Here is a 72,089-nt window from a genome sequence, read left to right on the forward strand (position 1 = left end):
TAACAAAGACATACACTGACACCAAGTAACAAAGACGTACACTTACACCAAGTAACAAAGGCTTACACTTATACTCAGTACACAGACATACACTGACACCCAGTAACACAGACAGACACTAACACCAAGTCACAAAGACATACACTGACACCCAGTAACAAAGACATACACTGACACCAATTATACAAAGACATACAAAGACACCAAGTAACAAAGACATACACTGACACCAATTATACAAAGACATACAAAGACAACAAGTAACAAAGACATGCACTGATACCCAGTAACACAGACACACACTTGCACCAAGTAACAAAGACATACAAAGATACTCAGCCACACAGGCACACACTTACACCAAGTATCACAGACATACACAGACACCAAGTAACAAAGACATACACTGATACCCAGTAACACAGACACACACTTACACCATGTAACAAAGACATACACTGACACCAAGTGACAAAGACATACACTGATCCCTAGTAACACAGACGTACACTGACACCAAGTAACAAAGACACTCACTTACACCAAGTAACACAGACATACACTGACACCAAGTAACAAAGACATACACTGATATCCAGTAACACAGACACACACTTACACCAAGTAACAATGACAGACACTGATACCCAGTAACACAGCCATACACTTACACCAAGTCACAAAGACATACACTGACACCCAGTAACAAAGACATACACTGAAACGCAGGAACAAAGAAACCCAATGACACCAAGTAACAAAGGCACACACTGACACCAAGTAACAATGACATTCACTGAAACCCAGTAACACAGACACACACTTACACCAAGCAACAAAGACATACACTGACACCAAGTAACAAAGACTTTCACTGATACCCAGTAACACAGACACACACTGACACCAAGTAACAAAGACATACACTGACAACAAGTAACAAAGGCAGACATTGACACCCAGTAACAAAGATATACACTGACACCAAGTAACAAAGACATTCACTGATCCCCAGTAACACAGACACACACTTACACCAAGCAACAAAGACATACACTGACACCAAGTAACACAGACACACACTGACAACAAGTAACACAGACACACACTTACACCAAGTAACAAAGGCATACACTGACACCCAGTAACAAAGACATACACTGACACCCAGTAACACAGACACACACGGACAACAAGTAACAAAGACATACACTGACACCAAGTGACGAAGACATGCACTGATACCCAGTAACACAGACACACACTTACACCAAGTAACAAAGACATGCACTGATATCCAGTAACACAGACACACACTTACACCAATTATCACAGACATACACAGACACCAAGTAACAAAGACATACACTGATACCCAGTAACACAAACACACTTACACCAAGTAACAAAGACATACACTGACACCAAGTAACAAAGACATACACTTACACCAAGTAACACAGACAAACTCTGAGACCAAGTAACAAAGACATACACTTACACCAACTAACAAAGACACACACTTACACCAAGAAACACAGACATACACTGACACCAAGTAACAAAGATATACACTTACACCAAGTAACAAAGACACACACTTACACCAAGTAACAAAGACATACACTGACACCAAGTAACAAAGACATGCACTGACACCAAGTAACACATCCACACAGACACCAAGTAACAAATACATACACTGATACCCAGTAACACAGACAAACACTTACACCAAGTAACAAAGACATACACCGACACCAAGTAACAAATACATACACTTACACCAAATAACACAGACATACACTGACACAAAGTAACAAAGATATACACTTACACCAATTAACAAAGACACACACTTACACCAATTTACACAGACATACACTGACACCAAGAAACAAAGACATGCACTTACACCAAGTAAGAAAGACATACATTTACACCAAGTAACACAGTCATACACTGACACCAAGTAACAAAGACATACACTTACACCAAGTAACAAAGACATAAACTGACACCAAGCAACAAAGACATACACTGATACCCAGTAACACAGACACACACTTACACCAAGTAACAAAGACAGACAATGACACCAAGTAACAAAGACATATACTGATACACAGTAACACAGACACACACTAACACCAAGTAACAGAGACATACACTGACACCAAGTCACAAAGACATACACTGATACCCAGTAACACAGACATGCACTGGCACCAAGTAACAGAGACATACACTGACACCAAGTAACAAAGACACACACCTACACTAAGTGCACAGACATACACTGACACCAAGTAACAAAGACATACATTGAAAACCAGTAACACAGACACACACTAACACCAAGTCACAAAGACACACACTGACACCCAGTAACGAAGACAAACACTGACACCCAGTAACAAAGACACACACTGACACCAAATATACAAAGACATACACTGACACCAAATAACAAAGACATACACTGATACCCAGTAACACAGACACACACTTACACCAAGTAACAAAGACAGACAATGACACCAAGTAACAAAGACATACACTGATACCCAGTAACACAGACACACACTTACACCAAGTAACAGAGACATTCACTGATACCCAGTAACACAGACACACACTGACACCAAGTAACAAAGACATACACTGACACCAAGTAACAAAGACATACACTGACAACAAGTAACAAAGGCATACATTGACACCCAGTAACAAAGACATACACTGACACCCAGTAACACAGACACACACGGACACCAAGTAACAAAGACATACACTGACACCAAGTAACAAAAACATACACTGACACCCAGTAACAAAGATATACACTGACACCAAGTAACAAAGACATTCACTGATCCCCAGTAACACAGACACACACTTACACCAAGCAACAAAGACATACAGTGACACCAAGTAACAAAGACACACACTGACAACAAGTAACACAGACACACACTTACACCAAGTATCAAAGACATACACTGACACCAAGTAACAAAGGCATACACTGACAGCCAGTAACAAAGACATACACTGACACCCAGTAACACAGACACACACGGACAACAAGTAACAAAGACATGCACTGACACCAAGCGACGAAGACATGCACTGATACCCAGTAACACAGACACACACTTACACCAAGTAACAAAGACATGCACTGAAACCCAGTAACACAGACACACACTTACACCAATTATCACAGACATACACAGACACCAAGTAACAAAGACATACACTGTTTCCCAGTAACACAAACACACTTACACCAAGTAACAAAGACATACACTGACACCAAGTAACAAAGACATACACTTACACCAAGTAACACAGACAAACTCTGAGACCAAGTAACAAAGACATACACTTACACCAACTAACAAAGACACACACTTACACCAGGAAACACAGACATACACTGACACCAAGTAACAAAGACATGCACTTACACCAAGTAACACATACACACAAACACCAAGTAACAAATACATACACTGATACCCAGTAACACAGACAAACATTTACACCAAGTAACAAAGACATACACCGACACCAAGTAACAAATACATACACTTACACCAAATAACACAGACATACACTGACACAAAGTAACAAAGATATACACTTACACCAACTAACAAAGACACACACTTACACCAATTTACACAGACATACACTGACACCAAGAAACAAAGACATGCACTTACACCAAGTAAGAAAGACACACACTTACACCAAGTAACACAGACCTACACTGACACCAAGTAACAAAGACATACACTGACAACAAGTAACAAAGACATACATTTACACCAAGTAACACAGACATACACTGACACCAAGTAACAAAGACATACACTTACACCAAGTAACAAAGACAGAAACTGACACCAAGCAACAAAGACATACACTGATACCCAGTAACACAGACACACACTTACACCAAGTAACAAAGACAGACAATGACACCAAGTAACAAAGACATATACTGATACCCAGTAACACAGACACACACTTACACCAAGTATCAGAGACATACACTGACACCAAGTAACAAAGACATACACTGATACCCAGTAACACAGACATGCACTGGCACCAAGTAACAGAGACATACACTGACACCAAGTAACAAAGACATACACTTACACCAAGTAACACAGAACTACACTGACACCAAGTAACAAAGACACACACTTACACTAAGTGCACAGACATACACTGACACCAAGTAACAAAGACATACACTGATACCCAGTAACACAGACACACACTTACACCAAGTAACAGAGACATACACTGACACCAAGTAACAAAGGCATACACTGACACCAAGTAACAAAGACATGCACTGACACCAAGTAACAAAGACGTACACTTACACCAAGTAACAAAGACATGCACTGACACCAAGTAACAAAGACATACGCTTGCACCAAGTAACACATACATACACTGACACCAAGTAACAAAGACACACACTTATAATAATTACACAGACATACACTGACACCAAGTAACAAAGACAGACACTGATACCCAGTAACACAGACAGACACTAACACCAAGTCACAAAGACATACTCTGACACCCAGTAACAAATTAACACACTGACACCAAGTAACAAAGACACTCACTGACACCAAGTATACAAAGACATACACTGATACCCAGTAACACAGACACACACTTACACCAAGTAACAAAGACATACAAAGATACCCAGCCACACAGACACACACTTACACCAAGTATCACAGACATACTCAGACAACAAGTAACAAAGACATACACTGATACCCAGTAACACAGACACACACTTACACCATGTAACAAAGACATACACTGACACCAAGTAACAAAGACATACACTGATCCCTAGTAACACAGACATACACTGACACCAAGTAACAAAGACACTCACTTACTCCAAGTAACACAGACATACACTGACACCAAGTAACAAAGACATGCACTGATATCCAGTAACACAGACACAAACTTAAACCAAGTAACAATGACAGACACTGATACCCAAAAACACAGACACACTTACACCAAGTCACAAAGACATACACTGACACCCAGTAACAAAGACATACACTGACACCCAGTAACAAAGAAACCCAGTGACACCAAGGAACAAAGGCACACACTGACACCAAGTAACAATGAGATACACTGATACCCAGTAACACAGACACACTCTTACACCAAGCAACGAAGACATACACTGACACCAAGTAACAAAGACATTCACTGATACCCAGTAACACAGACACACACTTACACCAAGTAACAAAGACATACACTGACACCAAGTAACAAAGACATACACTGACACCAAGTAACAAAGGCATACATTGACACCCAGTAACAAAGACATACACTGACACCCAGTAACACAGACACACACGGACACCAAGTAACAAAGACATACACTGACACCAAGTAACAAAGGCACACACTGACACCAAGTAACAATGACATACACTGATACCCAGTAACACAGACACACACCTACAACAAGCAACAAAGACATACACTGACACCAAGTAACAAAGACATTCACTGATACCCAGTAACACAGACACACACTTACACCAAGTATCACAGACATACACAGACACCAAGTAACAAAGACATACACTGATATCCAGTAACACAGACACACACTTACACCATGTAACAAAGACATACACTGACACCAAGTAACAAAGACATACACTGATCCCGAGTAACACAGACATACACTGACACCAAGTAACAAAGACACTCACTTACACCAAGTAACACAGACATGCACTGACACCAAGTAACAAAGACGTACACTTACACCAAGTAACAAAGGCATACACTGACACCCAGTAACAAAGACATACACTGACACCCAGTAACATAGACACACACTTATACTCAGTACACAGACATACACTGACAAACAGTAACACAGACAGACACTAACACCAAGTCACAAAGACATACACTGACACCCAGTAACAAATTAACACACTGACACCAAGTAACAAAGACACACACTGATCCCTAGTAACACAGACATACACTGACACCAAGTAACAAAGACAGTCACTTACTCCAAGTAACACAGACATACACTGACACCAAGTAACAAAGACATGCACTGATATCCAGTAACACAGACACAAACTTAAACCAAGTAACAATGACAGACACTGATACCCAAAAACACAGACACACTTACACCAAGTCACAAAGACATACACTGACACCCAGTAACAAAGACATACACTGACACCCAGTAACAAAGAAACCCAGTGACACCAAGGAACAAAGGCACACACTGACACCAAGTAACAATGAGATACACTGATACCCAGTAACACAGACACACACTTACACCAAGCAACAAAGACATACACTGACACCAAGTAACAAAGACATTCACTGATACCCAGTAACACAGACACACACTTACACCAAGTAACAAAGACATACACTGACACCAAGTAACAAAGGCATACATTGACACCCAGTAACAAAGACATACACTGACACCCCGTAACACAGACACACACGGACACCAAGTAACAAAGACATACACTGACACCAAGTAACAAAGGCACACACTGACACCAAGTAACAATGACATACACTGATACCCAGTAACACAGACACACACTTACAACAAGCAACAAAGACATACACTGACACCAAGTAACAAAGACATTCACTGATACCCAGTAACACAGACACACACTTACACCAAGTATCACAGACATACACAGACACCAAGTAACAAAGACATACACTGATATCCAGTAACACAGACACACACTTACACCATGTAACAAAGACATACACTGACACCAAGTAACAAAGACATACACTGATCCCTAGTAACACAGACATACACTGACACCAAGTAACAAAGACACTCACTTACACCAAGTAACACAGACATTCACTGACACCAAGTAACAAAGACGTACACTTACACCAAGTAACAAAGGCATACACTGACACCCAGTAACAAAGACATACACTGACACCCAGTAACATAGACACACACTTATACTCAGTACACCGACATACACTGACAAACAGTAACACAGACAGACACTAACACCAAGTCACAAAGACATACACTGACACCCAGTAACAAATTAACACACTGACACCAAGTAACAAAGACACACACTGACGCCAATTATACAAAGACATACAAAGACACCAAGTAACAAAGACATACACTGATACCCAGTAACAAAGACACACACTTGCACCAAGTAACAAAGACATACAAAGATACCCAGCCACACAGGCACACACTTACACCAAGTATCACAGACATACACAGACACCAAGTAACAAAGACATACACTGATACCCAGTAACACAGACACACACTTACACCATGTAACAAAGACATACACTGACACCAAGTAACAAAGACATACACTGATCCCTAGTAACACAGACATACACTGACACCAAGTAACAAAGACACTCACTTACACCAAGTTACACAGACATACACTGACACCAAGTAACAAAGACATACACTGATATCCAGTAACACAGACACACACTTACACCAAGTAACAATGACAGACACTGATACCCAGTAACACAGACACACACTTACACCAAGTCACAAAGACATACACTGACACCCAGTAACAAAGACATACACTGACACCCAGTAACAAAGAAACCCAATGACACCAAGTAACAAAGGCACACACTGACACCAAGTAACAATGACATTCACTGAAACCCAGGAACACAGACACACACTTACACCAAGCAACAAAGACATACACAGACACCAAGTAACAAAGACATTCACTGATACCCAGTAACACAGACACACACTTACACCAAGTAACAAAGACATACACTGACACCAAGTAACAAAGGCAAACATTGACACCCAGTAACAAAGACATACACTGACACCCAGTAACACAGACACACACGGACACCAAGTAACAAAGACATTCACTGATCCCCAGTAACACAGACACACACTTACGCCAAGCAACAAAGACATACACTGACACCAAGTAACAAAGACACACACTGACAACAAGTAACACAGACACACACTGACACCAAGTATCAAAGACATACACTGACACCAAGTAACAAAGACATACACTGACACCAAGTGACGAAGACATGCACTGAGACCCAGTAACACAGACAGACACTTACACCAAGTAACAAAGACATGCACTGATACCCAGTAACACAGACACACACTTACACCAATTATCACAGACATACACAGACACCAAGTAACAAAGACATACACTGATACCCAGTAACACAAACACACTTACACCAAGTAACAAAGACATACACTGACACCAAGTCACAAAGACATACACTTACACCAAGTAACACAGACAAACACTGAGACCAAGTAACAAAGACATACACTTACACCAACTAACAAAGACACACACTTACACCAAGAAACACAGACATACACTGACACCAAGTAACAAAGATATACACTTACACCAAGTAACAAAGACACACACTTACACCAAGTAACAAAGACATACACTGACACCAAGTAACAAAGACATGCACTTACACCAAGTAACACATACACACAGACACCAAGTAACAAATACATACACTGATACCCAGTAACACAGACAAACACTTACACCAAGTAACAAAGACATACACAGACACCAAGTAACAAATACATGCACTTACACCAAATAACACAGACATACACTGACACCAAGTAACAAAGATATACACTTACACCAACTAACAAAGACACACACTTACACCAATTTACACAGACATTCACTGACACCAAGTAACAAAGACATGCACTTACACCAAGTAAGAAAGACACACACTTACACCAAGTAACACAGACCTACACTGACACCAAGTAACAAAGACATACACTGACACAAAGTAACAAAGACATACATTTACACCAAGTAACACAGACATACACTGACACCAAGTAACAAAGACATACACTTACACCAAGTAACAAAGACATAAACTGACACCAATCAACAAAGACATACACTGATACCCACTAACACAGACACACACTTACACCAAGTAACAAAGACAGACAATGACACCAAAAAACAAAGACATATACTGATACCCAGGAACACAGACACACACTTACACCAAGTAACAGAGACATACACTGACACCATGGCTCGGAGAGCATCTGCAGCGCACTGTCGGCAATGCTGCATGCCTTTATTTAAACCACTGCAAAAAAAAAAACCCTGAGCAAATGTAATCACCTCTAAGTCTGCCAAATGATGCTTCACCTCCCGAAGGACGTGGATGAGCTTTCCGGACGTCGATGGTGGGCACTGAGGAAATGGCTTATTACCTGCACCAGATTCCACCCCCCCCTCCCCCCCCCTTTACCCCCCTTCCACCCCCCCCACCCCCGTCCCCTTCCCTGCTCCACCCTCTCAGCTCACCCCCTCACAACCCCGTCCCAGCCCGCCCCCCCTCGCACCATCTTCACCCCGCACCCCCTTCCCCTGCACCCCCCCCCACCCCCTCCCTCTACCCCTCCCCCTTGCATCCCCTCCTCCCACCGGCACCATCCTACACCTGTGTAGGGGCCCCAACAACCCCACTGCCTTGTGGGCGTCTCGGGAGAGACCAAGGCTAAGGGAGTAAACCCTAACAGAAAATCCGGAGCGGAACCCCGCAGGCGGTCATGTGTCACCTTTGGCATGTTTCCGGCAGTTCCTGCAGCCATACTGGTGCCAAACGTCGTGTCCTGCACTCCTTTGGACCCCACCAGAAAGGCCGAGAGGGGGGTTTTGACGACTGGGCAACTCTCAACCTCCATAAATTTGCCCAGGCATGCGCCATGGAGAGGTCACTCCATAGTTGCCTCACAGCGACTGAAACAACACGGAAGGCAGCAGTTACGGGTTATAAGTCCAGATAAATTGGCGTAGAAACTGGGCGCCACGGGTTGCCTTTGTCGGTGGGAGAGGTCATTGCACCTCACTGGACAGCTACCGCCCGCCTCAAACCGGGCAGCCCCCGGTCAATAAGGTTCTGTCCCGCCACAGTCTGCCTGCTTCAATGGGTGCTTGGAGCTCAGGGTCATTGCCCGAAAGGTGGACTGATACACCGCACCAAACAACATGAAAAAAGGAAAGAAGGTACCAGCCCTTCGCTTTGCAAGCTGGAACGTCAGAACTATGTGTCCTGGCCTGTCGGAAGACCTTACACAAATCAACGATTCTCGGAAGACCGCCATCATTAACAACGAGCTCAGTAGACTCAATGTGGACATTGCAGCACTTCAGGAGACTCGCCTCCCCGCGAGTGGCTCTCTAGCAGAGCAAGACTACACCTTCTTCTGGCAGGGCAGGGATCCTGAAGAACCAAGACAGCATGGAGTGGGCTTCGCCATCAGAAACTCCTTGCTCAGCATGATAGAGCCTCCCTCAAATGGCTCGGAACGCATACTGTCCATCCGACTGCTCACCACCTCTGGTCCAGTACACCGACTCAGCATCTATGCTCCAACACTCTGTTCCGCACCTGAAGCTAAAGACCAGTTCTATGAACAACTCCATAACATCATTAGCAGCATCCCCAACACCGAACACCTATTCCTGCTGGGGGACTTTAATGCCAGGGTTGGGGCCGACCATGACTCATGGCCCTCCTGCCTTGGGCGCTATGGCGTTGGAAGGATGAATGAGAACGGGCAGAGACTGCTTGAGTTGTGTACCTATCATAACCTCTGCATCACCAACTCGTTCTTTCACACTAAACCCTGTCACCAGGTTTCATGGAGGCACCCAAGATCACGTCGTTGGCACCAGCTAGACCTCATTGTCACACGGCGAGCCGCCTTAAACAGTGTTCAAATCACACGCAGCTTCCACAGTGCGGACTGCGACACCGACCACTCCCTGGTGTGCAGCAAGGTTAGACTCAGACCAAAGAAGTTGCATCATTCCAAGCAGAAGGGCCACCCGCGCATCAACACGAGCAGAATTTCTCACCCACAGCTGTTACAAAAATTTCTAAATTCACTTGTAACAGCCCTTCAAAACACTCCCACAGGGGATGCTGAGACCAAGTGGGCCCACATCAGAGACGCCATCTATGAGTCAGCTTTGACCACCGACGGCAAAAGTGCGAAGAGAAATGCAGACTGGTTTCAATCTCATAATGAAGAGTTGGAACCTGTCATAGCCGCTAAGCGCATTGCACTTTTGAACTACAAGAAAGCCCCCAGCGATTTAACATCCGCAGCACTTAAAGCAGCCAGAAGTACTGCACAAAGAACAGCTAGGCGTTGCGCAAACGACTACTGGCAACACCTATGCAGTCATATTCAGCTGGCCTCAGACACCGGAAACATCAGAGGAATGTATGATGGCATGAAGAGAGCTCTTGGGCCAACCATTAAGAAGATCACCCCCCTCAAATCTAAATCGGGGGACATAATCACTGACCAACGCAAACAGATGGACCGCTGGGTTGAGCACTACCTAGAAATGTACTCCAGGGAGAATGCTGTCACTGAGTCTGCCCTCAATGCAGCCCAGCCTCTACCAGTCATGGATGAGCTCTACATACAGCCAACCAAATCGGAACTCAGTGATGCCATTGATTCCCTAGCCAGCGGAAAAGCCCCTGGGAAGGACAGCATTACCCCTGAAATAATCAAGAGTGCCAAGCCTGCTATACTCTCAGCACTACATGAACTGCTATGCCTGTGCTGGGACGAGGGAGCAGTACCCCAGGACATGCGCGATGCCAACATCATTACCCTCTATAAAAACAAAGGTGACCGCGGTGACTGCAACAACTACCGTGGAACCTCCCTGCTCAGCATAGTGGGGTAAGTCTTTGCTCGAGTCGCTCTGAACAGGCTCCAGAAGCTGGCCGAGCGCGTCTACCCTGAGGCACAGTGTGGCTTTCGTGCAGAGAGATCGACTATTGACATGCTGTTCTCCCTTCGTCAGATACAGGAGAAATGCCGTGAACAACAGATGCCCCTCTACATTGCTTTCATTGATCTCACCAAAGCCTTTGACCTCGTCAGCAGACGTGGTCTCTTCAGACTACTAGAAAAGATCGGATGTCCACCAAAGCTACTAAGTATCATCACCTCATTCCATGACAATATGAAAGGCACAATTCAACATGGTGGCTCCTCATCAGAGCCCTTTCCTATCCTGAGTGGTGTGAAACAGGGCTGTGTTCTCGCACCCACACTTTTTGGGATTTTCTTCTCCCTGCTGCTTTCACATGCGTTCAAATCCTCTGAAGAAGGAATTTTCCTCCACACAAGATCAGGGGGCAGGTTGTTCAACCTTGCCCGTCTAAGAGCGAAGTCCAAAGTACGGAAAGTCCTCATCAGAGAACTCCTCTTTGCTGACGATGCTGCTTTAACATCTCACACTGAAGAATGCCTGCAGAGTCTCATCGACAGGTTTGCGTCTGCCTGCAATGAATTTGGCCTAACCATCAGCCTCAAGAAAACGAACATCATGGGGCAGGATGTCAGAAATGCTCCATCCATCAATATTGGCGACCACGCTCTGGAAGTGGTTCAAGAGTTCACCTACCTAGGCTCAACTATCACCAGTAACCTGTCTCTAGATGCAGAAATCAACAAGCGCATGGGTAAGGCTTCCACTGCTATGTTCAGACTGGCCAAGAGAGTGTGGGAAAATGGCGCACTGACACGGAACACAAAAGTCCGAGTGTATCAGGCCTGTGTCCTCAGTACCTTGCTCTACGGCAGCGAGGCCTGGACAACGTATGCCAGCCAAGAGCGACGTCTCAATTCATTCCATCTTCGCTGCCTTCGGAGAATACTTGGCATCAGGTGGCAGGACTATATCTCCAACACAGAAGTCCTTGAAGCGGCCAACATCCCCAGCTTATACACACTACTGAGTCAGCGGCGCTTGAGATGGCTTGGCCATGTGAGCCGCATGGAAGATGGCAGGATCCCCAAAGACACATTGTACAGCGAGCTCGCCACTGGTATCAGACCCACCGGCCGTCCATGTCTCCGTTATAAAGACGTCTGCAAACGCGACATGAAATCGTGTGACATTGATCACAAGTCGTGGGAGTCAGTTGCCAGCATTCGCCAGAGCTGGCGGGCAGCCATAAAGACAGGGCTAAATTGTGGCGAGTCGAAGAGACTGAGTAGTTGGCAGGAAAAAAGACAGAGGCGCAAGGGGAGAGCCAACTGTGCAACAGCCCCAACAAACAAATTTCTCTGCAGCACCTGTGGAAGAGCCTGTCACTCCAGAATTGGCCTTTATAGCCACTCCAGGCGCTGCTTCACAAACCACTGACCACCTCCAGGCGCGTATCCATTGTCTCTCGAGATAAGGAGGCCCAAAAGAAAAAAAGATGAAGTAACAAAGACATACACTGATACCCAGTAACACAGACATGCACTGACACCAAGTAACAGAGACATACACTGACACCAAGTAAAAAAGACATACACTTACACCAAGTAACACAGAACTACACTGACACCAAGTAACAAAGACACACACTTACACTAATTGCACAGACATACACTGACACCAAGTAACAAAGACATACATTGATAACCAGTAACACAGACACACACTAACACCAAGTCACAAAGACATACACTGACACCCAGTAACGAAGACAAACACTGACACCCAGTAACAAAGAAACACACCGACACCAAGTAACAAAGACACACACTGACACCAAGTATACAAAGACATACACAGACACCAAGTAACAAAGACATACATTGATACCCAGTAACACAGACACACACTTACACCAAGTAACAAAGACATACACTGATACCCAGCCACACAGACACACACTTACACCAAGTATCACAGACATACACAGACACCAAGTAACAAAGACATACACTGATACCCAGTAACACAGACACACACTTACACCATGTAACAAAGACATACAGTGACACCAAGTAACAAAGACATACACTGATCCCCAGTAACACAGACATACACTGACACCAAGTAACAAAGACACACACTTACACCAAGTAACACAGACATACACTGACATCAAGTAACAAAGACATGCACTGATATCCAGTAACACAGACACACACTTTCACCAAGTAACAATGACAGGCACTGATACCCAGTAACACAGACACACACTTACAACAAGTAACAAAGACATACACTGACACCCAGTAACAAATACATTCACTGACACCCAGTAACAGAGACACACACTTACACCAAGTAACAAAGACATACACTGACACCAAGTAACAAAGACGTACAGTGACACCAAGCAACAAAGGCATACACTGACACCCAGTAACAAAGACATACACTGATCCCCAGTAACACAGACACACACGGACACCAAGTAACAAAGACATACACTGACACCCAGTAACAAAAACATACACTGACACCCAGTAACAAAGACATACACTGACACATAGGAACAGAGACATTCACTGATCCCCAGTAACACAGGCACACACTTACACCAATTAACAAAGACATGCACTGACACCAAGTAACAAAGACACACACTGACACCAGGTAACACAGACACACACTTACACCAAGTAACAAAGACATACACTGACACCAAGTAACAAAGACATACACTGACACAAAGTAACATAGGCATACAATGACACCCAGTAACAAAGACATACACTGACACCCAGTAACACAGACACACACGGACACCAAGTAACAAAGACATACACAGACACCAAGTAACGAAGACATACTCTGATACCCAGTAACACAGACGCACACTTACACCAGGTAACAAAGACATACACTGATACCCAGTATCACAGACACACACATACACCAAGTATCACAGACATACACAGACACAAAGTAACAAAGACATACACTGATACCCAGTAACACAGACACACACTTACACCAAGTAACAAAGACATACACTGACACCAAGTAACAAAGGCATACAATTACACCAAGTAACACAGGCATACACTGACACCAAGTAACAAAGACATACACTTACACCAACTAACAAAGACACACACTTACACCAAGAAACACAGACATACACTGACACCAAGTAACAAAGACATACACTTACAACAAGTAACAAAGACACACACTTACACCAAGTAACAAAGACACACACTGACACCAAGTAACACAGACATACACTTACACGAAGTAACACAGACATACACTGACACCAAGTTACAAATACATACACTGACACCAAGTAACAAAGACATACACTGATACCCAGTAACACAGACACACACTTACACCAAGTAACAAAGACAGACACTGATACCCAGTAACAGAGACACACACTAACACCAAGTCACAAAGACATACACTGACACCCAGTAACAAAGACATACACTGACACCCATTAAAAAAGACACACACTGACACCAAGTAACAAAGACATCCACTGACCCAAATTAACAAATACATACACTGATACCCAGTAACAAAGACACACACTTACACCAAGTAACAAATGCATACACTGACTCCAAGTAACAAAGACATACACTTACAACAAGTAACAAAGACATACACTGACACCAAGTAACAAAGACATACACTGATACCCAGTAACACAGACACACACTTACACCAAGTAACAAAGACATACACTGATACCCAGCCACACAGACACACACTTACACCAAGTATCACAGACATACACAGACACCAAGTAACAAAGACATACACTGATACCCAGTAACACAGGCACACACTTGCACCATGTAAGAAAGACATACACAGACACCAAGTAACAATGACATACACTGACACCAAGTAACAAAGACATACACTGTTCCCCACTAACACAGACATACACTGACACCAAGTAACAAAGACACACACTTACACCAAGTAACACAGACATACACTGACATCAAGTAACAAAAACATGCACTGATATCCAGTAACACAGACACACACTAACACCAAGTAACAATGATAGACACTGATACCCAGTAACACAGACACACACTTACACCAAATCACAAAGACATACACTGACACCCAGTAACAAAGACATACACTGACACGCAGTAACAAAGACACACAATGACACCAAGTAACAAAGGCACACACTAACACCAAGTAACAATTACATACACTGATACACAGCCACACAGACACACACTTACACCAAGTATCACCGACATACACAGACACCAAGTAACAAAGACATACACTGATACCCAGTAACACAGACACACACATACACCATGTAACAAAGACATACACTTACCCCAAGTAACAAAGACACACACTTACACCAAGTAACAAAGACACACACTGACACCAAGTAACACAGACATACACTTACACCAAGTAACACAGACATACACTGACACCAAGTAACCAATACATCCACTGACACCAAGTAACAAAGACACAAACTTACACCAAGTAACTCAGACATACACTGACACCAAGTATCAAAGACATACACTTACACCAAGTAACAAAGTCATACACTTACACCAAGTAACAAAGACATACACTGATACCCAGTAACACAGACACACACTTGCACCAAGTAACAAAGACAGACACTGATACCCAGTAACAGAGACACACACTTACACCAAGTCACAAAGACATACGCTGACACCCAGTAACAAAGACATACACTGACACCCAGTAAAAAAGACACACACTGACACCAAGTAACAGAGACATCCACTGACACAAATTAACAAATACATGCACTGATACCCAGTAACAAAGACACACACTTACACCAGGTAACAAATACATACACTGACAGCAAGTGACAAAGTCATACACTTACAACAAGTAACAAAGACATACACTGACACCAAGTAACAAAGACATACACTGATACCCAGTAACACAGACACACACTTACACCAAGTAACAAAGACATACACTGATACCCAGCCACACAGACACAAACTAACACCAAGTATCACAGACATACACGGACACCAAGTAACAAAGACATACACTGATACCCAGTAACACAGACACACACTTACACCATGTAACAAAGACATACACTGATCCCCAGTCACACAGACATACACTGACACCAAGTAACAAAGACACACACTTACACCAAGTAACAAAGACGTACACTGACATCAAGTAACAAAGACATGCACTGATATCCAGTAACACAGACACACACTTACACCAAGTAACAATGACAGACACGGATACCCAGTAACACAGACACACACTTACACCCAGTAACAAAGACATACACTGACACCCAGTAACAAAGACATACAATGACACCCAGTAACAAAGACACACAATGACACCAAGTAACAAAGGCACACACTAACACCAAGTAACAATGACATACACTGATACCCAGTCACACAGACACACACTTACACCAAGTAACAAAGACATACACTGGCAACAAGTAACAAAGACATTCACTGACACCAAGTAACAAAGACATACACTGACACCAAGCAACAATCGCATACACTGACACACAGTAACAAAGACATACAAAGATACCCAGTGACACAGACACACACGGACACCAAGTAACAAAGACATACACTGACACCCAGTAACAAAGACACACACTTACACCAAGTAACAAAGACAGACACTGATACCCAGTAACACAGACACACAATTACACCAGGTAACAAAGACATACACTGACAACAAGTCACAAAGACATACACTGATACCCAGTAACACAGACACACACTTACACAAAGTAACACAGACATACACTGACACCCAGTAACACAGACACACACTTACACCCATAAACAAAGACATACACTGACACCCAGTAACAAAGACATACAATGACACCCAGTAACAAAGACACACAATGACACCAAGTAACAAAGGCACACACTAACACCAAGTAACAATGACATTCACTGATCCCCAGTAATACAGACACACACTTACACCAAGTAACAAAGACACACTCTGACACCAAGTAACACAGACACACACTTACACCAAGTAACAAAGACATACACTGACACCAAGTAACAAAGGCATACAATGACACCCAGTAACAAAGACATACACTGACACCCAGTAACACAGACACACAAGGACACCAAGTAACAAAGACATACTCAGACACCAAGTAACGAAGACAGACTCTGATACCCAGTAACACGGACGCACACTTACACCAAGTAACAAAGACATACACTGATACCCAGTAACACAGACACACACATACACCAGGTATCACAGACATACACAGACACCAAGTAACAAAGACATACACTGATACCAAGGAACACAGACACACACTTACTCCAAGTAACAAAGACATACGCTGACACCAAGTAACAAAGACATACACTTACACCAAGTAACACAGACTTAAACTGACACCCAGGAACAAAGACATGCACTCACACCCAGTAACAAAGACACACAATGACACCAAGTAACAAAGGCACACACTGACACCAAGTAACAAAGACATACACTGACACCAAGTCACAAAGACATTCACTGATACCCAGTAACACAGACACACACTGAAACCAAGTTACAAAGACATACACTGATACCCGGTAACACAGACACACACTTACACCAAGTATCACAGACATACACAGACACCAACTAACAAAGACAAACACTGATACCCAGTAACACAGACAAACACTGACACCAAGTAACAAAGACATACACCGACACCAAGTAAAAAATACATACACTTACACCAAATAACACAGACATACACTGACACCAAGTAACAAAGATATACTCTTACACCAACTAACAAAGACACACACTTACACCAAGTTACACAGGCATCCACTGACACCAAGTAACAAAGACATGCACTTACACCAAGTAAGAAAGACACACACTTACACCAAGTAACACAGACATCCACTGATACCAAGTAACAAAGACATATACAGATACCCAGCAATACAGACACACTCTGACACCAAGTAACAAAGACATGCACTGACACCCAGTAAAAAATACATGCACTGACACCCAGTAACAAAGACACACACTGACACCAAGTAACAAAGACATGCACTGATACCCAGTAACACAGACACACACTTACACCAAGTAACAAAGACATACACTGACACCAAGTAACAAAGACATACACTAACACCAAGTAAAAAAGACATACACTGACAACAAGTAACAAATACATACACTGAGACGCAGTAACACAGACACACACTTACACCAATTAACAAAGACATACACTGATACCCAGTTACACAGACACACACATCCACCAAGTAACACAGACACACACTGAAAACAAGTAAGAAAGACACACACTTACACCAAGTAACACAGACATCCACTGACACCAAGTAACAAAGACATATACAGATACCCAGCAATACAGACACACTCTTACACCAAGTAACAAAGACAGACACTGATGCCCAGTAACAAAGACATGCACTGACACCCAGTAACAATGACATGCACTGACACCCAGTAACAAAGACACACACTGACACCAAGTTACAAAGACATGCACTGATACCCAGTAACACAGACACACACTTACACCAAGTAACAAAGACATACACTTACAACAAGTAACAAAGACATACACTGACAACAAGTAACAAAGACATACACTGATACCCAGTTACACAGACACACACATACAACATGCAACACAGACACACACTGACACCAAGTAACAAAGACATACACTGATACCCAGTAACACAGACACACACTTGCACCAAGTAACAAAGACATACACTGACACCAAGTAACAAAGAGATACACTTACACCAATTAAAAAAGACATACACTGACACCAAGTAACAAAGACATACACTGATACCCAGTAACACAGACACACACTTACTCCAAGTAACAAAGACAGGCACTGATACCCAGTGACACACACATACACTTACACCATGTATCAAAGACATACACTGACACCACGTAGCAAAGACATACACTTACACCAAGTAACAAAGACATACGCTGACACCAAGTAACAAAGACATACACTTACACCAAGTAACAAAGACATTCACTGACACCACGTAACAAAGACATACACTTACACCAAGTAACACAGACATACAATGACACCAAGTAACAAAGGCACACACTTACACCAAGTAACAAAGACAGACAATGACACCAAGTAACAAAGACATACACTGATACCCAGTAACACAGACACACACTTACACCAAGTAACAGAGACATACACTGACACCAAGTAACAAAGGCATACACTTACACCAAGTAACAAAGACATGCACTGACACCAAGTAACAAAGACGTACACTTGCACCAAGTAACACAGACATACACTGATACCCAGTAACACAGGCACACACTTACACCAAGTAACAAAGACATACACTGACACCAATTAACAAAGACGTAAACTGACACCCAGCAACAAAGACACACACTGACACCCAGTAACAAAGACACACACTGTCACCAAGTAACAAAGACATCCACTGACACAAATTAACAAAGACATTCACTGATACCCAGTAACAGACACACACTTACAACAAGTAACAAAGACATACACTGATACCCAGCCACACAGACACACACTTACACCAAGTATCACAGACATACACAGACACCAAGTTACAAAGACATACACTGATACCCAGTAACACAGACACACACTTACACCATGTAACAAAGACATACACTGACACCAAGTAACAAAGACATACACTTACACCAAGTAACACAGACATACACTGACACCAAGAAACAAAGACACACACTTAGACCAAGTAACACAGACATACACTGACACCAAGTAACAAAGACATACACTGATACCCAGTAACACAGACACACACTTACACCAAGTAACAATGACAGACACTGATACCCAGTAACACAGACACACACTTACACCAAGTGACCAAGAATTAACCTGACACCCAGTAACAAAGACATACACTCACACCCAGTAACAAAGACACACAATGACACCAAGTAACAAAGGCACACACTGACACCAAGTAACAAAGACATACACTGATACCCAGTAACACAGACACATACTTACACCAAGTAACAAAGACATACACTGACACCAAGTAACAAAGACATTCACTGATACCCAGTAATACAGACACACACTTACACCAAGTAACAAAGACATACACTGATACTCAGTTACACAGACACACACTTACACCAAGGAATAAAGACATTCACAGAGACACCAAGTAACAAAGGCATACACTGACACCCAGTAACAAAGACATACACTGACACCCAGTAAAAAAAACATACACTGACACCAAGTAACAAAGGCATTCACTGATCCCCAGTAACACAGACACACACTTACACCAAGTAACAAAGACATACACTGATACCCAGTAACACAGACACACACTTACACCAAGTAACAAAGAAATACACTGACACCAAGTAACAAAGACATACACTTACACCAAGTAACAAAGTCATAAACTGACACCAAGTAACAAAGACACACACTGATACCCAGTAACACAGACACACACTTACACCAAGTAACACAGACGTATACTGACACCAAGAAACAAAGACATACACTGACACCAAGTAACAAAGACATACACTGATACCCAGTAACACAGACACACACTGACACCAAGTAACAAAGACAGACACTTACACCAAGTAACAAAGACATGCACTGTCACCAAGTAACAAAGACATACACTTACACCAAGTAACAAAGACATACACTGATACCCAGTAACACAGACATACATTTACACCAAGTATCAAAGACATACACTGAGACGCAGTAACACAGACACACACTTACACCAATTAACAAAGACATACACTGATACCCAGTTACACAGACACACACATCCACCAAGTAACACAGACACACACTGAAAACAAGTAAGAAAGACACACACTTACACCAAGTAACACAGACATCCACTGACACCAAGTAACAAAGACATATACAGATACCCAGCAATACAGACACACTCTTACACCAAGTAACAAAGACAGACACTGATGCCCAGTAACAAAGACATGCACTGACACCCAGTAACAATGACATGCACTGACACCCAGTAACAAAGACACACACTGACACCAAGTTACAAAGACATGCACTGATACCCAGTAACACAGACACACACTTACACCAAGTAACAAAGACATACACTTACAACAAGTAACAAAGACATACACTGACAACAAGTAACAAAGACATACACTGATACCCAGTTACACAGACACACACATACAACATGCAACACAGACACACACTGACACCAAGTAACAAAGACATACACTGATACCCAGTAACACAGACACACACTTGCACCAAGTAACAAAGACATACACTGACACCAAGTAACAAAGAGATACACTTACACCAATTAAAAAAGACATACACTGACACCAAGTAACAAAGACATACACTGATACCCAGTAACACAGACACACACTTACTCCAAGTAACAAAGACAGGCACTGATACCCAGTGACACACACATACACTTACACCATGTATCAAAGACATACACTGACACCACGTAGCAAAGACATACACTTACACCAAGTAACAAAGACATACGCTGACACCAAGTAACAAAGACATACACTTACACCAAGTAACAAAGACATTCACTGACACCACGTAACAAAGACATACACTTACACCAAGTAACACAGACATACAATGACACCAAGTAACAAAGGCACACACTTACACCAAGTAACAAAGACAGACAATGACACCAAGTAACAAAGACATACACTGATACCCAGTAACACAGACACACACTTACACCAAGTAACAGAGACATACACTGACACCAAGTAACAAAGGCATACACTTACACCAAGTAACAAAGACATGCACTGACACCAAGTAACAAAGACGTACACTTGCACCAAGTAACACAGACATACACTGATACCCAGTAACACAGGCACACACTTACACCAAGTAACAAAGACATACACTGACACCAATTAACAAAGACGTAAACTGACACCCAGCAACAAAGACACACACTGACACCCAGTAACAAAGACACACACTGTCACCAAGTAACAAAGACATCCACTGACACAAATTAACAAAGACATTCACTGATACCCAGTAACAGACACACACTTACAACAAGTAACAAAGACATACACTGATACCCAGCCACACAGACACACACTTACACCAAGTATCACAGACATACACAGACACCAAGTTACAAAGACATACACTGATACCCAGTAACACAGACACACACTTACACCATGTAACAAAGACATACACTGACACCAAGTAACAAAGACATACACTTACACCAAGTAACACAGACATACACTGACACCAAGAAACAAAGACACACACTTAGACCAAGTAACACAGACATACACTGACACCAAGTAACAAAGACATACACTGATACCCAGTAACACAGACACACACTTACACCAAGTAACAATGACAGACACTGATACCCAGTAACACAGACACACACTTACACCAAGTGACCAAGAATTAACCTGACACCCAGTAACAAAGACATACACTCACACCCAGTAACAAAGACACACAATGACACCAAGTAACAAAGGCACACACTGACACCAAGTAACAAAGACATACACTGATACCCAGTAACACAGACACATACTTACACCAAGTAACAAAGACATACACTGACACCAAGTAACAAAGACATTCACTGATACCCAGTAATACAGACACACACTTACACCAAGTAACAAAGACATACACAGAGACACCAAGTAACAAAGGCATACACTGACACCCAGTAACAAAGACATACACTGACACCCAGTAAAAAAAACATACACTGACACCAAGTAACAAAGGCATTCACTGATCCCCAGTAACACAGACACACACTTACACCAAGTAACAAAGACATACACTGATACTCAGTAACACAGACACACACTTACACCAAGTAACAAAGAAATACACTGACACCAAGTAACAAAGACATACACTTACACCAAGTAACAAAGTCATACACTGACACCAAGTAACAAAGACACACACTGATACCCAGTAACACAGACACACACTTACACCAAGTAACACAGACGTATACTGACACCAAGAAACAAAGACATACACTGACACCAAGTAACAAAGACATACACTGATACCCAGTAACACAGACACACACTGACACCAAGTAACAAAGACAGACACTTACACCAAGTAACAAAGACATGCACTGTCACCAAGTAACAAAGACATACACTTACACCAAGTAACAAAGACATACACTGATACCCAGTAACACAGACATACATTTACACCAAGTATCAAAGACATACACTGACACCAAGTAACAAAGACATACACTGACACCAAGTAACACAGACATACACTGACACCAAGTAACAAAGACAGACACTTACACCAAGTAACAAAGACAAACACTGACACCAAGTAACAAAGACATACACTGATACCCAGTAACACAGACACACACTTGCACCAAGTAACACAGACATACACTGACTCCAAGTAACAAAGACAGACACTGATACCCAGTAACACAGACACACACTTACACCAAGTAACAGAGACAAACAATGACACCAAGTAACAAAGGCATACACTTACACCAAGTAACAGAGACATGCGCTGACACCAAGTAACAAAGACGTACACTTACACCAAGTAACAAAGACATACACTGACACCAAGTAACACAGACATACACTGACACCAAGTAACAAAGACACACAGTTACACCAAGTACACAGACATACACTGACAGCAAGTAACAAAGACATACACTGATACCCAGTAAGACAGACACACACTTACACCAAGTAACAAAGACAGACAGACAGACACTGATACCCAGTAACAAAGACATACACTGATACCTTGTAACACAGACACACACTAACACCAAGTCACAAAGAAATACACTGACACGCAGCAACAAAGACAAAGACTGACACCCAGTATCAAAGAAACACACTGACACCAAGTAACAAAGACAAACACTGACACTAAGTATGCAAAGACGTACACAGACACCAAGTAACAAAGACATACACTGATACCCATAATCACAGACACACACTTTCAGCAAGTAACAAATACATACACTGACAACAAGTAACAAAGAGACAAACTTACACCAAGTAACAAAGGCATACACTGATACCCAGTAACACAGACACACACTTACACCAAGTAACAAAGACAGACACTCAAACCCAGTAACAGAGACACACACTTACACCAAGTCACAAAGACATGCACTGACACCCAGCATCAAAGGCATACACTGACACCCAGTCACAAAGACACACACTGACACCAAGAAACAAAGACACACACTGACACCAAGTAACAAAGACATCCACTGACACAAATTAACAAAGACATACACTGATACCCAGTAACACAGACACACAATTACACCAAGTATCACAGACATACACAGACACCAAGTAACAAAGACACACACTTAGACCAAGTAACACAGACATACACTGACACCAAGTAACAAAGACATGCACTGATACCCAGTAACACAGACACACACTTACACCAAGTAACAATGACAGACACTGATACCCAGTAACACAGACACACATTTACACCAAGTCACAACGACTTAAACTGACACCCAGTAACAAAGACATACACTCACACCCAATAACAAAGACACACAATGACACCAAGTAACAAAGGCACACACTGACACCAAGTAAAAAAGACAGACACTGATACCCTGTAACACAGACACACACTAACACCAAGTCACAAAGAAATACACTGACACCCAGTAACAAAGACAAACACTGACACCCAGTAACAAAGAAACACACTGACACCAAGTAACAAAGACAAACACTGACACCAAGTATACAAAGACATACACAAACAACAAGTAACAAAGACATACACTGATACCCAGAATCACAGACACACACTTTCACCAAGTAACAAATACATACACTGACACCAAGTAACAAAGACACAAACTTACACCAAGTAACACAGACATACACTGACACAAAGTATCAAAGACATACACTGACACCAAGTAACAAAGACATACACTTACACCAAGTAACAAAGGCATACACTGATACCCAGTAAAACAGACACACACTTACACCAAGTAACAAAGACAGACACTGAAACCCAGTAACAGAGACACACACTTACACCAAGTCACAAAGACATACACTGACACCCAGCAACAAAGGCATACACTGACACCCAGTAACAAAGACACACACTGAAACCAAGTAACAAAGACACACACTGACACCAAGTAACAAAGACATCCACTGACACAAATTAACAAAGACATACACTGATACCCAGTAACACAGACGCACAGTTACACCAAGTATCACAGACATACACAGACACCAAGTAACAAAGACACACACTTAGACCAAGTAACACAGACATACACTGACACCAAGGAGCAAAGGCATGCACTGATACCCAGTAACGCAGACACACACTTACACCAAGTAACAATGACAGACACTGATACCCAGTAACACAGACACACATTTACACCAAGTCACAAAGACTTAAACTGACACCCAGTAACAAAGACATACACTCACACCCAATAACAAAGACACACAATGACACCAAGTAACAAAGGCACACACTGACACCAAGTAACAAAGACATACACTGATACCCAGTAACACAGACACACACTTACACCAAGTAACAAAGACATACACTGACACCAAGTAACAAAGACATTCACTGATACCCAGGAACACAGACACACACTTACACCAACTAACAAAGACATACACTGACACCAAGTAACAAAGACATACACTGATACCCAGTAGCACAGACACACACTGACACCAAGTAACAAAGACATACACTGATACTCAGTTACACAGACACACACTTACGCCAAGTAACAAAGACATTCACTGACACCAAGTAACAAAGGCCTACAATGACACCCAGTAACACAGACACACACGGACACCAAGTAACAAAGGCATACACTGACACCCAGGAACAAAAACATATACTGACACCAAGTAACAAAGACATTCACTGATCCCCAGTAACGCAGACACACACTTACACCAAGTAACAAAGACATACACTGATACTCAGTAACACAGACACACACGTGCACCAAGTATCACAGACATACACAGACACTAAGTAACAAAGACACACACTTAGACCAAGTAACACAGACATACACTGACACCAAGTAACAAAGACATGCACTGATACCCAGTAACACAGACACACACTTACACCAAGTAACAATGACAGACACTGATACCCAGTAACACAGACACACATTTACACCAAGTCACAAAGACTTAAACTGACACCCAGTAACAAAGACATACACTCACACCCATTAACAAAGACACACAATGACAGCAAGTAACAAAGGCACACACTGATACCAAGTAACAAAGACATACACTGATACCCAGTAACACAGACACACACTTACACCAAGTACACAAAGACATACACTGACACCAAGTAACAAAGAAATACACTTAGACCAAGATAAACAGACATACAATGACACCCAGTAACACAGACACACACTTACACCAAGTAACAAAGACAGAAACTGATACCCAGTAACACAGACACACACTTACACCAAGTCACAAAGACAAACACTGAACCCCAGTAACAAAGACACACACTGACACCAAGTAACAAAGACACAAACTGACACCAAGTAACAAAGACATACACAGACACCAAGTAACGAAGACATGCACTGATACCCAGTAACACAGACACACACTTACACCAAGTAACAATGACAGACACTGATACCCAGTAACACAGACACACATTTACACCAAGTCACAAAGACTTAAACTGACACCCAGTAACAAAGACATACACTCACACCCATTAACAAAGACACACAATGACAGCAAGTAACAAAGGCACACACTGATACCGAGTAACAAAGACATACACTGATACCCAGTAACACAGACACACACTTACACCAAGTACACAAAGACATACACTGACACCAAGTAACAAAGACATTCACTGATACCCAGGAACACAGACACACACTTACACCAAGTAACAAAGACATACACTGACACCAAGTAACAAAGACATACACTGATACCCAGTAGCACAGACACACACTGACACCAAGTAACAAAGACATACACTGATACTCAGTTACACAGACACACACTTACGCCAAGTAACAAAGACTTTCACTGACACCAAGTAACAAAGGCATACAATGACACCCAGTAACACAGACACACACGGACACCAAGTAACAAAGACATACACTGACATCCAGGAACAAAAACATACACTGACACCCAGTAACAAAAACATATACTGATACCAAGTAACAAAGACATTCAATGATCCCCAGTAACACAGACACACACTTACACCAAGTAACAAAGACATACACTGATACTCAGTAACACAGACACACACTTACACCAAGTAACAAAGAAATACACTGACACCAAGTAACAAAGACATACACTTGCACCAAGTAACAAAGACATACACTGACTCCAAGTAACAAGACATACACTGATACCCAGTAACACAGACACACACTTACACCAAGTAACACAGACATACACTGACACCAAGTAACAAAGACATATACTGACACCAAGTAACAAAGACATACACTGATACCCAGTAACACAGACACACACTTACACCAAGTAACAAAGACAGACAATGATACCAAGTAACAAAGACATACACTGATACCCAGTAACACAGACACACACTTACACCAAGTAACAGAGACGTATACTGACACCAAGTAACAAAGACATACACTTGCACCAAGTAACAAAGACATGCACTGTCACCAAGTAACAAAAACATACACTTACACCAAGTAACAAAGACATACACTGACACCAAGTAACAAAGAAATACACTTAGACCAAGATAAACAGACATACACTGACACCCAGTAACACCGACACACACTTACACCAATTAACAAAGAGAGAAACTGATACCCAGTAACACAGACACACACTTACACCAAGTCACAAAGACAAACACTGTACCCCAGTAACAAAGACACACACTGACACCAAGTAACAAAGACACAAACTGACACCAAGTAACAAAGACATACACAGACACCAAGTAACGAAGACATGCACTGATACCCAGTAACACAGACACACACTTACACCAAGTATCACAGACATACACAGACACCAAGTAACAAAGACTTACACTGATACCCAGTAACGCAGACACACACTTACACCAAGGAACAAAGACATACACTGACACCCAGTAACAAAGACATACACTTACACCAAGTAACACAGACATACACTGAGACCAAGTAGCAAAGCCATACACTTACACCAACTAACAAAGACACACACTTACACCAGGTAACACAGGCATACACTGACACCACGTAACAAAGAGATACACTTGCACCAAGTAACAAAGACACACACTTACACCAAGTAACAAAGACATACACTGACACGAAGAAACAAAGACATACACTTACATCAAGTCATACAGACATACACTGACACCAAGTAACAACTACATATAATGACACCAAGTAACAAAGTCACAAACCTACACCAAGTAACACAGACATGCACTGACACCAAGTATCAAAGACATACACTGACACCAAGTAACAAAGACATACACTTACACCAAGTAGCAAAGACATACACTGATACCCAGTAACACAGACACACACTTACACCAAGTCACAAAGACATACACTGACACCCAGTACAAAGACATACACTGACACCCAGTAACAAAGACACACTCTGACACCAAGCAATAAAGACACACACTGACACCAAGTAACAAAGACATACACTGATACCCAGTAACACAGACACACAGTTACACCAGGTAACAAAGACATAGACTGACACCAAGTAACTAAGACATACACTGACACCAATTAACAAAGACATACACTGATACCCAGTAACACAGACACACACTGACACCAAGTAACAAATACGTACACTGATACCTAGTAACAAATGCATACACTTACACAAAGTAACAAAGACATACACTGACACCAAGTAACAAAGACATACACTTACACGATGTAACAAAGACATATACTGATGCCCAGTAACACAGACACACACTTACACCAGATATCACAGACATGCACAGACACCAACTAACAAAGAGATACACTGATACCCAGAAACACACACAAACACTTACGCCACGTAACAGACATACACTGACACCAAGTAACAAAGATATACACTTACACCAACTAACAAAGACGCACACTTGCACCAAGTTACACAGACATACACTGATACCAAGTAACAAAGACATGCACTTACACCAAGTAAGAAAGACACACACTTACACCAAGTAACAAAGACATACACTGACACCCAGCGACAGAGACACACTCTTACACCAAGTAACAAAGACAGACACTGATAGCCAGTAACACAGGCACACACTTACACCAAGTATCAAAGACATGCACTGACACCAAGTAGCAAAGACACACACTTACACCAAGTAACAAAGACATACACTGACACCAAGTAGCAAAGACATACACTGACACCAAGTAACAAAGACATACACTTACACCAAGTAACACAGACATACACTTACACCAAGTAACAAAGACACACAGTTACACCAAGTAACAAAGACATACACTGACACCCAGTATCAAATACACACTCTGCCACCAAGTAACAAAGACACACACTGATACAAAGTAACAAAGACATACACTGATACCCAGGAACACAGAAACACAGTTACACCAGGTAACAAAGACATACACTGACACCAAGTAACAAAGACATACACTGACACCAATTAACAAAGACATACACTGATACCCAGTAACACAGACACACACTATCACCAAGTAACAAATACATACACTGACACCAAGTAACAAAGGCATACGCTTACACCAAGTAACTAAGGTCTGCACTGACTCCAAGTAACAAAGATATACACTTACACCAACTAACAAAGACACACACTTACACCAAGTTACACAGACATACACTGATACCAAGTAACAAAGACATGCACTTTCACCAAGTAAGAAAGACACACACTAACACCAAGTAACAAAGACATACACTGATACCAAGTAACAAAGGCATACACTTACACCAAGTAACTAAGGTCTGCACTGACACCAAGTAACAAAGATATACACTTACACCAACTAACAAAGACACACACTTACACCAAGTTACACAGACATACACTGATACCAAGTAACAAAGACATACACTGACACCCAGCGACACAGAAACACTCTTACACCAAGTAACAAAGACAGACACTGATACCCAGTAACACAGACACACACTAACACCAAGTAACAAAGACAGTCACTGATACCCAGTAACACAGATACACACTTACACCAGGTCACAAAGACACACACTGACATCCAGTAACAAAGACAGACACTGATACCCAGTAACACAGAAACACATTTACACCAAGTATCAAAGACATGCACTGACACCAAGTAGCAAAGACAGACACTTACACCAAGTAACAAAGACATACACTGACAACAAGTAACAAAGACATACATTGACACCAAGTAACAAAGACACAAAGTTACACCAAGTAACACAGACATACAGTGACACCAAGTAACAAAGACTTACACTGATACCCAGCAACACAGACACACACTTACACCAAGTCATAAAGCACACACTGACACCCAGTAACAAAGACATACACTGCACCCAGTGAGAAAGAAACACACTGACACCCAGTAACAAAGACATACACTGATACCCAGTAACACAGACACACACTTACACCAAGTAACAAAGACATACACTGACACCAAGTAACAAAGACATACACTGACACCAAGTAACAAAGACATACACTTACACCAAGTAACAAAGACATACACTGACAACAATTAACTATGACATACACCGACACCCAGCAACACAGATACACACTGAATCCCAGTAACAAAGAGAAGAACTGACACCAAGTAACAAAGACACACACTGACACCAAGTAACACAGAAACACACTGACACCAAGTAACAAAGACATCCACTGACACCAAGTACAAACACATACACTGACAACAAGTAACAAAGACATACAATTATACCCAGTAACACAGACACGCACTGACACCCAGTAACAAAGACATACACTGACACCAAGTAACAAAGACAGACACTGATACCCAGTAACACAGACTCACACTTACACCAAGTAACAAAGAAATACACTAATCCCCAATAACACAGACACACACTTACACCAACTAACACCGACATACACTGACACAAGGTAACAAACACATACACTGACACCCAGTAACAAAGACACGCACTTTCACCAAGTAAGAAAGACACACACTTACACCAAGAAACAAAGACATACACTGACACCCAGCGACACAGACACACTCTTACACCAAGTAACAAAGACATACACTGATACCCAGTAACACAGGCACACACTTACACCAAGTATCAAAGACATGCACTGACACCAAGTAGCAAAGACATACACTTACACCAAGTAACAAAGACATACACTGACACCAGGTAACAAAGACATACACTGACACCAAGTAACAAAGACACACAGTTACACCAAGTAACACAGACATACAGTGACACCAAGTAACAAAGACATACACTGATACCCAGTAACACAGACACACACTTACACCAAGTAACAAAGACAGTCAAAAATACCCAGTAACAAAGATACACACTTACACCAGGTCACAAAGACAGACACTGACATCCAGTAACAAAGACAGACACTGATACCCAGTAACACAGACACACATTTACACCAAGTAACAAAGACTTACACTGATACCCAGCAACACAGACACACACTTACACCAAGTCAGAAAGACACACACTGACACCCAGTAACAAAGACATACACTGCACCCAGTGAGAAAGAAACACACTGACACCCAGTAACAAAGACATACACTGATACCCAGTAACACAGACACACACTTACACCAAGTAACAAAGACATACACTGACACCAAGTAACAAAGACATACACTTACACCAAGTAACAAAGACATACACTGACAACAATTAACTATGACATGCACCGACACCCAGCAACACAGATACACACTGACACCCAGTAACAAAGATAAAAACTGACACCAAGTAACAAAGACACACACTGACACCAAGTAACACAGACACACACTGACACCAAGTAACAAAGACATCCACTTACACCAAGTACAAAGACATACACTGACACCAAGTAACAAAGACATAAAATTATACCCAGTAACACAGACACGCACTGACACCCAGTAACAAAGACATACACTGACACCAAGTAACAAAGACAGACACTGATACCCAGTAACACAGACACACACTTACACCAAGTAACAAAGAAATACACTGAACCCCAATAACACAGACACACACTTACACCAACTAACACCGACATACACTGACACAAAGTAACAAACACATACACTGACACCCAGTAACAAAGACATACACTGACACCAAGTAACAAAGACACACACTGACACCAAGTAACAAGGACATACACTGACAACAAGTAACAAAGACACACACTTACACCAAGTAACAAAGACATACACTGACACCAAGTAACAAAGACATGCACTTACACCAAGTAACAAAGACATGCACTGACACCAAGTAACAAAGACATACACTGATACCCAGTAACACAGACACACACCTACACCAAGTAACAAAGGCATACACTGATACCCAATAACACAGACACACATTTACACCAACTAACACAGACATACACTTACACCAAGTAACAAAGACAGATACTGATACCCAGTAAAACAGACACACACTTACACCAAGTCACAAAGAAATACACTGACACCCAGTGACAAAGACATGCACTGACACCCAGTAACAAAGACACACACTGATACCAAGTAACAAAAACATACACTGATACCCAGTAACACAGACACACACGTACACCAAGAAACAGAGACATACACTGACACCAATAAACAAAGACATACGCTGATACCCAGTAACACAGACGCACACTTACACCAAGTATCAAAGACATACACTGACGCCAAGTAACAAAGACATACAATTGCACCAAGTAAAAAAGTCATACACTGACACCAAGTAACAAAGACATACACTGATACCCAATAACACAGACACACACTTACACCAAGAAACAAAGACATACACTGATACCCAGTTACACAGACACACACTTGCACCAAGTAACACAGACACACACAGACACCAAGTAACAAACACATACACTGACACCCAGTAACACAGACACACACTTACACCAAGTAACAAAGACATACACTGACACCAAGTAACAAAGACAGGCACTGATACCCAGTAACAACGACACATACTTACACCAAGTCACAAAGACATACACTGACACCCAGTAACAAAGACATAGACTGACACCCAGTAACAAAGACACACACTGACACCAAGTAACAAAGACATATACTGATACCCAGTAACACAGGCACACACTTACACCAAGTAACAAAGACATACATTGACACCAAGTAACACAGACACACACTTAAGCCAAGTAACAAAGACATACACTGACACCAAGTAACAAAGACATAGACTTACACCAAGTAACAAAGACATACACTTAAACCGAGTAACAAAGACATACACTGATACCCAGTAACACAGACACACACTTACACCAAGTAACACAGACACACACAGACACCAAATAACAAAGACAAATAATGACACCCAGGAACACAGATACACACTGACACCCAGTAACACAGAGAAACACTGAAACCAACTACCAAAGACACACACTGACACCAAGTAACACAGACATACACTGACACCAAGTAAAAAAGACATCAACTTACACCAAGTACAAAGACAAACACTGACACGAAGTAACAAAGACATACAATTATCACCAGTAACACAGACACGCACTGCCACCCAGTAACAAAGACATACACTGACACCAAGTAACAAAGACAGACACTGATACCCAGTAACACAGACACACACTTACACCAAGAAACAAAGAAATGCACTGATACCCAATAACACAGACACATAATTACACCAACTAACACAGACATACACTGACTCAAAGTAACAAAGACATACACTGACACCCAGTAACAAAGACACACACTGACACCAAGTAACAAAGACATACACTGACAGAAAGTAACAAAGACACACACTTATACCAAGTATCAAAGACATACACTGACACCAAGTAACAAAGACATACACTTACACCAAGTAACAAAGACATACACTGACACCAAGTAACAAAGACATGCACTGATACCCAGTAACACAGACACACACTTACACCAACTAACACAGACATACACATACACCAAGTAACAAAGACATACACTGATACCCAATAACACAGACACACACTTACACCAACTAACACAGACATACACATACACCAAGTAACAAAGACATACACTGATACCCAATAACACAGACACACACTTACACCAACTAACACAGACATACACATACAGCAAGTAACAAAGACAGACACTGATACCCAGTAACACAGACACACACATACACCAAGTCACAAAGACATACACTGACATCCAGTAACAAAGACATGCACTGACACCCAGTAACAAAGACACACACAAACACCAAGTCACAAAGACAGACACTGTTACCCAGTAACACAGACACACACTTACACCAAGTAACAAAGACATACACTGACACCAATTAACAAAGACATACAATTACACCAAGTAAAAAAGACATACACAGACACCAAGTAACAAAGACAGACACTGATACCCAGTAACAAAGACACACACTTACACCAAGTAACAAAGACATACACTGACACCAAGTAACAAAGACAGGCACTGATACCCAGTAACACGGACACACACTTACACCAAGTCACAAAGACATACACTGTTACCCAGTCACACAGACACACACTTACACCAAGTAACAAAGACATACACTGACACAAAGTAACAAAGACATACGCTTACACCAAGTAACAAAGACGTACACTGACACCAAGTAACAAAGACATACACTGATACCCAGTAACACAGACAAACACTTACACCAAGTAACAAAGACATGCACTGATACCCAATAACACAGACACACACTTACACCAACTAACACAGACAGACACTGACACCAAGTAACAAAGACATACACTGACACCCAGGAACACAGATACACACTGACACCCAGGAACACAGAGAAACACTGACACCAAGTAACAAAGACAGACACTGATACCCAGTAACACAGACACACACATACACCAAGTCACAAAGACATGCACTGACACCCAGTAGCAAAGACATGCACTGACATGCAGTAACAAAGACACACACTGACACCAAGTATTAAAGGCATACACGTACACCAAGTAACACAGACACACAGTTACACCAAGTAACACAGACATACAGTGACACCAAGTAACAAAGACATACACTGATACCCAGTAACACAGACACACACTTACACCAAGTGACAAAGACAGTCACTAATACCCGGTAACAAAGATACACACTTACACCAGGTCACAAAGACAGACACTGACATCCAGTAACAAAGACAGACACTGATACCCAGTAACACAGACACACATTTACACCAAGTAACAAAGACTTACACTGATACCCAGCAACACAGACACACACTTACACCAAGTCAGAAAGACACACACTGACACCCAGTAACAAAGACATACACTGCACCCAGTGAGATAGAAACACACTGACACCCAGTAACAAAGACATACACTGATACCCAGTAACACAGACACACACTTACACCAAGTAACAAAGACATACACTGACACCAAGTAACAAAGACATACACTGACACCAAGTAACAAAGACATACACTTACACCAAGTAACAAAGACATACACTGACAACAATTAACTATGACATGCACCGACACCCAGCAACACAGATACACACTGACACCCAGTAACAAAGATAAAAACTGACACCAACTAACACAGACAGACACTGACACCAAGTAACAAAGACATACACTGACACCCAGGAACACAGATACACACTGACACCCAGTAACACAGAGAAACACTGACACCAAGTAACAAAGACAGACACTGATACCCAGTAACACAGACACACACTTACACCAAGTCACAAAGACATGCACTGACACCCAGTAGCAAAGACATACACTGCACCCAGTGAGATAGAAACACACTGACACCCAGTAACAAAGACATACACTGATACCCAGTAACACAGACACACACTTACACCAAGTAACAAAGACATACACTGACACCAAGTAACAAAGACATACACTGACACCAAGTAACAAAGACATACACTGACAACAATTAACTATGACATGCACCGACACCCAGCAACACAGATACACACTGACACCCAGTAACAAAGATAAAAACTGACACCAACTAACACAGACAGACACTGACACCAAGTAACAAAGACATACACTGACACCCAGGAACACAGATACACACTGACACCCAGTAACACAGAGAAACACTGACACCAAGTAACAAAGACAGACACTGATACCCAGTAACACAGACACACACTTACACCAAGTCACAAAGACATGCACTGACACCCAGTAGCAAAGACATGCACTGACACGCAGTAACAAAGACACACACTGACACCAAGTATTAAAGGCATACACGTACACCAAGTAACACAGACACACAGTTACACCAAGTAACACAGACATACAGTGACACCAAGTAACAAAGACATACACTGATACCCAGTAACACAGACACACACTTACACCAAGTAACAAAGACTTACACTGATACCCAGCAACACAGACACACACTTACACCAAGTCAGAAAGACACACACTGACACCCAGTAACAAAGACATACACTGCACCCAGTGAGAAAGAAACACACTGACACCCAGCAACAAAGACATACACTGATACCCAGTAACACAGACACACACTTACACCAAGTAACAAAGACATACACTGACACCAAGTAACAAAGACATACACTGACACCAAGTAACAAAGACATACACTTACACCAAGTAACAAAGACATACACTGACAACAATTAACTATGACATGCACCGACACCCAGCAACACAGATACACACTGACACCCAGTAACAAAGATAAAAACTGACACCAAGTAACAAAGACACACACTGACACCAAGTAACACAGACACACACTGACACCAAGTAACAAAGACATCCACTTACACCAAGTACAAAGACATACACTGACACCAAGTAACAAAGACATAAAATTATACCCAGGAACACAGACACGCACTGACACCCAGTAACAAAGACATACACTGACACCAAGTAACAAAGACAGACACTGATACCCAGTAACACAGACACACACTTACACCAAGTAACAAAGAAATACACTGAACCCCAATAACACAGACACACACTTACACCATCTAACACCGACATACACTGACACAAAGTAACAAACACATACACTGACACCCAGTAACAAAGACATACACTGACACCAAGAAACAAAGACACACACTGACACCAAGTAACAAGGACATACACTGACACCAAGTAACAAAGACACACACTTACACCAAGTAACAAAGACATACACTGACACCAAGTAACAAAGACATGCACTTACACCAAGTAACAAAGACATGCACTGACACCAAGTAACAAAGACATACACTGATACCCAGTAACACAGACACACACCTACACCAAGTAACAAAGGCATACACTGATACCCAATAACACAGACACACATTTACACCAACTAACACAGACATACACTTACACCAAGTAACAAAGACAGATACTGATACCCAGTAAAACAGACACACACTTACACCAAGTCACAAAGAAATACACTGACACCCAGTGACAAAGACATGCACTGACACCCAGTAACAAAGACACACACTGATACCAAGTAACAAAAACATACACTGATACCCAGTAACACAGACACACACGTACACCAAGAAACAGAGACATACACTGACACCAATAAACAAAGACATACGCTGATACCCAGTAACACAGACGCACACTTACACCAAGTATCAAAGACATACACTGACGCCAAGTAACAAAGACATACAATTGCACCAAGTAAAAAAGTCATACACTGACACCAAGTAACAAAGACATACACTGATACCCAATAACACAGACACACACTTACACCAAGAAACAAAGACATACACTGATACCCAGTTACACAGACACACACTTGCACCAAGTAACACAGACACACACAGACACCAAGTAACAAAGACATACACTGACACCCAGTAACACAGACACACACTTACACCAAGTAACAAAGACATACACTGACACCAAGTAACAAAGACAGGCACTGATACCCAGTAACAACGACACATACTTACACCAAGTCACAAAGACATACACTGACACCCAGTAACAAGGACATAGACTGACACCCAGTAACAAAGACACACACTGACACCAAGTAACAAAGACATATACTGATACCCAGTAACACAGGCACACACTTACACCAAGTAACAAAGACATGCATTGACACCAAGTAACACAGACACACACTTAAGCCAAGTAACAAAGACATACACTGACACCAAGTAACAAAGACATAGACTTACACCAAGTAACAAAGACATACACTTAAACCGAGTAACAAAGACATACACTGATACCCAGTAACACAGACACACACTTACACCAAGTAACACAGACACACACAGACACCAAATAACAAAGACAAATAATGACACCCAGGAACACAGATACACACTGACACCCAGTAACACAGAGAAACACTGAAACCAACTACCAAAGACACACACTGACACCAAGAAACACAGACATACACTGACACCAAGTAAAAAAGACATCCACTTACACCAAGTACAAAGACAAACACTGACACGAAGTAACAAAGACATACAATTATCACCAGTAACACAGACACGCACTGCCACCCAGTAACAAAGACATACACTGACACCAAGTAACAAAGACAGACACTGATACCCAGTAACACAGACACACACTTACACCAAGAAACAAAGAAATGCACTGACTCAAGGTAACAAAGACATACACTGACACCCAGTAACAAAGACACACACTGACACCAAGTAACAAAGACATACACTGACAGCAAGTAACAAAGACACACAATTATACCAAGTATCAAAGACATACACTGACACCAAGTAACAAAGACATACACTTACACCAAGTAACAAAGACATACACTGACACCAAGTAACAAAGACATGCACTGATACCCAGTAACACAGACACACACTTACACCAACTAACACAGACATACACATACACCAAGTAACAAAGACATACACTGATACCCAATAACACAGACACACACTTACACCAACTAACACAGACATACACATACACCAAGTAACAAAGACATACACTGATACCCAATAACACAGACACACACTTACACCAACTAACACAGACATACACATACAGCAAGTAACAAAGACAGACACTGATACCCAGTAACACAGACACACACATACACCAAGTCACAAAGACATACACTGACATCCAGTAACAAAGACATGCACTGACACCCAGTAACAAAGACACACACAAACACCAAGTCACAAAGACAGACACTGTTACCCAGTAACACAGACACACACTTACACCAAGTAACAAAGACATACACTGACACCAATTAACAAAGACATACAATTACACCAAGTAAAAAAGACATACACAGACACCAAGTAACAAAGACAGACACTGATACCCAGTAACAAAGACACACACTTACACCAAGTAACAAAGACATACACTGACACCAAGTAACAAAGACAGGCACTGATACCCAGTAACACGGACACACACTTACACCAAGTCACAAAGACATACACTGTTACCCAGTCACACAGACACACACTTACACCAAGTAACAAAGACATACACTGACACAAAGTAACAAAGACATCCGCTTACACCAAGTAACAAAGACGTACACTGACACCAAGTAACAAAGACATACACTGATACCCAGTAACACAGACAAACACTTACACCAAGTAACAAAGACATGCACTGATACCCAATAACACAGACACACACTTACACCAACTAACACAGACAGACACTGACACCAAGTAACAAAGACATACACTGACACCCAGGAACACAGATACACACTGACACCCAGTAACACAGAGAAACACTGACACCAAGTAACAAAGACAGACACTGATAACCAGTAACACAGACACACACTTACACCAAGTCACAAAGACATGCACTGACACCCAGTAGCAAAGACATGCACTGACACGCAGTAACAAAGACACACACTGACACCAAGTATTAAAGGCATACACGTACACCAAGTAACACAGACACACAGTTACACCAAGTAACACAGACATACACTGACACCAAGTCACAAAGACATACACTGATGCCCAGTAACACAGACATACACTTACACCAAGTAACAAAGACATACACTGACACAAAGTAACAAAGACAAACACTTACACCAAGTAACAAAGACAGACACTGACACCAAGTAACAAAGACATACACTGATACCCAGTAACAAAGACGTACACTGACACCAAGTAACAAAGACACACACTTACACCAGGTCACAAATACATACACTGATACCCAGTAACACAGACACACACTTACACCAAGTAACAAAGACATACATTGACACCAAGTAACAAAGGCATACACTGATACCAAGTAGCTAAGACATACACTGACACCAAGTAACAAAGACACAAACTTACACCAAGTCACAAAGACATACACTGACACCCAGTAACAAAGACATACACTGACACCCAGTAACAAAGACACACACTGACACCAAGTAACACAGACACACCGTTACACCAAGTAACAAAGACGTACACTGACACAAAGTAACAATGACAGAGACAGACAACAAGTAACAAAGACATACACTGATACCCAGTAACACAGACACATACTTACACGAAGTAACAAAGACACACACAGATACCCAGTAACACAGACACACACTTCCACCAAGTATCACAGACATACACAGACACCAACTAACAAAGACATACACTGATATCCAGTAACAAAGACATACACTTACACCAAGTAACAAAGACAAACACTGACACCAAGTAACAAAGACATACAATCATCACCAGTAACACAAACACGCACTGACACCCAGTAACAAAGACATACACTGACACCAAGTAACAAAGACAGACACTGATACCAAGTAACACAGACACACACTTACACCAAGTAACAAAGAAATGCACTGATACCCAATAACACTGACACATACTTACACCAACTAGCAAAGACATACACTGACACAAAGTAACAAAGACATACACTGACACCCAGGAACAAAGACAAACACTGACACCAAGTAACAAAGACATACACTGACACCAAGTAACAAAGACACACACTTATACCAAGTATCAAAGACATGCACTGACACCAAGTAACAAAGACATACACTTACACCAAGTAACAAAGACATACACTGACACCAAGTAACAAAGACATACACTGATACCCAGTAACACAGACACACACTTACACCAACTAACACAGACATACACATACACCAAGTCACAAAGACATACACTGATACCCAATAACACAGACACACACTGACACCAACTAACACAGACATACACAAACACCAAGTAACAAAGACATACACTGATACCCAATAACACAGACACACACTTACACCAACTAACACAGACATACACATACAGCTAGTAACAAAGACAGACACTGATACCCAGTAACACAGACACACACTTACACCAAGTAACAAAGACATACACCGACACCAATTAACAAAGACATACAATTACACCAAGTAAAAAAGACAGACACAGACACCAGGTAACAAAGACATACACTGATACCCAGTAACACAGACACACACTTACACCAAGTAACAAAGACATACACTGACACCAAGTAACAAAGACAGGCACTGATACCCAGTAACACGGACACACACTTACACCAAGTCACAAAGACATACACTGATACCCAGTAACACAGACACACACTTACACCAAGTAACAAAGACATACACTGACACAAAGTAACAAAGACATACGCTTCCACCAAGTAACAAAGACATACACTGACACCAAGTAACAAAGACATACACTGATACCCAGTAACACAGACATACACTGACACCAAGTCACAAAGACATACACTGATACCCAGTAACACAGACACACACTTACACCAAGTAACAAAGACATACACTGACACAAAGTAACAAAGACATACACTTACACCAAGTAACAAAGACAGACACTGACACCAAGTAACAAAGACATACACTGATACCCAGTAACAAAGACGTACACTGACACCAAGTAACAAAGACACACACTTACACCAGGTCACAAATACATACACTGATACCCAGTAACACAGACACACACTTACACCAAGTAACAAAGACATACATTGACACCAAGTAACAAAGACATACACTGATACCAAGTAGCTAAGATATACACTGACACCAAGTAACAAAGACACAAACTTACACCAAGTAACAAAGACATACACTGATACCCAGTAGCAAAGACATACACTGACACAAAGTAACAAAGACAGAAACTTACACCAAGTAACACAGACATACACTGACACCAAGTAACAAAGAAATACACTTACACCAAGTAACAAAGACATACACTGATACCCAGTAACACAGACACACACTTTCACCAAGTAACAAAGACAGACACTGATACCCAGTAACACTGACACACACTTACACCAAGTCACAAAGACATACACTGACACCCAGTAACAAAGACATACACTGACACCCAGTAACAAAGACACACACTGACACCAAGTAACAAAAACATACACTGATACCCAGTAACACAGACACACCGTTACACCAAGTAACAAAGACGTACACTGACACAAAGTAACAAAGACATACACAGACACCAATTAACAAAGACATACACTGATACCCAGTAACACAGACACACACTTACACGAAGTAACAAAGACACACACAGATACCCAGTAACACAGACACACACTTACACCAAGTATCACAGACATACACAGACACCAACTAACAAAGACATACACTGATACCCAGCAACACAGTCAAACACTTACACCAAGTAACAAAGACATACACTGACACCAAGTAACAAACACAGACACATACACCAAATAACACAGACTTACACTGACACCAATTAGCAAAGACATACACGTACACCAACTAACAAAGACACACACTTACACCAAGAAACATTGACATGCACTGACACCAAGTAACAAAGACATGCACTTACACCAAGTAAGAAAGACGCACACTTACACCAAGTAACACAGACCCACACTGACACCAAGTAACAAAGACATACACTGATACCCAGCAACACAGACACACTCTTACACCAAGTAACGAAGACAGACACTGATACCCAGTAACACAGACACACACTTACACCAAGTATCAAAGACATACACTGACACCAAGTAACAAAGACATACACTTACACCAAGTAACAAAGACTTACACTGAAACCAAGTAACAAAGACATACACTTACACCAAGTCACAAAGACATACACTGACACCAAGTAACAAAGACATACACTGACACCAAGTAACAAAGACATACACTTACACAAAGTAACACAGACATACACTTACACCAAGTAACAAAGACACACACTTACACGAAGTAACACAGACATACAGTGACACCAAGTAACAAAGTCATACACTGATACCCAGTAACACAGACACACACAAACACCAAGTAACAAAGACAGGCACTGATACCCAGTAACACAGAAACACACTTACACCAGGTCACAAAGACACACACTGACACCCAGTAACAAAGACAGACACTGATACCCAGTAACACAGACACACACTTACACCAAGTAACAAAGACAGACGCTGATACCCAGTAACACAGACACACACTTACACCAAGTCACAAAGACATACACTGACACCCAGTAACAAAGACATAGACTGACACCCAGTAACAAAGACACACACTGACACCAAGTAACAAAGACATGCACTGTCACCAAGTAACAAAGACATACACTGACACCAATTAACAAAGACATACACTGACACCAAGTAACAAAGACATACACTGACACCAAGTAACAAAGACATACACTGATACCCAGTAACACAGACACGCACTTACACCAAGTCACAAAGACATACACTGACAATCAGTAACAAAGACATAGACTGTCATCCAGCAACAAAGACATACACTGATACCCAGTAACACAGACACACACTGACACCAAGTAACAAAGACACAAACTTACACCAAGTAACACAGACATACACTGACACCAAGTAACAAAGAAATACACTTACACCAAGTAACAAAGACATACACTGATACCCAGTAACACAGACACACACTTTCACCAAGTAACAAAGACAGACACTGATACCCAGTAACACTGACACACACTTACACCAAGTCACAAAGACATACACTGACACCCAGTAACAAAGACATACACTGACACCCAGTAACAAAGACACACACTGACACCAAGTAACAAAAACATACACTGATACGCAGTAACACAGACACACCGTTACACCAAGTAACAAAGACGTACACTGACACAAAGTAACAAAGACATACACAGACACCAATTAACAAAGACATACACTGATACCCAGTAACACAGACACACACTTACACGAAGTAACAAAGACACACACAGATACCCAGTAACACAGACACACACTTACACCAAGTATCACAGACATACACAGACACCAACTAACAAAGACATACACTGATACCCAGCAACACAGACAAACACTTACACCAAGTAACAAAGACATACACTGACACCAAGTAACAAACACAGACACTTACACCAAATAACACAGACATACACTGACACCAATTAACAAAGACATACACTGACACCAACTAACAAAGACACACACTTACACCAAGTAACATTGACATGCACTGACACCAAGTAACAAAGACATGCACTTACACCAAGTAAGAAAGACGCACACTTACACCAAGTAACACAGACCTACACTGACACCAAGTAACAAAGACATACACTGATACCCAGCAACACAGACACACTCTTACACCAAGTAACAAAGAAAGACACTGATACCCAGTAACACAGACACACACTTACACCAAGTATCAAAGACATACACTGACACCAAGTAACAAAGACATACACTGACACCAAGTAACAAAGACTTGCACTGAAACCAAGTAACAAAGACATACACTTACACCAAGTCACAAAGACATACACTGACACCAAGTAACAAAGACATACACTTACACAAAGTAACACAGACATACACTTACACCAAGTAACAAAGACACACACTTACACGAAGTAACACAGACACACACATACACCAAGTAACAAAGACAGGCACTGATACCCAGTAACACAGAAACACACTTACACCAGGTCACAAAGACACACACTGACACCCAGTAACAAAGACAGACACTGATACCCACTAAAACAGACACACACATACACCAAGTAACAAAGACAGACACTGATACCCAGTAACACAGACACACACTTACACAAAGTCACAAAGACATACACTGACACCCAGTAACAAAGACATAGACTGACACCCAGTAACAAAGACACACACTGACACCAAGTAACAAAGACATGCACTGTCACCAAGTAACAAAGACATACACTGACACCAATTAACAAAGACTTACACTTACACCAAGTAACAAAGACATACACTGACACCCAGTAACAAAGACACACACTGACACCAAGTAACAAAGACATGCACTGTCACCAAGTAACAAAGACATACACTGACACCAATTAACAAAGACTTACACTTACACCCAGTAACAAAGACATACACTGACACCCAGTAACAAAGACACACACTGACACCAAGTAACAAAAACATACACTGATACCCAGTAACACAGACACACCGTTACACCAAGTAACAAAGACGTACACTGACACAAAGTAACAAAGACATACACAGACACCAATTAACAAAGACATACACTGATACCCAGTAACACAGACACACACTTACACGAAGTAACAAAGACACACACAGATACCCAGTAACACAGACACACACTTACACCAAGTATCACAGACATACACAGACACCAACTAACAAAGACATACACTGATACCCAGCAACACAGACAAACACTTACACCAAGTAACAAAGACATACACTGACACCAAGTAACAAACACAGACACATACACAAAATAACACAGACTTACACTGACACCAATTAGCAAAGACATACACGTACACCAACTAACAAAGACACACACTTACACCAAGAAACATTGACATGCACTGACACCAAGTAACAAAGACATGCACTTACACCAAGTAAGAAAGACGCACACTTACACCAAGTAACACAGACCCACACTGACACCAAGTAACAAAGACATACACTGATACCCAGCAACACAGACACACTCTTACACCAAGTAACGAAGACAGACACTGATACCCAGTAACACAGACACACACTTACACCAAGTATCAAGGACATACACTGACACCAAGTAACAAAGACATACACTTACACCAAGTAACAAAGACTTACACTGAAACCAAGTAACAAAGACATACACTTACACCAAGTCACAAAGACATACACTGACACCAAGTAACAAAGACATACACTGACACCAAGTAACAAAGACATACACTTACACAAAGTAACACAGACATACACTTACACCAAGTAACAAAGACACACACTTACACGAAGTAACACAGACATACAGTGACACCAAGTAACAAAGTCATACACTGATACCCAGTAACACAGACACACACATACACCAAGTAACAAAGACAGGCACTGATACCCAGTAACACAGAAACACACTTACACCAGGTCACAAAGACACACACTGACACCCAGTAACAAAGACAGACACTGATACCCAGTAACACAGACACACACTTACACCAAGTAACAAAGACAGACGCTGATACCCAGTAACACAGACACACACTTACACCAAGTCACAAAGACATACACTGACACCCAGTAACAAAGACATAGACTGACACCCAGTAACAAAGACACACACTGACACCAAGTAACAAAGACATGCACTGTCACCAAGTAACAAAGACATACACTGACACCAATTAACAAAGACATACACTGACACCAAGTAACAAAGACATACACTGACACCAAGTAACAAAGACATACACTGATACCCAGTAACACAGACACGCACTTACACCAAGTCACAAAGACATACACTGACAATCAGTAACAAAGACATAGACTGATATCCAGCAACAAAGACATACACTGATACCCAGTAACACAGACACACACTGACACCAAGTAACAAAGACACAAACTTACACCAAGTAACACATACATACACTGACACCAAGTAACAAAGAAATACACTTACACCAAGTAACAAAGACATACACTGATACCCAGTAACACAGACACACACTTTCACCAAGTAACAAAGACAGACACTGATACCCAGTAACACTGACACACACTTACACCAAGTCACAAAGACATACACTGACACCCAGTAACAAAGACATACACTGACACCCAGTAACAAAGACACACACTGACACCAAGTAACAAAAACATACACTGATACCCAGTAACACAGACACACCGTTACACCAAGTAACAAAGACGTACACTGACACAAAGTAACAAAGACATACACAGACACCAATTAACAAAGACATACACTGATACCCAGTAACACAGACACACACTTACACGAAGTAACAAAGACACACACAGATACCCAGTAACACAGACACACACTTACACAAAGTATCACAGACATACACAGACACCAACTAACAAAGACATACACTGATACCCAGCAACACAGACAAACACTTACACCAAGTAACAAAGACATACACTGACACCAAGTAACAAACACAGACACTTACACCAAATAACACAGACATACACTGACACCAATTAACAAAGACATACACTGACACCAACTAACAAAGACACACACTTACACCAAGTAACATTGACATGCACTGACACCAAGTAACAAAGACATGCACTTACACCAAGTAAGAAAGACGCACACTTACACCAAGTAACACAGACCTACACTGACACCAAGTAACAAAGACATACACTGATACCCAGCAACACAGACACACTCTTACACCAAGTAACAAAGAAAGACACTGATACCCAGTAACACAGACACACACTTACACCAAGTATCAAAGACATACACTGACACCAAGTAACAAAGACATACACTGACACCAAGTAACAAAGACTTGCACTGAAACCACGTAACAAAGACATACACTTACACCAAGTCACAAAGACATACACTGACACCAAGTAACAAAGACATACACTTACACAAAGTAACACAGACATACACTTACACCAAGTAACAAAGACACACACTTACACGAAGTAACACAGACACACACATACACCAAGTAACAAAGACAGGCACTGATACCCAGTAACACAGAAACACACTTACACCAGGTCACAAAGACACACACTGACACCCAGTAACAAAGACAGACACTGATACCCACTAAAACAGACACACACATACACCAAGTATCAAAGACAGACACTGATACCCAGTAACACAGACACACACTTACACAAAGTCACAAAGACATACACTGACACCCAGTAACAAAGACATAGACTGACACCCAGTAACAAAGACACACACTGACACCAAGTAACAAAGACATGCACTGTCACCAAGTAACAAAGACATACACTGACACCAATTAACAAAGACTTACACTTACACCAAGTAACAAAGACATACACTGACACCAAGTAACAAAGACATACACTGATACCCAGTAACACAGACACACACTTATACCAAGTCACAAAGACATACACTGACACCCAGTAACAAAGACATAGAATGACATCCAGCAACAAAGACATACACTGATACCCAGTAACACAGACACACACTGACACCAAGTAACAAAGACACAAACTTACACCAAGTAACACAGACATACACTGACACCAAGTAACAAAGAAATACACTTACACCAAGTAACAAAGACATACACTGATACCCAGTAACACAGACACACACTTTCACCAAGTAACAAAGACAGACACTGATACCCAGTAACACTGACACACACTTACACCAAGTCACAAAGACATACACTGACACCCAGTAACAAAGACATACACTGACACCCAGTAACAAAGACTCACACTGACACCAAGTAACAAAAACATACACTGATACCCAGTAACACAGACACACCGTTACACCAAGTAACAAAGACGTACACTGACACAAAGTAACAAAGACATACACAGACACCAATTAACAAAGACATACACTGATACCCAGTAACACAGACACAAACTTCCACGAAGTAACAAAGACACACACAGATACCCAGTAACACAGACACACACTTACACCAAGTATTACAGACATACACAGACACCAACTAACAAAGACATACACTGATACCCAGCAACACAGACAAACACTTACACCAAGTAACAAAGACATACACTGACACCAAGTAACAAACACAGACACTTACACCAAATAACACAGACATACACTGACACCAATTAACAAAGACATACACTTACACCAACTAACAAAGACACACACTTACACCAAGTAACATTGACATGCACTGACACCAAGTAACAAAGACATGCACTTACACCAAGTAAGAAAGACGCACACTTACACCAAATAACACAGACCTACACTGACACCAAGTAACAAAGACATACACTGATACCCAGCAACACAGACACACTCTTACACCAAGTAACAAAGACAGACACTGATACCCAGTAACACAGACACACACTTACACCAAGTATCAAAGACATACACTGACACCAAGTAACAAAGACATACACTTACACCAAGTAACAAAGACTTACACTGAAACCAAGTAACAAAGACATACACTTACACCAAGTCACAAAGACATACACTGACACCAAGTAACAAAGACATACACTGACACCAAGTAACAAAGACATACACTTACACAAAGTAACACAGACATACACTTACACCAAGTAACAAAGACACACACTTACACGAAGTAACACAGACATACAGTGACACCAAGTAACAAAGACATACACTGCTACCCAGTAACACAGACACACACATACACCAAGTAACAAAGACAGGCACTGATACCCAGTAACACAGAAACACACTTACACCAGGTCACAAAGACACACACTGACACCCAGTAACAAAGACAGACACTGATACCCACTAACACAGACACACACATACACCAAGTAACAAAGACAGACACTGATACCCAGTAACACAGACACACACTTACACCAAGTCACAAAGACATACACTGACACCCAGTAACAAAGACAGACACTGATACCCAGTAACACAGGCACACACTTACACCATGTAACAAAGACATACATTGACACCAAGTAACACAGACACACACTTAAGCCAAGTAACAAAGACATACACTGACACCAAGTAACAAAGACATAGACTTACAACAAGTAACAAAGACATACACTTAAACCGAGTAACAAAGACATACACTGATACCCAGTAACACAGACACACACTTACACCAAGTAACACAGACACACACAGACACCAAATAACAAAGACAAATAATGACACCCAGGAACACAGATACACACTGACACCCAGTAACACAGAGAAACACTGAAACCAACTACCAAAGACACACACTGACACCAAGTAACACAGACATACACTGACACCAAGTAAAAAAGACATCCACTTACACCAAGTACAAAGACAAACACTGACACGAAGTAACAAAGACATACAATTATCACCAGTAACACAGACACGCACTGCCACCCAGTAACAAAGACATACACTGACACCAAGTAACAAAGACAGACACTGATACCCAGTAACACAGACACACACTTACACCAAGAAACAAAGAAATGCACTGATACCCAATAACACAGACACATACTTACACCAACTAACACAGACATACACTGACTCAAAGTAACAAAGACATACACTGACACCCAGTAACAAAGACACACACTGACACCAAGTAACAAAGACATACACTGACACCAAGTAACAAAGACACACACTTATACCAAGTATCAAAGACATACACTGACACCAAGTAACAAAGACATACACTTACACCAAGTAACAAAGACATACACTGACACCAAGTAACAAAGACATGCACTGATACCCAGTAACACAGACACACACTTACACCAACTAACACAGACATACACATACACCAAGTAACAAAGACATACACAGATACCCAATAACACAGACACACACTTACACCAACTAACACAGACATACACATACACCAAGTAACAAAGACATACACTGATACCCAATAACACAGACACACACTTACACCAACTAACACAGACATACACATACAGGAAGTAACAAAGACAGACACTGATACCCAGAAACAAAGACACACACAAACACCAAGTCACAAAGACAGACACTGTTACCCAGTAACACAGACACACACTTACACCAAGTAACAAAGACATACACTGACACCAATTAACAAAGACATACAATTACACCAAGTAAAAAAGACATACACAGACACCAAGTAACAAAGACAGACACTGATACCCAGTAACAAAGACACACACTTACACCAAGTCACAAAGACATACACTGACATCCAGTAACAAAGACATGCACTGACACCCAGTAACAAAGACACACACAAACACCAAGTCACAAAGACAGACACTGTTACCCAGTAACACAGACACACACTTACACCAAGTAACAAAGACATACACTGACACCAATTAACAAAGACATACAATTACACCAAGTAAAAAAGACATACACAGACACCAAGTAACAAAGACAGACACTGATACCCAGTAACAAAGACACACACTTACACCAAGTAACAAAGACATACACTGACACCAAGTAACAAAGACAGGCACTGATACCCAGTAACACGGACACACACTTACACCAAGTCACAAAGACATACACTTTTACCCAGTCACACAGACACACACTTACACCAAGTAACAAAGACATACACTGACACAAAGTAACAAAGACATACGCTTACACCAAGTAACAAAGACGTACACTGACACCAAGTAACAAAGACATACACTGATACCCAGTAACACAGACAAAGACTTACACCAAGTAACAAAGACATGCACTGATACCCAATAACACAGACACACACTTACACCAACTAACACAGACAGACACTGACACCAAGTAACAAAGACATACACTGACACCCAGGAACACAGATACACACTGACACCCAGTAACACAGAGAAACACTGACACCAAGTAACAAAGACAGACACTGATACCCAGTAACACAGACACACACTTACACCAAGTCACAAAGACATGCACTGACACCCAGTAGCAAAGACATGCACTGACACGCAGTAACAAAGACACACACTGACACCAAGTATTAAAGGCATACACGTACACCAAGTAACACAGACACACAGTTACACCAAGTAACACAGACATACACTGACACCAAGTCACAAAGACACACACTGATGCCCAGTAACACAGACACACACTTACACCAAGTAACAAAGACATACACTGACACAAAGTAACAAAGACATACACTTACACCAAGTAACAAAGACAGACACTGACACCAAGTAACAAAGACATCCACTGATACCCAGTAACAAAGACGTACACAGACACCAAGTAACAAAGACACACACTTACACCAGGTCACAAATACATACACTGATACCCAGTAACACAGACACACACTTACACCAAGTAACAAAGACATACATTGACACCAAGTAACAAAGGCATACACTGATACCAAGTAGCTAAGACATACACTGACACCAAGTAACAAAGACACAAACTTACACCAAGTCACAAAGACATACACTGACACCCAGTAACAAAGACATACACTGACACCCAGTAACAAAGACACACACTGACACCAAGTAACAAAAACATACACTGATACCCAGTAACACAGACACACCGTTACACCAAGTAACAAAGACGTACACTGACACAAAGTAACAAAGACAGAGACAGACAACAAGTAACAAAGACACACACTGATACCCAGTAACACAGACACACACTTACACGAAGTAACAAAGACACACACAGATACCCAGTAACACAGACACACACTTCCACCAAGTATCACAGACATACACAGACACCAACTAACAAAGACATACACTGATATCCAGTAACAAAGACATACACTTACACCAAGTAACAAAGACAAACACTGACACGAAGTAACAAAGACATACAATCATCACCAGTAACACAAACACGCACTGACACCCAGTAACAAAGACATACACTGACACCAAGTAACAAAGACAGACACTGATACCCAGTAACACAGACACACACTTACACCAAGTCACAAAGACATACACCGACACCAATTAACAAAGACATACAATTACACCAAGTAAAAAAGACAGACACAGACAACAAGTAACAAAGACATACACTGATACCCAGTAACACAGACACACACTTACACCAACTAGCAAAGACATACACTGACACAAAGTAACAAAGACATACACTGACACCCAGGAACAAAGACAAACACTGACACCAAGTAACAAAGACATACACTGACACCAAGTAACAAAGACATACACTTACACCAAGTAACAAAGACATATACTGACACCAAGTAACAAAGACATACACTGATACCCAGTAACACAGACACACACTTACACCAACTAACACAGGCATACACATACACCAAGTCACAAAGACATACACTGATACCCAATAACACAGACACACACTTACACCAACTAACACAGACATACACAAACACCAAGTAACAAAGACATACACTGATACCCAATAACACAGACACACACTTACACCAACTAACACAGACATACACATACAGCAAGTAACAAAGACAGACACTGATACCCAGTAACACAGACACACACTTACACCAAGTCACAAAGACATACACCGACACCAATTAACAAAGACATACAATTACACCAAGTAAAAAAGACAGACACAGACACCAAGTAACAAAGACATACACTGATACCCAGTAACACAGACACACACTTACACCAAGTAACAAAGACATACACTGACACCAAGTAACAAAGACAGGCACTGATACCCAGTAACACGGACACACACTTACACCAAGTCACAAAGACATAGACTGATACCCAGTAACACAGACACACACTTAAACCAAGTAACAAAGACATACACTGACACAAAGTAACAAAGACATACGCTTCCACCAAGTAACAGAGACATACACTGACACCAAGTAACAAAGACATACACTGATACCCAGTAACACAGACAAACACTTACACCAATTAACAAAGACATGCACTGATACCCAATAACACAGACACACACTTACACCAAATTACACAGACATGCACTGACACCCAGTAGCAAAGACATGCACTGACACCCAGTAACAAAGACACACTGACACCAAGTATCAAAGGCATACACGTACACCAAGTAACACAGACACACAGTTACACCAAGTAACACAGACATACACTGACACCAAGTCACAAAGACATACACTGATACCCAGTAACACAGACACACACTTACAGCAAGTAACAAAGACATACACTGACACAAAGTAACAAAGACATACACTTACACCAAGTAACAAAGACAGACACTGACACCAAGTAACAAAGACATACACTGATACCCAGTAACAAAGACTTACACTGACACCAAGTAACAAAGACACACACTTACACCAGGTCACAAATACATACACTGATACCCAGTAACACAGACACACACTTACACCAAGTAACAAAGACATACATTGACACCAAGTAACAAAGACATACCCTGATACCAAGTAGCTAAGATATACACTGACACCAAGTAACAAAGACACAAACTTACACCAAGTAACAAAGACATACACTGATACCCAGTAGCAAAGACATACACTGACACCAAGTAACAAAGACACAAACTTACACCAAGTAACACAGACATACACTGACACCAAGTAACAAAGAAATTCACTTACACCAAGTTACAAAGAGATACACTGATACCCAGTAACACAGACACACACTTTCACCAAGTAACAAAGACAGACACTGATACCCAATAACACTGACACACACTTACACCAAGTCACAAAGACATACACTGACACCCAGTAACAAAGACATACACTGACACCCAGTAACAAAGACACACACTGACACCAAGTAACAAAAACATACACTGATACCCAGTAACACAGACACACCGTTACACCAAGTAACAAAGACGTACACTGACACAAAGTAACAAAGACATACACAGACACCAATTAACAAAGACATACACTGATACCCAGTAACACAGACACACACTTACACGAAGTAACAAAGACACACACAGATACCCAGTAACACAGACACACACTTACACCAAGTATCACAGACATACACAGACACCAACTAACAAAGACATACACTGATACCCAGCAACACAGACAAACACTTACACCAAGTAACAAAGACATACACTGACACCAAGTAACAAACACAGACACTTACACCAAATAACACAGACATGCACTGACACCAATTAACAAAGACATACACGTACACCAACTAACAAAGACACACACTTACACCAAGTAACATTGACATGCACTGACACCAAGTAACAAAGACATGCACTTACACCAAGTAAGAAAGACGCACACTTACACCAAGTAACACAGACCCACACTGACACCAAGTAACAAAGACATACACTGATACCCAGCAACACAGACACACTCTTACACCAAGTAACAAAGACAGACACTGAAACCCAGTAACACAGACACACACTTACACCAAGTGTCAAAGACATACACTGACACCAAGTAACAAAGACATACACTTACACCAAGTAACAAAGACTTACACTGAAACCAAGTAACAAAGACATACACTTACACCAAGTCACAAAGACATACACTGACACCAAGTAACAAAGACATACACTGACACCAAGTAACAAAGACATACACTTACACAAAGTAACACAGACATACACTTACACCAAGTAACAAAGACACACACTTACACGAAGTAACACAGACATAGAGTGACACCAAGTAACAAAGTCATACACTGATACCCAGTAACACAGACACACACATACACCAAGTAACAAAGACAGGCACTGATACCCAGTAACACAGAAACACACTTACACCAGGTCACAAAGACACACACTGACACCCAGTAACAAAGACAGACACTGATACCCAGTAACACAGACACACACTTACACCATGTAACAAAGACAGACGCTGATACCCAGTAACACAGACACACACTTACACCAAGTCACAAAGACATACACTGACACCCAGTAACAAAGACATAGACTGACACCCAGTAACAAAGACACACACTGACACCAAGTAACAAAGCCATGCACTGTCACCAAGTAACAAAGACATACACTGATACCCAGTAACACAGACACACACTTACACCAAGTCACAAAGACATACACTGACACCCAGTAACAAAGACATAGACTGACATCCAGCAACAAAGACATACACTGATACCCAGTAACACAGACACACACTGACACGAAGTAACAAAGACACAAACTTACACCAAGTAACACAGACATACACTGACACCAAGTAACAAAGAAATACACTTACACCAAGTAACAAAGACATACACTGATACCCAGTAACACAGACACACACTTTCACCAAGTAACAAAGACAGACACTGATACCCAGTAACACTGACACACACTTACACCAAGTCACAAAGACATACACTGACACCCAGTAACAAAGACATACACTGACACCCAGTAACAAAGACACACACTGACACCAAGTAACAAAAACATACACTGATACCCAGTAACACAGACACACCGTTACACCAAGTAACAAAGACGTACACTGACACAAAGTAACAAAGACATACACAGACACCAATTAACAAAGACATACACTGATACCCAGTAACACAGACACACACTTACACGAAGTAACAAAGACACACACAGATACCCAGTAACACAGACACACACTTACACCAAGTATCACAGACATACACAGACACCAACTAACAAAGACATACACTGATACAGAGCAACACAGACAAACACTTACACCAAGTAACAAAGGCATGCACTGACACAAGTAACAAACACAGACACTTACACCAAATAACACAGACATACACTGACACCAATTAACAAAGACATACACTTACACCAACTAACAAAGACACACACTTACACCAACTAACATTGACATGCACTGACACCAAGTAACAAAGACATGCACTTACACCAAGTAAGAAAGACGCACACTTACACCAAGTAACACAGACCTACACTGACACCAAGTAAGAAAGACATACACTGATACCCAGCAACACAGACACACTCTTACACCAAGTAACAAAGACAGACACTGATACCCAGTAACACAGACACACACTTACACCAAGTATCAAAGACATACACTGACACCAAGTAACAAAGACATACACTTACACCAAGTAACAAAGACTTACACTGAAACCAATTAACAAAGACATACAATTACACCAAGTCACAAAGACATACACTGACACCAAGTAACAAAGACATACACTGACACCAAGTAACAAAGACATACACTTACACAAAGTAACACAGACATACACTTACACCAAGTAACAAAGACACACACTTACACGAAGTAACACAGACATACAGTGACACCAAGTAACAAAGACATACACTGATACCCAGTAACACAGACACACACATACACCAAGTAACAAAGACAGGCACTGATACCCAGTAACACAGAAACACACTTACACCATGTCAAAAAGACACACACTGACACCCAGTAACAAAGACAGACACTGATACCCACTAACACAGACACACACATACACCAAGTAACAAAGACAGACACTGATACCCAGTAACACAGACACACACTTACACCAAGTCACAAAGACATACACTGACACCCAGTAACAAAGACATAGACTGACACCCAGTAACAAAGACACACACTGACACCAAGTAACAAAGACATGCACTGTCACCAAGTAACAAAGACATACACTGACACCGATTAACAAAGACATGCACTTACACCAAGTAACAAAGACATACACTGACACCAAGTAACAAAGACATACACTGATACCCAGTAACACAGACACACACTTACACCAAGTCACAAATACATACACTGACACCCAGTAACAAAGACATAGACTGACACCCAGTAACAAAGACATACACTGATACCCAGTAACACAGACACACACTTACACCAAGTAACAAAGACGTACACTGACACCAAGTAACAAAGACATACACTGACACCAAGTAACAAAGACATACACTGATACCCAGTAACACAGACACAAACTTGCACCAAGTAACACAGACATACACTGACACCAAGTAACAAAGACATATAATGACACCCAGGAACACAGATACACACGACACCCAGTAACACAGTCATCCACAGACACCAAGTAACAAATACATCGACTTACACCAAGTACAAAGACATACACTGACACGAAGTAACAAAGACATACAATTATATCCAGTAATACAGACACGCACTGACACCCAGTAACAAAGACATACACTGACACCAAGTAACAAAGACAGACACTGATACCCAGTAACACAGACACACACTTACACCAAGTAACAAAGAAAGGCACTGATACCCAATAACACAGACACATACTTACACCAACTAACACAGACATACACTGACACAAAGTAACAAAGACATACACTGACACTCAGTAACAAAGACACACACTGACACCAAGTAACAAAGACATACACTTACTCCAAGTAACAAAGACACACACATATACCAAGTAACAAAGACATACACTGACACCAAGTAATAAAGACATGCACTTACACCAAGTAACAAAGACATACACTTACACCAAGTAACAAAGACATACACTGATACCAGTAACACAGACACACACTTACACCAATTAACAAAGACATACACTGATACCCAATAACACAGACACACACTTACACCAACTAACACAGACATACACTTACAGCAAGTAAAAAAAGACAGACACTGATACCCAGTAACACAGACACACACTTACAACAAGTCACAAAGACATACACTGACATCCAGTGACAAAGACATGCACTGACACCCAGTAACAAAGACACACACTGACACCAAGTAACAAAGACATACACTGATACCCAGTAACACAGACACACACTTACACCAAGAAACAAAGACATACACTGACACCAATTAACAAAGACATACACTGATACCCAGTAACACAGACACACACTTACACCAAGTAACAAAGACATACACTGACACCAAGTAACAAATACATACAATTACACCAAGTAAAAAAGACATACACAGACACCAAGTAACAAAGACATACACTGATACCCAGTAACACAGACACACACTTACACCAAGTAACAAAGACATACACTGACACCAAGTAACAAAGACAGGCACTGAAACCCAGTAACACAGACACACACTTACACCAAGTCACAAATACATACACTGATACTCAGTAACACAGACACACACTTACACCAAGTAACAAAGACATACACTGACACAAAGTAACAAAGACATACACTTACACCAAGTAACAAAGACGTACACTGACACCAAGTAACAAAGACATACACAGATACCGAATAACACAGACACACACTTACACCAACTAACACAGACATACACTGACACAAATGTAACAAAGGCATACACTGACACCCAGGAACACAGATACACACTGACACCCGGTAACACAGAGAAACACTTACACCAAGTAAGAAAGAAAGGCACTGATACCCAATAACACAGACACATACTTACACCAACTAACACAGACACACACTGACACCAAGTAACAAAGATATACACTGACACCATGTAACAAAGACACACACAAATACCAAGTAACAAATACATACACTGACACCAAGTAACAAAGACATACACTTACACCAAGTAACAAAGACATAAACTGACACCAAGTAACAAAGACATACACTGATATCCAGTAACACTGACACACACTTACACCATTTAACTAAGACATACACTGATACCCAATAACACAGACACACACTTCCACCAACTAACACAGACATACACTTACAGCAAGTAAAAAAGACAGACACTGATACCCAGTAACACAGACACACACTTACACCAAGTCACAAAGACATACACTGACACCCAGTAACAAAGATATGCACTGACACCCAGTAACAAAGACACATACAGACACCAAGTAACACAGACACACACTTACACCAGGTCACAAAGACACACACTGACATCCAGTAACAAAGACAGTCACTAATACCCAGTAACACAGATACACACTTACACCAGGTCACAAAGACACACACTGACATCCAGTAACAAAGACAGACACTGATACCCAGTAACACAGACACACATTTACACCAAGTAACAAAGACTTACACTGATACCCAGCAACACAGACACACAATTACACCAAGTCAGAAAGACACACACTGACACCCAGTAACAAAGACATACACTGCACCCAGTGAGAAAGAAACACACTGACACCCAGTAACAAAGACATACACTGATACCCAGTAACACAGACGCACACTTACACCAAGTAACAAAGACATACACTGACACCAAGTAACAAAGACATACACTGACACCAAGTAACAAAGACATACACTTACACCAAGTAACAAAGACATACACTGACACCAAGTAACAAAGGCATAAAATTATACCCAGTAACACAGACACGCACTGACACCCAGTAACAAAGACATACACTGACACCAAGTAACAAAGACAGACACTGATACCCAGTAACACAGACACACATTTACACCAAGTCACAAAGACTTACACTGATACCCAGCAACACAGACACACACTTACACCAAGTCAGAAAGACACACACTGACACCCAGTAACAAAGACATACACTGCACCCAGTGAGAAAGAAACACACTGACACCCAGTAACAAAGACATACACTGATACCCAGTAACACAGACACACACTTACACCAAGTAACAAAGACATACACTGACACCAAGTAACAAAGACATACACTGACACCAAGTAACAAAGACATACACTTACACCAAGTAACAAAGACATACACTGACAACAATTAACTATGACATACACCGACACCCAGCAACACAGATACAGACTGACAGCCAGTAACAAAGTGAAAAACTGACACCAAGTAACAAAGACACACACTGACACCAAGTAACACAGACACACACTGACACCAAGTAACAAAGACATCCACTTACACCAAGTACAAAGACATACACTGACACCAAGTAACAAAGACATAAAGCTATACCCAGTAACACAGACACGCACTGACACCCAGTAACAAAGACATACACTGACACCAAGTAACAAAGACAGACACTGATACCCAGTAACACAGACACACACTTACACCAAGTAACAAGGAAATACACTGAACCCCAATAACACAGACACACACTTACACCAACTAACACCGACATACACTGACACAAAGTAACAAACACATACACTGACACCCAGTAACAAAGACATACACTGACACCAAGTAACAAAGACACACACTGACACCAAGTAACAAGGACATACACTGACACCAAGTAACAAAGACACACACTTACACCAAGTAACAAAGACATACACTGACACCAAGTAACAAAGACATGCACTTACACCAAGTAACAAAGACATGCACTGACACCAAGTAACAAAGACATACACTGATACCCAGTAACACAGACACACACCTACACCAAGTAACAAAGGCATACACTGATACCCAATAACACAGACACACTTTTACACCAAGTAACACAGACACACACAGACACCAAATAACAAAGACAAATAATGACACCCAGGAACACAGATACACACTGACACCCAGTAACACAGAGAAACACTGACACCAACTACCAAAGACACACACTGACACCAAGTAACACAGACATACACTGACACCAAGTAAAAAAGACATCCACTTACACCAAGTACAAAGACAAGCACTGACACGAAGTAACAAAGACATACAATTATCACCAGCAACACAGACACGCACTGCCACCCAGTAACAAAGACATACACTGACACCAAGTAACAAAGACAGACACTGATACCCAGTAACACAGACACACACGTACACCAAGAAACAAAGAAATGCACTGATACCCAATAACACAGACACATACTTACACCAACTAACACAGACATCCTTTCCTTTTGGGCCTCCTTATCTCGAGAGACAATGGATATGCGCCTGGAGGTGGTCAGTGGTTTGTGAAGCAGCGCCTGGAGTGGCTATAAAGGCCAATTCTGGAGTGACAGGCTCTTCCACAGGTGCTGCAGAGAAATGTGTTTGTTGGGGCTGTTGCACAGTTGGCTCTCCCCTTGCGCCTCTGTCTTTTTTCCTGCCAACTACTAAGTCTCTTCGACTCGCCACAATTTAGCCCTGTCTTTATGGCTGCCCGCCAGCTCTGGCGAATGCTGGCAACTGACTCCCACGACTTGTGATCAATGTCACACGATTTCATGTCGCGTTTGCAGACGTCATTATAACGGAGACATGGACGGCCGGTGGGTCTGATACCAGTGGCGAGCTCGCTGTACAATGTGTCTTTGGGGATCCTGCCATCTTCCATGCGGCTCACATGGCCAAGCCATCTCAAGCGCCGCTGACTCAGTAGTGTGTATAAGCTGGGGGTGTTGGCCGCTTCAAGGACTTCTGTGTTGGAGATATAGTCCTGCCACCTGATGCCAAGTATTCTCCGAAGGCAGCGAAGATGGAATGAATTGAGACGTCGCTCTTGGCTGGCATACGTTGTCCAGGCCTCGCTGCCGTAGAGCAAGGTACTGAGGACACAGGCCTGATACACTCGGACTTTTGTGTTCCGTGTCAGTGCGCCATTTTCCCACACTCTCTTGGCCAGTCTGGACATAGCAGTGGAAGCCTTACCCATGCGCTTGTTGATTTCTGCATCTAGAGACAGGTTACTGGTGATAGTTGAGCCTAGGTAGGTGAACTCTTGAACCACTTCCAGAGCGTGGTCGCCAATATTGATGGATGGAGCATTTCTGACATACTGCCCCATGATGTTCGTTTTCTTGAGGCTGATGGTTAGGCCAAATTCATTGCAGGCAGACGCAAACCTGTCGATGAGACTCTGCAGGCATTCTTCAGTGTGAGATGTTAAAGCAGCATCGTCAGCAAAGAGGAGTTCTCTGATGAGGACTTTCTGTACTTTGGACTTCGCTCTTAGACGGGCAAGGTTGAACAACCTGCCCCCTGATCTTGTGTGGAGGAAAATTACTTCTTCAGAGGATTTGAACGCATGTGAAAGCAGCAGGGAGAAGAAAATCCCAAAAAGTGTGGGTGCGAGAACACAGCCCTGTTTCACACCACTCAGGATAGGAAAGGGCTCTGATGAGGAGCCACCATGTTGAATTGTGCCTTTCATATTGTCATGGAATGAGGTGATGATACTTAGTAGCTTTGGTGGACATCCGATCTTTTCTAGTAGTCTGAAGAGACCACGTCTGCTGACGAGGTCAAAGGCTTTGGTGAGATCAATGAAAGCAATGTAGAGGGGCATCTGTTGTTCACGGCATTTCTCCTGTATCTGACGAAGGGAGAACAGCATGTCAATAGTCGATCTGTCTGCACGAAAGCCACACTGTGCCTCAGGGTAGACGCGCTCGGCCAGCTTCTGGAGCCTGTTCAGAGCGACTCGAGCAAAGACTTTCCCCACTATGCTGACATAGTGTTACCCAGTAACACAGACATACACTGACTCAAAGTAACAAAGACATACACTGACACCAAGTAACAAAGACACACACTTATACCAAGTATCAAAGACATACACTGACACCAAGTAACAAAGACATACACATACACCAAGTAACAAAGACATACACTGACACCAAGTAACAAAGACATGCACTGATACCCAGTAACACAGACACACACTTACACCAACTAACACAGACATACACATACACCAAGTAACAAAGACATACACTGATACCCAATAACACAGACACACACTTACACCAACTAACACAGACATATACATACACCAAGTAACAAAGACATACACTGATACCCAATAACACAGACACACACTTACACCAACTAACACAGACATACACATACAGCAAGTAACAAAGACAGACACTGATACCCAGTAACACAGACACACACTTACACCAAGTCACAAAGACATACACTGACATCCAGTAACAAAGACATGCACTGACACCCAGTAACAAAGACACACACAAACACCAAGTCACAAAGACAGACACTGTTACCCAGTAACACAGACACACACTTACACCAAGTAACAAAGACATACACTGACACCAATTAACAAAGACATACAATTACACCAAGTTAAAAAGACATACACAGACACCAAGTAACAAAGACAGACACTGATACCCAGTAACACAGACACACACTTACACCAAGTAACAAAGACATACACTGACACCAAGTAACAAAGACAGGCACTGATACCCAGTAACACGGACACACACTTACACCAAGTCACAAAGACATACACTGTTACCCAGTAACACAGACACACACTTACACCAAGTAACAAAGACATACACTGACACAAAGTAACAAAGACATACGCTTACACCAAGTAACAAAGACGTACAATGACACCAAGTAACAAAGACATACACTGATACCCAGTAACACAGACAAACATTTACACCTAGTAACAAAGACATGCACTGATACCCAATAACACAGACACACACTTACACCAACTAACACAGACAGACACTGACACCAAGTAACAAAGACATACACTGACACCCAGGTACACAGATACACTCTGACACCCAGTAACACAGAGAAACACTGACACCAAGTAACAAAGACAGACACTGATACCCAGTAACACAGACACACACTTACACCAAGTCACAAAGACATGCACTGACACCCAGTAGCAAAGACATGCACTGACACGCAGTAACAAAGACACACACTGACACCAAGTATTAAAGGCATACACGTACACCAAGTAACACAGACACACAGTTACACCAAGTAACACAGACATACACTGACACCAAGTCACAAAGACATACACTGATGCCCAGTAACACAGACACACACTTACACCAAGTAACAAAGACATACACTGAAACAAAGTAACAAAGACATACACTTACACCAAGTAACAAAGACAGACACTGACACCAAGTTACAAAGACACACACTTACACCAGGTCACAAATACATACACTGATACCCAGTAACACAGACACACACTTACACCAAGTAACAAAGACATACATTGACACCAAGTAACAAAGACATACACTGATACCAAGTAGCTAAGACATACACTGACACCAAGTAACAAAGACACAAACTTACACCAAGTCACAAAGACATACACTGACACCCAGTAACAAAGACATACACTGACACCCAGTAACAAAGACACATACTGACACCAAGTAACAAAAACATACACTGATACCCAGTAACACAGACACACCGTTACACCAAGTAACAAAGACGTACACTGACACAAAGTAACAAAGACATACACAGACACCAATTAACAAAGACATACACTGATACCCAGCAAACACAGACACACACTTACACCAAGTAACAAATGCATACACTTACACCAAGTAACAAAGACAGACACAGACAACAAGTAACAAAGACATACACTGATACCCAGTAACACAGACACACACTTGCACGAAGTAACAAAGTCACACACAGATACCCAGTAACACAGACACACACTTCCACCAAGTATCACAGACATACACAGACACCAACTAACAAAGATATACACTGATATCCAGCAACACAGACAAGCACTTACACAAAGTTACAAAGACATACACTGACACCAAGTAACAAACACAGACACTGACACCAAATAACACAGACATACACTTACACCAACTAACAAAGACACACACTTACACCAAGTAACACAGACATGCACTGACACCAAGTAACAAAGACATGCACTTACACCAAGTAAGAAAGACACACACTTACACCAAGTAACACAGACCTACACTGACACCAAGAAACAAAGACATACACTGATACCCAGCAACACAGACACACTCTTACACCAAGTAACAAAGACAGACACTGATACCCAGTAACACAGACACAAACTTACACCAAGTATCAAAGACATACACTGACACCAAGTAACAAAGACATAAACTTACACCAAGTAACAAAGACATACACTTACACAAAGTAACACAGACATACACTTACACCAAGTCACAAAGACATACACTTACACCAAGTCACAAAGACATGCACTGACACCAAGTAACACAGACATACACTTACACCAAGTAACAAAGACACACACTTACGCGAAGTAACAAAGACAGACACAGATACCCATTAACACAGACACACACTTACACCAAGTCACAAAGACATACACTGACACCCAGTAACAAAGTCATAGACTGACATCCAGTAACACAGACACACACTTACACCAAGTAACAAAGACAGGCACTGATACAAAGAAACACAGAAACACACTTACACCAGGTCACAAAGACACACACTGACACCCAGTAACAAAGACAGACACTGATACCCAGTAACACAGACACACACTTACACCAAGTAACAAAGACAGACACTGATACCCAGTAACACAGACACACACTTACACCAAGTCACAAAGACATACACTGACACCCAGTAACAAAGACATAGACTGACACCCAGTAACAAAGACACACTCTGACACCAAGTAACAAAGACATACACTGACACCAAGTAACAAAGACATGCACTGACACCAATTAACAAAGACATACACTTACACCAAGTAACAAAGACATACACTGACACCAAGTAACAAAGACATACACTGATACCCAGTAACACAGACACACACTTACACCAAGTCACAAAGACATACACTGACACCCAGTAACAAAGACATACACTTACACCAAGTAACAAAGACAAACACTGACACGAAGTAACAAAGACATACAATCATCACCAGTAACACAGACACGCACTGACACCCAGTAACAAAGACATACACTGACACCAAGTAACAAAGACAGACACTGATACCCAGTAACACAGACACGCACTTACACCAAGTAACAAAGAAATGCACTGATACCCAATAACACAGACACATACTTACACCAACTAGCAAAGACATACACTGACACAAAGTAACAAAGACATACACTGACACCCAGGAACAAAGACAAACACTGACACCAAGTAACAAAGACATACACGGACACCAAGTAACAAAGACACACACTTATACCAAGTATCAAAGACATACACTGACACCAAGTAACAAAGACATACACTTACACCAAGTAACAAAGACATACACTGACACCAAGTAACAAAGACATACACTGATACCCAGTAACACAGACATACATTTACACCAACTAACACAGACATACACATACACCAAGTCACAAAGACATACACTGATACCCAATAACACAGACACACAATTACACCAACTAACACAGACATACACAAACACCAAGTAACAAAGACATACACTGATACCCAATAACACAGACACACACTTACACCAGCTAACACAGACATACACATACAGTAAGTAACAAAGACAGACACTGATACCCAGTAACACAGACACACACTTACACCAAGTCACAAAGACATACACTGACATCCAGTAACAAAGACACACACTTACACCAAGTAACAAAGACATACACCGACACCAATTAACAAAGACAAACGCTTACACCAAGTAAAAAAGACAGACACAGACCAGAAGTAACAAAGACATACACTGACACCAAGTAACAAAGACAGGCACTGATACCCAGTAACACGGACACACACTTACACCAAGTCACAAAGACATACACTGATACCCAGTAACACAGACACACACTTACACCAAGTAACAAAGACATACACTGACACAAAGTAACAAAGACATACGCTTACACCCAGTAACAAAGACATACACTGACACCAAGTAACACAGAGAAACACTTGCACCAAGTAACAAAGACAGACACTGATACCCAGTAACACAGACACACACGTACACCAAGTCACAAAGACATGCACTGACACCCAGTAGCAAAGACATGCACTGACACCCAGTAACAAAGACACACACTGACACCAAGTATCAAAGGCATACACGTACACCAAGTAACACAGACACACAGTGACAACAAGTAACACAGACATACACTGACACCAAGTCACAAAGACATACACTGATACCCAGTAACACAGACACACACTTACACCAAGTAACAAAGACATACACTGACACAAAGTAACAAAGACATACACTTACACCAAGTAACAAAGACAGACACTGACACCAAGTAACAAAGACATACACTGATACCCAGTAACAAAGACGTACACTGACACCAAGTAACAAAGACACACACTTACACCAGGTCACAAATCCATACACTGATACCCAGTAACACAGACACACACTTACACCAAGTAACAAAGACATACATTGACACCAAGTAACAAAGACATACACTGATACCAAGTAGCTAAGATATACACTGACACCAAGTAACAAAGACACAAACTTACACCAAGTAACAAAGACATACACTGATACCCAGTAGCAAAGACATACACTGACATCAAGTAACAAAGACACAAACTTACACCAAGTAACACAGACATACACTGACACCAAGTAACAAAGAAATACACTTACACCAAGTAACAAAGACATACACTGATACCCAGTAACACAGACACACACTTTCACCAAGTAACAAAGACAGACACTGATACCCAGTAACACTGACACACACTTACACCAAGTCACAAAGACATACACTGACACCCAGTAACAAAGACATACACTGACACCCAGTAACAAAGACACACACTGACACCAAGTAACAAAAACATACACAGATACCCAGTAACACAGACACACCGTTACACCAAGTAACAAAGACGTACACTGACACAAAGTAACAAAGACATACACAGACACCAATTAACAAAGACATACACTGAAACCCAGGAACACAGACACACACTTACACGAAGTAACAAAGACACACACAGATACCCAGTAACACAGACACACACTTACACCAAGTATCACAGACATACACAGACACCAACTAACAAAGACATACACTGATACACAGCAACACAGACAAACACTTACACCAAGAAACAAAGACATACACTGACACCAAGTAACAAACACAGACACTTACAACAAATAACACAGACATACACTGACACCAATTAACAAAGACATACACTTACACCAACTAACAAAGACACACACTTACACCAAGTAACATTGACATGCACTGACACAAAGTAACAAAGACATGCACTTACACCAAGTAAGAAAGACACACACTTACACGAAGTAACACAGACATACAGTGACACCAAGTAACAAAGACATACACTGATACCCAGTAACACAGACACACACATACACCAAGTAACAAAGACAGGCACTGATACCCAGTAACACAGAAACACACTTACACCAGGTCACAAAGACACACACTGACACCCAGTAACAAAGACAGACACTGATACCCACTAACACAGACACACACATACACCAAGTAACAAAGACAGACACTGATACCCAGTAACACAGACACACACTTACACCAAGTCACAAAGACATACACTGACACCCAGTAACAAAGACATAGACTGACACCCAGTAACAAAGACACACACTGACACCAAGTAACAAAGTCATGCACTGTCACCAAGTAACAAAGACATACACTGATACCCAGTAACACAGACACACACTTGCACGAAGTAACAAAGACACACACAGATACCCAGTAACACAGACACACACTTCCACCAAGTATCACAGACATACACAGACACCAACTAACAAAGATATACACTGATATCCAGCAACACAGACAAGCACTTACACAAAGTTACAAAGACAGACACTGACACCAAGTAACAAACACAGACACTGACACCAAATAACACAGACATACACTTACACCAACTAACAAAGACACACACTTACACCAAGTAACACAGACATGCACTGACACCAAGTAACAAAGACATGCACTTACACCAAGTAAGAAAGACACACACTTACACCAAGTAACACAGACCTACACTGACACCAAGAAACAAAGACATACACTGATACCCAGCAACACAGACACACTCTTACACCAAGTAACAAAGACAGACACTGATACCCAGTAACACAGACACAAACTTACACCAAGTATCAAAGACATACACTGACACCAAGTAACAAAGACATACACTTACACCAAGTAACAAAGACATACACTTACACAAAGTAACACAGACATACACTTACACCAAGTCACAAAGACATACACTTACACCAAGTCACAAAGACATGCACTGACACCAAGTAACACAGACATACACTTACACCAAGTAACAAAGACACACACTTACGCGAAGTAACAAAGACAGACACAGATACCCAGTAACACAGACACACACTTACACCAAGTCACAAAGACATACACTGACACCCAGTAACAAAGACATAGACTGACACCCAGTAACACAGACACACACTTACACCAAGTAACAAAGACAGGCACTGATACAAAGAAACACAGAAACACACTTACACCAGGTCAC

Source organism: Heterodontus francisci, unplaced genomic scaffold (genome assembly GCF_036365525.1).
Source record: "Heterodontus francisci isolate sHetFra1 unplaced genomic scaffold, sHetFra1.hap1 HAP1_SCAFFOLD_64, whole genome shotgun sequence".
NCBI lineage: Eukaryota > Metazoa > Chordata > Chondrichthyes > Heterodontiformes > Heterodontidae > Heterodontus > Heterodontus francisci.